Genomic DNA, 71,272 nt, shown 5'->3' on the forward strand with positions numbered 1-71,272 from the left:
GGCCTAATAGTAGCATTTGTGGTCCCAGGTCCCCCGGTTGCTCTCAGAGGAGGCTGACAGCCAAGCTCCCAACCACACAAGTGCTTTACACTGATGCTTCAGGAACAGCAGGAGGAGGAGTGATGGGTGAAGATGCCCTCCTTAAGTGACACTGCTCCATGAGCCCATGATTACTGAGCACTGTGGCTTGGAAGAGCCCTTTCTTCTTTGAAAGGCCCAGTCCCAAATTGGAAACCTCCAAGAACCAGAAACTAAGTTTTTACACATGGATGTTAACCCTTTAGTTCCAGGTACCTTGGCCAGCTTCCCAATTGGTTTAGTAAATCTTAACTGAGTGGGTAACGGTAACAGCAGAGAATGATTACATAGCATTTGTTTTCAGAGTGCGTCTTCTATTGCTTTGCTTTATTCTTTTGTCAACCCAGTGGGGAAGGTAGGGAAGGGATTACCAACCAGTCACATGACACTGGAACATGCCTTTATGAGTTCCCACCCAACCATACCCAGGCCTTGGGTTAGGTGCATCACATGTGGCTCATTCTGTCCTCGTGGTGACCCTATGTGGTAGGAATTCCTGCCTTCACTTTACCTCAGAGTTTGATGAATCTCAGAGAAGAGAGCAAGTCCCGGGGCTGGGATTTGAATCTAGCCCCTGCTGCCCATGTCACAAGACATTTCTGGGTGTCAATTTCCTTAGATGGAAAACAAATGGACTCTCTAAAGGTCAATTTTAGTTCAAACTCCATAATTCTATGAATAGTATCCTCTGCTGTTGAAAAATGGAATTGTAGCATAGAAATGATCTTTGTCTAGGGCCATGTGGGAAACTAGGAAGAGGTGAGCCCTGCTCAAAACCACGTCTCCAGGCTCCCTTCTTATTGTTCAAGCAACGGACAGAGTTGCTTTCCTGTATTAGGAAGTTGAGATAAACTTGCCACACATCCAGCTGGCTCTGGTGACCCTTGTTTATTTAGCTTCCAGGCAGTTCTCATCCCTGCCAGTATCTTGTCTCTTTAAAAAAGCCTAGCCTCTCCTCCCAGGAAAGCAGCCTAAGACTCTGACCTGGGCTGAGTTCAGACCAAGGCTGGACACCTTGTCGGGGGAGATTCAAACCATAGCATGCAAGATCCCTTCCTGAGCCCTTACTTGTGCTAAGCTCTGTTCCAAGTGCTTTACGACAGTAACTCTTTGTATATTTATATATTTAAATCTTTATAATACCCCTATTGGTTGGGTATTATCACACACACCCACTATTTTAATGATGATGAAACTGAGCACAGCGAGGTTAAGTAACTTGTCCAAGGTCACACAGTTAGTGTGCAGCAGAGACAGGTACAGTCTGGTTCCAGAGTCCACATAATGGTAAAGAATCATTATGCTCTACTGCCTTGCATGATGTATTAACCTTAAAAGACCAGGTAACTAGGTGGAAACCTTGTGTATGGACATGGATGACAACTTGAGACCCCCTGGACGGTGAACAGGTCTGGGAGAGTTAAGGCTGGGCAGTGGAGTCTGAGGAGACCATCCGGAGCACCTGACCTATGGGAGAAGGGAACAAGTTCCCAGGAGAGCTTTTTTCAGGACACCTGCCCCTGTGCCAGGGAGTGGGATAGGCCTGGGATATCCAAGCTGATTTGTGCAAGAGTCTCTGACAAGTAGAGAAAAGTTTGGTTCCAATGGTTTCTCTACCTGTCTCTTAGCACCCCTTAATTCTCCTTTGCACAGATGTAACTGTTTAATTAACTAGGTAATTATTCATTCACCATTGATCTGGACCAGCCTTGTTTGTGATTGTATCGCCACAGCCCTGCACATATAGATAATCAAATATTTGTTGAACAAATGAATGAATGAATGAATGCACATCCGGCCCTGTGGTCTAATGCACACTTTCAGTCAGAGCTCTTGGGGAAGGCTCTTGAAGGGGAGGGCACAGAAATAACAAGCTGGCATTTGAGGAAGTATTTGAAAGGAAAGGCAGGCTTTAAAAAGGAGGAAGGAGAGGATTAGGGAGGTGTATTTAAGAGATAGAGAAACACTGGCAGGAGGCGAGGGTAGGGAATGTGGGCATAAAATCTGAAAGGGAGCCTGTGAGCCTGGCCAGGGCTACCAAAGAAGCCATTGTCCCGGGGCCTCCCTCTGCAGGACCTGTGGCCTCCCTCAGAGCCTCGTCCTGAGGCCAGCCCCCAGGAGTCTCCCTGTGCCTCAGTGAGTTCTGATTGTGAACGTTTTATCCTCATTGCCCAAGGACAGCAGATCCCCCCAGGTTCTGAGTGTGGGAAATTTTTCTGGTTCCTGGGATGATCTTCTATGAGCTGGCCTAGGGACTCCCCCAGCCCAAGAACCCAGCTGGGAGAGTAGGGCTCTCTGGGAGGCACCCTTGGGCCAACTTAGGGCAGTGTGCTTAGGAAAGCAGGTGTCAAAACCCGGCCTGGATCGCCTGGAGCTGGAAGAGTTTTCCTAGAAGTGAAAATCCCCTCCCTCCCCCTGTACCAGGGCTCACACAACAGCCCAGTCATCGGGCCCCCTTGGCTCCTTCAACACCTCACGCCACCACACCACCAAAACTGTTGAGTGTAAGAGGAAACACCACCTCCCGCAGAAAACCTAGGGGACTTTTTTTTCCCCTTCAATAAACATTTGCTGAAATAACTTTTTATTGGTGGTTGTTTTAAAACATATAGCATAAAAAGAGTTCTGAGAATTATTCCCATCATAACTTTTGTTCAGCTAGATCTGTGTCATCCGTGTGGGCCTCAATTTCCTCACCTATAAATTATGGCCCCTTCCTCACTTTAATTAATATCCTACAAGTGTGTGTGGTACAAGGAATGACTGATCATTCCCTTCTGCTCAGCATCTGTTCAACACATCTTCTTTAAGCTACAAGAGCCCAGACTGCTTTTGACAGTATTGAGAATACAAAAGAAATTATTTTCTGGCCCCTGCCATCACTTATTTAAGTGCCCGTTAAATGCCAACCATAAAGTCAGTGTATAGCATGTGCTAGACAAGTTTTGAAAATGTACCTCTACCTCTAAAGTAACTACAAGCACATTGGAATGACCATGCATATATGAAATAAAGAGAACAACTTAAAATAGCATCTGATTAATTTTAGATGGGCAGAGAAGTGAAAGAGGGAGAAATTACTGTGGGTTTGACAGATCTAAGAAGACAACCTAGCAGTAGGGCTTGGGTTGGCTAAAACATAATGTTGATGGTGACAACATGATGAATGCAGCCACATTTACTGAATTCTTAGCATGTGGCAGGTATTGATTGGATGCTTTTTAAGTATCACATTTAGTGGGGAATTGGAGGTGAAGGAATAAATTAGGAATTCGGGATTTGCAGATACTAACTACTATATATAAAATAGATAAACAACAAGGGCCTACTGTATAGCACAGGGAACTATAATCAATATCTTATAGTAGCCTATAATGAAAAAGAATATGAAAAGGAATATACATATATGTATAAGTGAATCACTATGTACACCAGAAATTAATGCATTATAAACTGTACTTCAATTTTTAAAAATTTAACATGTAAATATTTGCTAAGTTGTTGAAAAAGAAAGTATCACATTTAATCCTCACATCAACCCTTTAATGTAGGTGCCATTATTGTCCCCATTTAGCAGATGGGGAAACCAAGGTCCAAACATTTTGTAGACGAAACTGACCAATCCATAGTAACACCTTCTAGGTGTGGGGGAACAGAGATTAAGAAGAAAAGAAAGAGAGGAGAAGCAACATTCTGTGGGTGCTAAGTGGAACTATCTTTGTAGCATAATGTCTAGATTTTCAGGTTAAATGCCCTTTTTAAAAAATGACTAGAGGTTTCTTGAATATATATCCCTAAGGCAATAATGTACTTTGCAGATCTGAACAAATACAGTGGACTCATCTCAGATCTTATTTCTTTGTTACTTTTGACCATACTGACAACTCATTTTGGCTTCCATGGCAGTGGGGAGGCCCACTCCTGTGTTAACGGAGAGGGGATTTGAGGAGCCTTGAGGTTCCATGCTTCTGTCTGTACCTTCCTTTCTTCTATCTCCTGGAGTACTTTTGTCTGTTAACTTCTTTGCCTCCTTTTCTATCCTCAGTTTGTTAATTATCAGCATCTCCCAAGACTGAGTCTTAGACCGATTTCTCTTTAGTCGTTCATTAACTCAAAATTTGTTAATCACCTATTATTTGAAATCCAATATTTCTAAAGATCATCTTTGACCTAAAGGAGTTTGGCGATTCTACTTACAATCCAGATGTCAACTTCAGGGAGCACTCATATATGGATGGCTTACACAGTGACATCCCCACATGGACTTTTCATCTCCCCTCAGGTGTTTTCAAGACATATTTTGAAACATAATATTCTGGGAGAAGAATGCATCAGATTTTCCCTAGATTACTCAAGTCCTCATTTCCCCATTTTGATGAATGTCATCCATCTTCCCGGGCCTCTGTTCTGTCATCTTTATGGGCAGCCGTGATCTCTTCTTTGTGCTTTGTCTCCTCAAATAGGGTGGCACATGATGTATGGCTCATAGCAAACATTCAAACAAGGTTGTCTGACTAAATTATTTAAATGACTATCTGAAACCTGAACTGTAAGAAGGCTGCTCAGTGCAGTTCTGTATTTAGTCTCAGATGGTTGAGTGGCATTTGATGGATGAAGCCAGAAAAGTAAGCAGATAAAATTCCACACTGTCAGTCCAGCAGTCCTTTACAAGCTTGACTTTGGGCCATTTCATTCATGAATTTTTCAGCCTTCTTTTGGAGGCAGGTGGTAGAAAACCCCTCAAACTACCTTAGCAAGAAGGAGAAAGGGGATGTATTGACTCCATCACTGTAAAGTCCAAAGATTGATTCAGCATGTTTTCATGGCATTTTGGTTGAGGGACTCAGATGATGATCTCATGGTTGTTTCTGTCTTTATATGTCTTGGCCCCTTTTCCCTCTGTGCATTGGTTCCATTCTCAGTCAGGCTTTTGTTACATAACAAGAAAAATGGCCACTGACAGTCACAAACTACATCCTTACACTGATGTTTTAAAGGAAAAGCATTCCTCTCTTCTTTAACATCCACATATCAAATCTCAGGAAAGACTCTGATTGGCTCTATCTGGGTCACATGCCCATCCCTGAACCAATCACTATAGCTTTGGAAATGGTCTGTTCTAAGTGGCCAAGTCAGGTCACACACCCACACTTGGGTGCAGATGATGAGGCACCAGGATCGACACCCTCCAGGGCCTCAGGGAGAGGGAGGGTAGTGGTTTTCCAAAGAAAGGAATGCTGAGGAGCACAACATGCCTCCACTACACTCCTCCTCTCCTAACCCTACCTGGCCCGGCATTTAACTAGAGAATTTATTCTCTTCATCCTCCAAAGACTTACTGTGTTAGAAGATAAAAGAAGAGATGCTGAGCTTTCCCCAGAGGTGGCTATATTTCTCTGGGTGCTGATTTATTACTACAACTGTAGACATGTTGCCTGCTGTTTTACAAAATTCTCATTGGTGGTTATTGGAAGAGAAGCAGACCTACTCCCGACTTACAGATTTTCTTCTCAAACACTTCAGCTATGAATATATATGTATACATACTCATATGAAATTTTATAAGCTTTAAACCAGACCACACACCAAAATCACTCCCATGTAACTTCTCCCACCCTAGGGAAGAGAGTGGAAGGCTCACTTCTCCTGGTCTCTGCTGGTAGATATTTGACTGAGCAAGGGACGAGTAGGAGGAAGAAACCATCACAAACAGATCTCTGTAACTGGCAGAATATATAACAGCTAGTCTCAACTTCTTATTTGATTTTATGATACCATCCTGCCCTTCACCTGAGAATTCTCTGTGGCTTTTTTTTTTTTAACTAGCAAATTTTTAAAATCCTGTTTTTGAAAAATTTGTGATAACCCATGGGCCATCAGGGACAGTGAAAGACTGATACTGAGATTGGGTTTGTCTATAACAGGAGCTACAAAATCAAATGCCCCCAGAGGCCAAGCAGTCCTATGTAAATGCTCTCACAGGCTGGGTGTAAACTATGTCAAACTGAGGTGTGTAAGTCCCATCTCAAGGCGGCAGCTTCTAGTGGGCTGCAGGCCACTGCTGCCATTAGGGAGGGCGTGCTGTGTCAGATATTAACTGTTCACTAATATGTAGTCCCCTTCTCCTCCTGGTACCTAGGAATACTGAATGTCCCTGCCTCTTTGAAATTAATAATGGCATGTGACTTGTTTTGGCCAGTGAGATGTAAGCCAAAGTGCCTTCTATTGCTCCAGGAGGAAATATGTAACTCCTGGTGCATGGCCCTCTCTGCCTGTATCTCTTTCCATGCCATCCTGCCCAGGGATACACTTGCTGATATGGAGGTGCAATACTGAGCCATTACCTACAGGACGGCCGCCCTGAACAGTCATCTCAATCCACAGTTGTCTTGTGCTGGTGAGAAATAAACCCTTCTCGAGTTAAGCCACTGAGTTTTGGAATGGTATTTATTACTGTAGCCTAACCTCTCCTATCCTGACTATTATATGTGACCTGACTTTGATTTTTTTCAAGAGAAGTTAGAAACCTGGATTTTTGTGTCACATCTTTATGTAAAAAACAAAAACAAAAACAAAAATGGAACTTAAAGGTGAGTCAGCAAAGCCAAATTTAGCCTGCCTGCTACTAGTTTACAATGTTTTGGCCTACACAGTTTGAGTAGAAAATAAAGCAATTAATAAATTATTTTTCTTTTCCTATTGTGCACCGATCCTGTCTGAACTCCTATAGTGCTTATAGTCTGGGTCACTTGATAGCTCTTAGCTACTCTTGGTCTAGCTGTTTATTAGTATTGAAGTCATTCTTCCCAACTAGATGGGAGGTGGGGACAGATAAGGAATCATGTCTGAAACTTTGTGTACCTCACAGGCACACAATATAGTTTCAGGAAATATTAGTATAAAAACTAGTTCATTGATTGATTACTCAGAACTAGCACCTCCTCTTTTGATACTGGAGGAACAGTTCGGGGGAATTAGTCATTTTTCCTTGCCAGTTCACTTTTTCCTGTTTGCAAAGAGCTTGGGATTCATCAAAGTTCGTTAAACTTTAAAACACAGTATCTAAATAAGTCAGAGATGCAAAACCCAGTATATTAATCAGGACTTTTCTAGCGGCAAGTAATAGGAAACCTAAATTCAAACTTCCTTGGGTGAGAGATAATTCAGAGATTCCTATAACTAAAAACTGCAGAGGTAGGATTATGGCAGGCAAGGCTGGATTCAGGAACTCAGACAGTGCCATCTGAACTTGATCCGCCTTTCCCTCCTTTGCTTGGCTGTACTCTACTCTTCTTTGTATTAGGTTCACTCTCAGTAGACCCTCTCCACGTGGTGCTTCTGGCAGTTTCAAGTCCAGCTTCTGACAGCTTCTCTTCCCAGCATATCCACAAAAGTCCTAATCTCATCAGACTCACTTGGAATCTATGCAATCTCTGAGCCAGCCCACTGGCTGGGGCTGGATGTATTAGTCAGGACTTCTTTAGTTGCAAGTAATAGAAAACCTAAATTTAAACTGTGTTAGGCTGGGTCACTTGTCCATCTCTGAAAGCTAGTGGTAGTTCAGCTCCAACCAGTAAGGCAGGGGAAAGTGGGCCAGTGTCTATATAGATGAGCCAGTTTATGGTCACTTACTCCGGCTGCTTCCAGAGGCAGTGACTACGTAGAGGGGCCTGGTAGGGGGCAATGTAGTAGAGGTCTTAAAGCTGTGTATATGCAGCATTCTATATAAAATTAAAAAGCATCCATGTCAAATAATGGAGGACCCCTTTGGCTATTACAGGGAGATGGAGGGCGCTAAAGAGCTCCAAGTTGTCCCTTGGTGCCACCCCTGTAGTGTATTTACTTTGTAGGTGAAGCAAAGGCCCAATTGGACTGCTGGTGGCCCAGCCACACCCAAAGCAGGCCCTGGAGAGGATTGCTCGAACCACACACACTAATTATTGGTCACCACACAGAGATCAGGTTAGTTCTTCCAAAGTCCCAGGTGAAGACACATAAAGTAACATGGCCCTGTTCAGTGTTTTCTTCCATATGAACATCCAGACCTCAGTCTCATGGGGGAAACATCATAAGGCAGTTGCATAGCACCCAGTTTTGATCTTTGTGCTGTAGTAAAGGTGTAGTTGACCTTTCTGGGGTTGAGAGTCATGTTCTTCCACAAGACTATCACATTACTACACATTTTCCATTGTACATTCTTTCAGGACCATGCTTTCTTTTTACTTCTTACTTCAGTGCTTCAAGGAAGAGAAGGTGAAAATGGTGAGTCAATGCCATTGGGACTTGATCTGTCTTTCCCTCCATAAGACCAGTCTTCTTATCCAGAAAGATTTCCCTGCATTGGGGCAAGAAGGAGAGTAGAACCTCACTGTCCTCGAGTTGAAGAGATGTACTCTTTGGGCTCTGCTCACTGGCTCTCATCTGCCTCAAGGCTTGTTGTTTCTTTCACTCTGTGCATCTGCACTCCAAGAAGGCATGAACTTTTTCTTTCACTTCCTTTCTTCTATGGGTGATAATCTGACATCACTCCGAGAAGGAGGCTGAAGGTCACTGAATATAAACACTGTCACTCCTATCTGGCTGAGCACCCAGGGAGTGTGGAGGTAGGAGATGCCAACCACAGTGCCAAGGTTTTGGGTGCCACACGTGTGCTCAAGGGCTCTGTGTCTCTGTGCCTTTACCTGCTGAAGGCACGGTGTAGGACACAATTCCTCTGGGGTCACCTTTAACCACCTACCACTCCAGGAGGATAAAAGGTAGGAGATGAGTTGGCAGTGGAAGTTGTAATGGGGAAGAAGGCTGTTTGGGGTTGGCTGAGGGCTGGGTCTACTCACAGGAGTGTCCCTGAGCAGAAAGGAGAAGCCTGCTGGAGTGGAGAAAAAGCCCAGTGGTCAAATTGTGCGAGCCACCAGGAAAGCAGTCGGGCTAAGGCTGTAGCCCAAAAAGGGCAGGCCTCTTGCAGTGAACCACCCCAGGGCTTAAGGGCACCCCCGGTGGCCAGGTGGTCTGGTGGGTAGGGGTAGAGGCACCCAAACGCCTTAATGTTCTGCCCACCCGTCTGCAGGGAAAAATGAAACAGGCTTGCGAATGCACTTCCTCACTCACTCAGTGCTGAACAGTCCAAGGATGAAAATGTGCTGAAATCCTCTCTCTCGGTTTGGGAAGGACCGAGGAAGATGGTTCAACATAGGCTACGTCTGCTTCAAGGGTTTTTTGACTTGTCTCGCCTCTGCCTTCTCAATTCTCTCGGACTGAGCTGTGTCTCGGGGTAGGAGCCGGCGGCTGTGCGCGGGGGATGCTCTTACATAACCGCCCGCCGCGTCCTGCTTTCTCGCGCGCTCCTGCACCGCGGGCTGGGGGAGCCGGGGGCCGCGATGGAGCCGCGGCCGGCGCTGCGGGGCCGGGGCCGCCCCCGCCAGGAGAGGAGCGCGAGGAGCCGCGGGAGGAGGGCGCGAAAGGCGGCGGGGGAGGTGAAGGTCAGTGGGTGTGAAGCGCCGGATCCACACCCCCCTCCTCCCGTGTCCCCTCCTTCCCTTCCTCTCCGTCCCCCTCTGACGTCTGGAGCTGGCAGCTTGGCCTGGTTCCGCATTCCCGACCCCTCCCCGCCGCCCAAGGGCCGCTATATAGCCGGGGCTGATGCAACCCGTCCCGCCGCCCGCCACAGCCTGCGGGAGGGACGCTCGGCGGCCGCGACGGGGGGCGCTGGCGGCGGCGGACGCTGCAGCGGCGGCGGGGCTGGCGCCGCGGCGGCTCCCGGGCCGGGACGGGCCTGGGCACCGGGCGGAGCTCGGCGGCCGGGCGGCAGCGGCGCTGAGCAGGCACGGCGCCGGCAGCCGGGCCCCGGCCCCGGGGGCGCCGCCTCCGCTCGCGGCTTCTGCACGGTGGGTGCGAGGGCGCGCGCTGGGGGCTCCGGGCCGGGCCGGGCCGGGCCGGGCCGGGCCGGGCGGGGTGGGGCGGGCCGGCCGCGGACACCTGGGACGGCCGTCCCCGCGCGGGCGGAGCGCGCCGGGCCCCGGAACCCGCGCCCCGCAGGGAGGCTCCCGCAGCCCCGGGACTCCGCGCTGTCCTGGCGGGGGCGCTGCCGCCTGTGTCCCTCCCGCCGCGCGCCCGCGAGCCGGTGGCTTTCCTTTGGTTCCCGCCCTGGGACGGGAGGCTCCGTCCGCTCCCGGGGCTGCCGGGGCGCTCTCTCTGTCTCCCTCCCGCCTTCTCCTCCCCCGTCCGTTTGCAGGGAGGTGCTCTTCTTGCGCGGCGGGGCAGGCGGGTGAGTGAGGAGAAATCTGACCGGGGCGACGAGCCATGGGGTGAGATGAAGGGTGAGAGTCTAGGGAGGTGCAGGGTGCTGGTCGCGGAGGGATGACAGGGACCTGCTGGCAAGTCGTGTCCGCCCCACCCCCCTCGCAGGGAGGAAGCGCGGCTCCTTGAGGACCTGGAGGAGGGCACTGAGAAGGGCTGGGGCTCTCCATACAATGAAGAGGGCTTCTCTCTGGGCCGTTGCTCCGGCTTTCTGAGCTGGGAAGGGGTCTGGGGCGGCCCTGGTTCCCTCTGGGATCCCCTAGCTCTCAAGCCAGGTTACATAAGGAGGCAAGTCAGCTCCTCTAGGTAACCAGTTCCTTCTCTCGACCCAGCCCAGTTTAGAGGGCCCTCTTCTGCCCCTCCCCTCCGAGGAGGCTGAGAGGTGGGGCTTTATGGCCTGGACCTCTGACCCTGGGGTTGCAGACCCAGGTTTTGCCTGTGTCGGTGGTAGAGTGGGGAGGACAGGGAGGCCTCTGCTCTTCTGCGGGGATGAATGGGCCATCCACGAGGCTGGAGATAAACAGGCTGGTGGAAAGGGAGCTCAATTGACCCCTTGGGTCAGCTCTAGTCTCAAGGTGGCCGACCCTTGCCCAGTGTGTTGCCCTCCCTACTGGCATGCAGTACACCGGCCTGTGGCCTGACCACATGTGCTCAGGGCAGATGTGCTCAGGTCTGCCTCTTAAAAAAGGACTTGCAGACTGTGTGGGTGTGTGTTCCCAGACTTAAATCTTGGTGGACTCTCCTCGAGGTCCTAGTTTGAGAAGCATCAGAAACTGAATCTTTGAACCATGATTGAGTGTCTGCTTGTCCTTTAAGGCCTTGCACCGAACTGTGTTCACATGTCATCTCCCTTCCCCCAACCTCCCTTCCCTGAGGGTTTTAAAAACACCTCCCATTACTTTCATCTTTCCAGCAAATCTGGCTGCAGCTTGGATGGGCACCTTATCTTCCTTTGCAGGTTTCTAGGGGAGAGTTTAACCAGGTATCAGGTGTGAGCATGGCTCTGATTTTATATAAACCTGACGACCAGGGAAGAGAAGCAAGCTCTATTCTCGTGCCTCTGGCTGGCTAAGGTTTTGCCTTGTTTAAAACAGGGAGGACGGATTTCTCAAAGACTCTTCTGTTCCCCTTCTCCTTTGGCTTTGGTTCAGAGCTGCAGGCAGCTCCAGAATCTTCCTGAAGAGCCGGGTGCTGTGAGATTTGAAAGGCAGCTGGAAGGCATGGATGTGGAGGCTTCTAATTTTTCTCCCAGTTGGTTGCAGCCTTCCCAAGGAGGTGTGTTGATAAGTGGCATCAGTGTCCCCTAAGGAAAGATTTGGACAAGGATCTCTCCACCAACTCACTGCTTAGCTCTTGCTGCCACCAGCGTCTGTTGTTGCCTCCTCCACCTGTTTGCAAGGTAGATGGGCATCTTTTCCAACCTGCAGGACCCTTTGCAGCATCCTGAGAAGGGCAAGGCACTCCAGGCTTTGTTTGTTGTGGGGCTGCTGGTGTTGTGACGGGCTGTCCCTTGCACAACGGTTTCCAGCTCCGCTTGGGAAGAGAAGGGCCAGTGCAGACTCTAGGTTGGCCTACTCTGTATTCATTCAGCCCCAGCTCAACTTGAGGAATCAGAGCCAGGGCTGAGGGCAAGAGACATTCTTTTCTGCTTTTTGCTGCAGGATGCAGTTTGCTTTTTTTCCATGTGAATGAATTATGCTGGAAATCGAAATGGGAGGAAGAGAAAAATAGAGTGAGTGTGTACAGGCGTGTGTGTGTGCATACCTATATAGGCAGGGGGAGAGCAGCAGGCACATTATTTTTCCATTTTCCTTTAATTAAGGCTCTGTGGAGGTGTGTTTAAAAACAGAGGGTCTCCTATGTCTTTGAGGAGGGTGAGAACACTGTTTTGGCTGCGTCCCGGGCCATATGCAGCGTATGGTGGCCAATGAAACTGGGCCTGGCTCGTTCTGTTGCTTGTCTTGGCAGTCGGTTCCGTGGCTTGTGTTACCAGCTCTGGAACTTATGGGCTGCCAAGCTCCGTGTGCCTGTGTGTGTGTGTGTGTGTGTGCACACGCATACATGTGTGCGCGCGCGCACCCTTGTGCGTGTGTGTGGTTTGGCCTCTCGAAGCTCAGCAGAGACAAATGCCTTAGCGACCCAGGGTTGGAATTTTCAGCCTGTGTTTCTTTACACTCATTGCTGGCTGTGGGAGGCCCGGCCAGAGCTCACCATTCTAGGGCTTTTTTTTTTTTTTTTTCTGTTTTCTTGCAGCAGTCCATGGGATTCCTCTTGTGGAGCTCCATTTCCAAAGCTTTCCCTGGCCAATGGCGTTTTTTAAAAAAGGCCCAAAGGGCTGACCACATGCTATGTGTGTCTATGTTACATATCATACAGTGAACTCCTGGCACCAAGGAACAGAGATGGGACAAGGTGGGAAGACATGCTAGAAGGCTGGCCCCCTGGCAATTCCTTCCCAGCTGCTGATCAGGATAAGATCCTGGCAGAAATGACTGAGTGTGTATTTATTGAGCACCTACGTTATTAGGCAGGGGAAAAGCTGTGCTTACAGGCAGGGCTTGTCAAAAGCTTTTCTCTGTGGAGAGAGGTTCCAGTTTCTTCTGGGATGGCTATGCAGGGATCATGGCGTGTCACTGTCATTTTCTTCTTACAAAGATCTGAGGAGTGACCCCTTGTAAGCAGTGCAGGGATATGGTGGATTGAAGGACGTAGGAGGAGCTGGCCCTCTGCTCCTTGAGGCAGGTGTGGGAACCCCGCCAGCTAGGAGTGCCCTGTTGCCAGTGATCTGTGCAGCTGTGTTCTGGCGAGCAAGATGGAGAAGAACTTAGAAGAAACCTAAGCAAAAGGCAGGTGTTCGGCCTTATTTCTGCACCTTTGTACCCAGGCCCGGTCTGGCACTTATTGTTTCTGTTCTGCAGTAACTGCCTGGATGCAGGATGGTCCTGCCCCCTTGAGGTTTAGAGCTGGAAATTGGGAGAGCAGAGACTCCTCTATGGGGGAATCCTCTTCATGGCCATAGGAAAGGGAGATCGGTGTTAGATGAGAAATGGGAACTGTACAGAAGGGACCTTAAAGGGTCATCCAGCACTAGTGTCCCTACAGAAGGAAGGCCCTCGAAGCTACACTGACTTCACGCTCACCAGGTACAGGCACTGTTCCAGGTACTTTCCAAATATTAACTAATTTAATCCTTTTCTCAGCCTTACAGCCTTACAGGGCAAATAATGTCATCATTCCCATTTTGCAGCTGAGGAAAGTAAGGCACAGAGAGGTTAGGGAACTTTCCCAAGGTCACACAGCTAGTAAGGGGCAGAGCTAGGATTCACAGTCAGATGATCTGGCTTTGGAGTTTCCACTCTGAACCCGTCTCGTTCTCTTGCCTGCAGAACTGAGACAGCCATCAGAGCCCGTCTCTTGCTGCTCTCCCTTGTTCTCCATCATGGAGCTCTCTGTCCTTTTGCTCCTTGCCTTCTGGAGCCCCTTGTCTTTGGGAAGCTGGTTGACCTGCATCATTTCAGATTCCAGGAGAGAGGTCATCCCAGACGATCCCTTAGCTCCAAGAACAGGTTTGGTGTTTAATTTTCCAAGACTTGTGATAGTACTATGCTCCGCGATGATGGGTCTGGCACCTTTCTGCCCCCTCTTCCCCAACCCTTGGCATGGACTTCCACCCTCCGCATTTTCCTCCCGGGAATCTCCCCAGGCTCCAGCTCCCATGACCTCCCAGCTGTTCTTGCTGGCTCTCAGCTGCGGGCTACTTTCTCTTGACTTCCATCCCTACTAGGTAGTGCTCCTGGGACCTGACCCTTCGACCTCTCTTGCTTCTTGAGCTGCCCTCACTCACCTCCGCTTTCTCTTAGCCTCAGGCCTTGCAGCCTTAGACCATCTACACTCATCTGCACACCCACCCCTGGCTTCTGATGCCAGCCCAGGCCAGCTGTGTGCCAGGGATTTTAGAGCCTCCCTTCAACTTTTGTTACTATGGACAGGAAGTTCATGATGCAAATCCTAACTTTCTCTTAACCTCTCTTTCTCTTTCATAAAAAATCAATCTTTGCCATTCTAGGCGGAGATGCTGATTACTGGGCACTTTCTAAGAATAATAGCCTTTTATAAGTTTGACCCATCAAAGCAAGACTGCTGTTTATTTGTAGTTACTCCCATTAAAATATGATAATATCTTACAGATTTACATACTGTAAACAAGGGAAGAAAATAAGAGGGAAAAACTTAAGTTACTTCTACCCTTCATTCTTTCAGCTGAAATGACTTTTTTTTTTTAAACATTTTTTGTTGAGTTACAGTAAATTTGCAATATTGTGTCAAATTCCAGGGTAGAGCACAATTTTTCAATTATACACAAACATACATATATTCATTGTCACATTTTTTGAAATGACTCTTCACATTAATATCTTGCCCATTTTCTGGACTTAAAAGTGTTTTGTGGTTTTTCTTTTACTTGGTATAGGGCAGCACCCCAAACTATGTGCCTACAGGTCCCTGAGGAAGTCAGAAAAGAGAGATACAGATACTAGATCTTTTCTTTAGATCCACCTGGTTCCTATTTCTTTCTAGCTAGCTTTTAGGGAGCTGCATCAAACCACCCCAAATCTTAGGCTCAACAGCAGCTTAGGGTCCACTGTGACCTTCTGAACACTTTCTGTCTTACTCATGCCTTGACTATCAGTCTCATCTTGGATCTGTGCATTACCCCGTTTTTCTTCATTGGCTAGTTTCCAAGTTGTTCCTGGTCTGCACCCTGAATTGCCAAAGTCTTTTTGGATTCCAGGCCCGTCTTTTGAGGCACAAATAGGCCATGTGGGTCTCCTGCCGGTGTATAGCGCCTGCTCTTTATTTATGCGTCCCAGTTACTAATGGAGACATGGCAGGTGTTTATCTTCCTCATGGACCCCTGGGCCCTGAAGGGAAAACTCCAGGTTCTTCCCTTGAAACTTTTAGTGTATAGTTCTCCTTTTCCTCTTAAATTGTTTCCGGATGGAACAACTAGTTCGGGAAGCGATTTCACCTCTTGTCATCTTTCCTATGTCTTCCTTGAAGTGGGTAAATTCTTCCTGGCTGTTGTTGTTCCCTGCCACCGCCCCCTCCTCCATTTTTTATAGATCCCTAAATCACATCAAATTGTTTTATTTTTCAAATCACCAAAAGTTGCCTTGCAGCCTTGGATCGTCAGCCAGCTCTTTCCAGTTAATGGGGATCCAGTTATGAAAGGCAGCTGCTCCAGCCCCTCCATCTTCTGCCCCCCGCCCCCAGAGCTGTTTAGGATGACTTCTCACTGGTAAATGTCAGCTGTTGTGGTTGTCTCCTAGGAATGGCATGTGTTAAGGACTTTGTGGTTTGTATCGGAGCAGTTCGGGGCGCCCTTGATGGGGAAGGAAGGAGAAGGGGATTTTTTGCTTCTGCAGAGGAAAGCCTGGTGCTTGATCCCCTGAGTGAGGCTTGTCATTGGGATGGGTTCTCAGGGGAGCAGGAATGGCAAGAATTCATAAGGTTGATGCTCCCAGGGTAGGGGGTTGCTCCCTCTGCCAGAGTAGCAGGGAATTCATTATATTTGGGGATCATTTGTCGGTGTCTCATTTATACCATCTGTATTAAAATAAACAGAAGCTGCAAGCTGAGCCTATCATTCCTGGAACAGAGTGGGGTCTGGCTTCCATCTCCCAGAGATGGCTTAGGCGGGGAAACAGAGAGAAGCCTCTGGAGGATCTTTCTTGGGGTCTACTGTGGGAACAAGTAATATGGAGGTGGATAATGAGCACATAAACTTCCAGAGACGGATCTTTACCCCACTCACTGCATTTCGCTCCACTGTGAATTTATCATTTGCTCATTCCTTCGTTCTTTCATCCGACAAGTATTTGTTGATTAACCTTTCTGTGCCAGAAATGAAGCTAGGCACTGGGGTCACGCAGGGCCACGCTCATCCCTGACTGCTACTCACTCCCTGAAATCACCTCTTCACTTGCTAAGTGCTGCCTGCGCCCAGCCATGTGGTACATTTTGCCACACATGAGTGGGTCCTTACAGGACAGGGAGGTTCTGGGGGCTTCTGGCCAAAGAGGGGATTTTGCACTAGATTTTTGCTTAGCTCCATACCTGAGGTGTGGTGCCCTCCTCCCCTGTTAGCGGTTTGTGTTCAGCTGAAGCACCAGGCATAGAGCATTTTCCAGCCTCCCATCACCTGACCATTTTGATGAGCTCAGCTGAACATCCTTCCCGGGGTAACTGACTCCTTGTAGCATCATTTCAGGTCTAGAAGAGAGGGTTTTGTAGGGTTTTTTCCTCTTCTGAGAAAATGTGAGTTTCCTTTGTCAGTTTGGCTCAGGTAGACTGAAATCACCCTCCTCTGCCCGCTGAGTGTCCACATGGCTGGGCCCGGGCAGCATTGTGCCACACAGGAGTGAGTCCTTACACTGGCGCCTTTCTTATTCTTCCGGGAGGAGACCCTGAGAGACCTACAGCTAATCTACCATGCCCCACAGTAGCCTCCTGCCCTCTCTGCGTTGCAGGCCTGGCTTGGAAGATGGAAGAGGTGACTTTCTTGCTGACCTTGGTTTCCAGTCCAGCTCAGGCTTAAGGAGGGTCACAGCACATTAACCAATCACATACGAGAGGTCCCAAGGACCATTTCTATGTCTGGACCCCCACCCAGGATTCCATGGGTTTATTCAGGGAACTTCCTAAATCAAGATCTCCATGGGAGACATAGTAGAGGGTCCTTTGTGCAAGAGAATGATCCGCCATTATGGGCTAATGTCTGAAAGTCCACCATTAGAAGGTCATTCCTTCTGCATTGACATCTCTTGGATCCTCAAAGGGAAGCAAAAAGGGCAAGGTAGGAAAGTTTGGCTTCTAAAATCCAGGGACCAGGAGTCCAGCCCTGGCTCTGTCCTGCTCTAGCTGTGTGACCTTGGGCAAGTCATTTAACCTCTCTGAGCTTCAATTTCCTCATGTGCAAAATGAGGATGTGGTTTAGATGAGTACAGGGCCCCCTCCAGTTTAAGACTATAACTTGATGTGAATGAGTCTCAGATCCTTTTCTGAGATGGCCCAGGGGACACTGGGTGGTAAGGAAGGGGAGAAAGGATGTGGGGTGGGAAGGAGGGGCTGAGGCACCAGGTGCGGGAGGTGAAGCAGGTAGAGTGCAGATGAAAGGGCCTGGGGCACTGAATGTAAACTTGGCGCAGGGTGGGGAGCTGTGTGCAAATGGCTTCATGGCAGATGTGGCTGGTGCTGAGGATGAAGGGCAGGTCCACTGTCTCGTAAGCACCTTCCTTTAAAGAAAGTGATGTTAGTGGAAGTCTTTGTGGTTTGAGGGTGCAAATCACTCATATGAGCTTCTCCCTTCAGAGTGCGGAACCCATTGTGAAAGAAATATGGAGCTGAACAGGAACAAGTTTCACCTTTAAAAGTGAGATGGCGGTGGAGAATGCAGCTTGCGCTTGTGGCCCAAATGAACTCCCTAATATGCCCCTCTCTTGAAATCTAGATGTGAGAATCTGGATGGGGGCAGGGGGTTTGGGTCACCCTCCAGGGCCACTCTTGTGGGAAGCAGAGAACCCAAGACGACGTGGTCATATGATTGCATTAACTGCCCAGCAAAGGCACGTGGTCTGATGGACATCACATCTCCCGTCTCGCCGAGTTCACCCCTCTATGTGGGAAGAGAGAGTGAAGACAGAAGAATAGGTCAAAACTTCTCCCCCAGAATTTTCAAGACAGATGAGGTTTTGACTTTATGGCCCTGTACAGAGAGATGGGAAGGGGGAGAAATTATTTTCTTTACAGAACTAGAATCCAGGAGCAGCTTTGTACTAAAATGCTACAAGGCTGCTTAGAAGCAAAGGCTGTGTGCAGATGATCTCCACAGCATTCTCAGTGCCTTCTGGATCAGAGTAGGTGGTCAATCGGATGGATGGATGGATGGATGGATGGATGGATGGGTCGGAGCCCTGTAAGTGACCAGAAAGTCTGACTTTATTGGCAGACAAGCTCTCTTCCCTGCCATGTGTGCCTTGAAGTGATCATTTCTTACCTATGAACTTCCCCCAGTAAAAAGAAGGAAGAAAAAAGAATCCCCTTGGTGTTGACCTCTCTAATTTATCTTTCATGCTTGAATCTGTCTTCCTTTGCAAACCTTCTGGGTCTGGCAGAGCTAGAATATGTGTTCGCTCCGAAAGTGAAGAGCCTGTGGAAGACTTTTCTGGTACTGGGCTCTATGGGGGAAGCACGTGCTAATTAATTCCATCTCCTTTGCCTCAGTCTTTTCCTCAGAGATGCCAGATGCACACACTCACTTTTAACTTAGATTTGCTTCATCTCATATTCAGGGTGTCTTAACAAGTATGCAGAATGGGATGTGTGATTTGAGGGGAGGCACCATGCCAGCCCCAAAATAGCTCCCTCTTAAACAGGTGCAAAGGTGCTTGAGATGCCTCCATCCTGATCCATTTTCTTCAGAGGCAGTGTGCTGCAGTCTAAATGCAGTTCCTCCAGTTTTAACTGTGTACAGTCTTGAGAGAGTTCTCTTTCTAAGCCTCGGCTTCTCCCTCTGTGTCATGGGCTCTGACCCAGTCTGATGGGGCTGACTGAAGGATTACTGCCGTGCCGAGCACATAGCAAATGCTGACTCAATGTGACTTATGCTTGGGGTAGGCATTGCTGATGTGCCAAGGATAACCTTGGTGTGAATTAATTGATCAAGTTTCTCTCAAGAACAGAATGAACTTAAGGGCAGGAAGAGCACCTTCAGGTGGGGAAAGGGTTTAGGGGAATATGGGTGAAAGAAAGGACACGGTCCTGGCAAGACCTGGGGATGTAAGCCCCTCATGGAACCTGTCATCCGGCTAACAGTGCTGGTACTGCTCTTCTGCCCACTCCAGGCTGGACTGCCGCTCCTCCTGCTATGATGCCTGGGCAGATCCCAGACCCTTCCGTGACTGCGGGCTCTCTGCCAGGGCTTGGCCCCCTGACCGGACTCCCCAGCTCGGCTCTGACCGCGGAGGAGCTGAAATACGCCGACATCCGCAACATTGGGGCCATGATCGCCCCTTTGCACTTCCTGGAGGTGAAACTGGGCAAGAGGCCCCAGCCCGTGAAAAGTGAGGTGAGCAAGCCTTTTTCCCCCAAGCAGGATCCCAGGGTAGGATGCCTGAGTTAGTGTCCCGGGTCCAGCCCTAAACTCACTGTGTGACCTAAGCGTTGCTGTTTAATGTGGGGTCTGAGGACCAGTAGCATCCATGTCACCTCGCAGTTTATTAGAAGTACAGAATCTTAGGCCTCACACCAGACCTTCTGAATCAGAATTTGCATTTTAACAAGCTCACCCAGGGAATTCATGGCCATGTTAACATTTGAGAAGCATGAGGTTAGGGCAGGATGCTGACCTTGTCTCTGGTTCTTCAAGGGGCAAGGAAAGAGTGATTAATAATACAAATATTGAATAATAATATTTGGTCCTCTCTCTGGGGTGTTGGGGCAACCAAGGGAGATAATGGAGATGTGCACATGCTTTGAAAAGTATACAAAGCAACGCCAGTCTTGGGTTATCTTTAAAAATGATTATCATTAGTCACATCATTGCCTGTATCACTCTTGGCCCCAGGCTGGAGCTGAAAGCAGGAACTTGGAGGAGGGGTGGTGTGGGCTCCCTTCCCAAGCCGTTGCCAGAGCTGGACTTGACCTCAGTCGCTCAGCATCGCCTACCTCAGCTAATGTTTGCAGGGGACCCACACATGGAGACACCCTCCTTGGGTCCCTTGCAGCTGCAGCTTTCCTGAAGAGTAGCTTTTCCCTGGGGACTGGTGAGGAGCAGAGGTCCCCAGCATGGGTGAGCATCTGTGCTGGGCCCTGCCCGCAGTCACTTCGCCGGGGCTGATGATTTGTCCAAAGGTCTGATCCAGTGAGAACCCCAGCAGGCCATTTCTTCAGAGGCCAAACAGGATAGCTGCCCACCTGGAAGGGAGGAGGAGCTGGTGCTGGGAGCTGGAGAGGTGGCTGGGTGGGGAGGGCTGGTTGGAAGCATCTGAGTGTCAGGTGCTGGACCGCTCAACAGGGAGGGAGCATTCACAGGCAAAGGCATGCCTGGAGCGGGGCTCATCCTGTAGGATGGAGCTCGTATGGCTGGACATTTCTGAGAGAGGGACTCTTGAGTGGAGAGAGGTGTCTGGGTACCCACAGGGTATTTTATGCCATTCCTGCTCTCCTCTCCTCTCCCCATGAATACCATCAAGACTGCACACAAGGGCTGCCGGGGGCACAGACCAGGATGGTACGCTGGCCGTTGGCAGATTGGCCGTGGCTCTCAGATGTGTTTTGTTAGGCCTGTGCAGTGTTTTAAAAGAAGCTTGAACCAACATTTCATTTGAAAATTGGGATTTTAATCTTTGATTACAAAATAGGAGGATCTGGCCGCACGGTGCCCTGTTCACTTCTTTCCTGTCTCCAGTCTGCCACGGGCCCCCGCAGCGCCCCGCTACGCTTGATTCTGCCTATACTGTCGGGCTTGCTCTTTGTCATCACCAGCTAGCTGCCTTCATTTACCTCGGACTGCATGGCCCCTGCCATAGGCATTTCTGCTGGGGACACCTGGATTAGGGGCACTGTAGATGCCCACTAAAGACTGGTGATTACAAGATGAGAGTTGACGGTAATTAGATTCTTCCGAATTGATTTTGTAAAATCAGCGTGCTGTCAATAGCACTCCCTGGCTTAGTTAGTCCTCTGTTTTTTTATTATGGAGAGCCCTTGTCTTTGGTTTTTTTGCTTTTCACCTTCCCAGGCCCAGAACTTGAAAGCCCCTGTTTCTGGGTGACTCCACAGTATTTAAAACCATTTAAAACCAGTAGCTGAGCAGGTTCACTGGGGTATGGAGGCTGTGGGATTGATGGAGTCAGGTGCCTTGGTCAGGGGCTGGCCCAGCGGGGATCTGCCTGGTGGCAGCGGCTCAGTTATCACCTCTTCCCTCTGCGGAAGGTGCCGGGGGAGATTGCTTGCTTGCTTTTGGAAAAGGCCTTTATTTGGATCGAGTATTTTTACATTCACAGCCTCCCCCAAAGTGGTGGCGTATGCCCTGTACCTGACAGTGACGTGCCATCCTCACAGGCACCCACAAACACACACCATCCAGGCTGTGAAAATAAAAAGCCATTTTTAGGGTGTATTTGCATGTCCTTTCCCTCACTGTCAGACTGCAGCATTGTGGGGGCGTCGAGGCAGATGGAGCCACGTAAGAAGTGCTGGCACAGAGTCACAGCCTGGCACTGGGGTCTGACCTGCACTGCTCTGGGTCAGACCCAGGGCGGGCAGGGGGCTTGTTCCTAAAGTTCCCAACTGAAAAAGAAAGCAGGTGGAAAGAGAAACTTACATGGAGAACTTTACATCCCAAAGACTTATTTGCATATGGCAAACTGCCTTTGGTGGATTTTCACATTGGCATTTTGGACTAGTAAAAGTCTCTTGATTAATAATAAGATAAAGCTCACATTTATTAAGCATTTAATATGTAGCAGGTCCCGGTGGGAAGTGCTTAACACGTGGGATCTCGTTTATTCCTTACCCGATCCTGGCGACTGGGTTCTCCCCCATCTTAAGGAAGAGGAATTTGAGGTCCCGGGAGGAGGAAGTCAAGTCACTCGGGGTCACATGGCTGGAGAGTGGCAGAGCTGGGCCCTGCGTGGGGGTGACGATGTTGCTATAACAGTGGTGTGTGCGCCAGGCACAGTTCTGGGTGCTGTCTGTGAAGTATGTCATTGAACTCGCCCAAGAACCCTTCTGAGGTCATTATTATTCATTATTATTACTGTTGTTATTGTTAAGCGCACATTATGGATGAGGTCAACAAGGCTCGGGGACGTCCAAGGTCACATAGCTAGGAAACGAGCCCAGGCAGTCTGACTTTTCAGCCAAAGCTTTTAACCTTATGCTGTGCTGCCTCCTGTGCTCTCTGCTTGCCTTCCAGGCTTCTAATCAGCGCTCTTTGGGGCTGGGGAGGCGGGATGAAGCTGGCCCCGGAATGCACCATCATTTTGATGACATGGCCCCATTAGCGCTGAGCCCGGCAGTTCTGCAGCCGGATCATCTCCCAGGCCCCCGGAGGGAGGACGGGCCAAGCCGCTCTGCAGCCAGCTCTGTCCGAGCCGGTCTTGGGCTGTCCGCCTTGCAGAGGCCAGCAGTCACTTGGGCCGTGTCCACATACATGAAGCAGTTGGGTAAAAGAAAATCGGACGAATTATGTCAAAGGACAGATTTTGTAAATGATAAAGTGCTTTGTGCTGATGTTGTTATTATATGGTTGACACATCACGTGAAACTATTTCACTGCCATCTGCTTGCCTGCAGTCCATTCATCCAACAGATACTTGCTAAGCACTTATCATGTGCCTAGCACTGTGCCAGACACTGGGAACGAAATCATACAAAGCCTCCCCACCTCCTACCCTTCTCTGGGACTATGTATTGTAGTGGGGACATCCAAAAACAAGCAAATTCATATACACAATAAAAGGCCAGCTAGCGGTCAGTATCATGAAGGAAAACTAAACAGACCACGTGGGCGGTGAGTGGCCGGGCTGCTCACCGTGATGCCTGGCTAGGGAACCTGAGCATGTTATATTCTGAGTTTATGGGATTTTTAGAGCCAGTGCTTCTCTCTTGCCTCTTTGTTCTTCTTTCCTTTCCAGTACTCCTTTTCAAGACAGCTCTGCTCTCTGGCTTTCTCCAGAGCTTTCCTTCCTTCCTTCACTTTTTGTTCTGCAGCCCCTTAGAGTTGGACTTCTCCATCAAACACTCTGTTGTCCTGGAGATCTCAGCCCTTCCTGTGTGGGTCATCTCCGAGTGGGCTGCTGTGGTTGCAGGGGCCACGCCCTGCCTCTGGGCCTGGAATGCATTTCCAGAAGTGGGGGAGGGAGGCCAGAAGCCCCGCCCTTGCACACACATGCACACACACACACAAACACACACCAAGTACTTACTTAACAACCTGCTAAATGGGACCCCTCATCCTCTGTGCCACCCTGCAGTGCTCTAGAGGGGACTCAAGTTCAAGGGAGGTTGGCCTGGATGACCTTTTAAGAAAAGGTTGCAAACCATCATTCCATGGGCAGGAGTCAGCCTACAGATGAAATTTGGCCCTTACAGTGTGGTTTTCTTTCGTTCTTTCTTTTGTACAGTGTGGGTTTCTTTTCTTTCTTTCCTTTTTTCCTTCCTTTCTTCTTTGTTTCTCTCTCTTTCTTTCCTTTTCCTCCCTTCCTTCCTTTCTCTCTCTCTCGCTCTCTCTTTTTTTAATTCAATGAATCACTATATGTAAAAGTTGGAAAATGTGGACTTTGGGGCTTCTTTAAAAAACCCAGACTGTCTGGCTACTCTAGGCCCACACCCTTATATGCACCGCAAAGCCAGAACTGAGCAGCAGACACTCACTGAATTGGCGTGCGATCCTCAGTTCTCCACAGTCCTCACTGCTCCCTGATGCCTTCTCCCCAGCCCATTTCATGCTCTCTGTGTCACCAGCCTGCTTTTGAGTTTGCATCTTGTGTTTATATCCCGAGGATGGGGCCTGCAACTCCCATTCCTTTTTACTTCTTCCAGACAGTGGACACAGCCTTACCTATAGGCTGTATGTTTAACACAGACTTGTTGGTTGGAACATTAATTAGCTATGTCAACTCAGCAAGTCACTTAAATTTTCTGTCCCTTGATTTTGATGTCTCCCAGTTCTTATCTCCAAGCATCTGTCCATTTGTTTTTCTATTTCTGAACATAAGTAACCTCAGATAGAAGACAAGAGGACACCATGAAAATCAGACCAACCATTCCCAAACTTGGTTGATCATCAAAGCCACTTGAAAACTTCTTATGAATACAGGTTTCCAGACCCCACCTTGGGCCGATGGACTCAGAATCTCTGAGGGTGGAGTCCATGGGATCTGTAGGCCCATTTGGAAACCTGACTGTCTGTTTATACCTGTCCTCGGGCTCTTTCCTCCTGTCGGGGCGCATCCTGAGGGTTTCCCCTTGAGGAACCAGTGTGTGCGTTCCATCGCGGACCGCCTTTCCAGCACGTGGTGACTGGATCCTTGTCCTCGCGTCATCTTTGGAGCAGCTGTTTGGGGATTTCACACTGGTCACTTCCCAACTTCTCCAGGGGGCCCTAGAGAACATTTAGAAGGTTTTCACCTGTGGAAGAAGTGGGCCTTTGAATCCATGGACTGTTATCTCGGGTGGCCTTTGAAGGTGTGCTCACTCTCAGACTTTGCTCACCAGAAAGACCAAAATGTTCATCCATGTTTAGCCTGAGCACAAAAAGTTGCCCCAAACCAGCTGATGTGCTGGGTAAATGTTGGCGTAAGCAAGCTTGTGTTTTTAGTGATTTAAAACAAAAAGGCAGCCCACTGACATTTTTTAGCAAGCCTTGCATAATTGCTTTTTAATTTGTGGCTCTTTGGAATAGCATTGGCCTTCTTCCCTCTGACTCAGATGCTTTTTCTGTCTCATACTTGTTTGGCAGAGAGATCCAATCTGTCTCTTCTTGGAATAGAATCTCGCAACTCATCTTTGAAATCCTGAATTTCCACTTTAGTTCCATCACTTTGTTAGCACATTTTCGAAGGCTGTTAGCTTTTTTTTTTTTTCCCCCTTTAATAGTTTAATTTGAGGAAGAATGAGTGATAGCCAAAGGCAGCGCTGCATGTGTTTAACTTTGGCCCCTGTAGTATTGAGTCTTATTTGATACCATACCCCAGGCATTCACAAGGGTTCTGAACCTCTTATTTAACATCATGGGTTGGTCACACCCGTTGTTGTTCTAGCACTGGGTCCCTTGGAGAGATGGTGTTGGGGACATGGCTGGATCTGTATATTCTTAGTAGAAATCAGACACTTCTAAAAAGTTCAAGGAGTCCTGTGCTGCCTTCTTAGATCTCTATCTTAAGATGGGGGTAATAGCACCTACCTCCTAGTGTTGTTGTGGTAAATAAAAATGAACGAATGCAGGCAAAGAAGGGCTTCACATGATGCCTGGCACTTAATAAGATACACAACAAATGTAAGATACACAACAAATGTAAGATATAATGGTGATTATTTTTCAAATGTGTCGATCAGGCAAGTTAGTTTTAATAATTGATTCAAAAACTGTTCCTTGGACTGTCATTTGCTTGAGGGATTTTGCCTTTGGAGGTGGTGAGTGGTGAATACTCAGGTATTTTGAGGTGTCCGGGTGTCATGGGAGCAGGGCATTGTCCTGGCTTCCTAACCAGACAGGCTGCTTCTGGGCTTGGGTTCAAGCTTCTGGATTCAAAACCTGGCTCTAAAGAATTAAAAAAATAGAGAGAGAGAAAAAAATCTGGCCCCATCACCTACTTCCTGTACAAGCTGGGACAAATCAGCTGGATCTTTTTTGGGTGCAATTTTCTCATCTGTATAAGGAGGAAAATCAAATTCATGGAATTTCATTATGAAGATGAAGAAAGGCACGGTGTACAAAAGTAACCTTGACTGCAGTCAAGGTTCTGGATGTTTATATGGTTTAGATGCAGCCAGAGTTTTAGTTACCTTCACAAACTGTAAATGAGAGACCCTCAACCCTCTGGGTTCCCCTAAGCAGCCCTGTGGGGCCCTTTATGTTGTTTCCTGTGTTGTTAAGATCATTGCTAGATTCCCAGGAACCCTCAGTTTTGTGAGCAGCTCTGTGAAATGGACCGTCTGTCAATGAAGGTCATCTTCCTTTAGTGTCCCCAGATCCGTGGCAGTGTGGACTCAGCGCTGGGAAACTGAGTCCTCTCATGAGTCCTCCTCTGATTGAAGGACTCTGGGGCCAGCCAAGTCTCTTTCCCCTCTTGTGCCCAAAAGACACCAGACGACCTCACCTGAGGTTGGAGCTCTGAGACCTAGAAGGACATTTGGGCAGAATCTAGCAGGCTGCAGAGATACTTGGATTAAGTTCAGTGGGCTTCCTCTCGATTTACTGACCCCACAAGGCTGCCATCCTGCCCCACATGGGGCTCATTGACTGTGCCCTGTGTTTTGGCTGCAGGATCCCCCTTAACTAAGCACAGTGCATATGCATGTTCTGGGTGACAAGCTCCTCCACAGTTTGCCTCCATGGCCCTTCTCCTTCCCCCTCCTTCCACCCCCCACCAATAAGAAACCTTGGCTCTTTGGAAGCTGTGTCACCAAGCAGGACCATTGCATTGGAACAGTTTGGCTCTGGAGAGGTTATTAAACATTTGAGTGTCAACTTCCTCCCTTGTAAAAATGGGAGGATGGTAGCTAGACCCCTATGTTACAACATGTACAAAAATTAGCTCAAAATGGATTGAAGACCTAAATGAAGAGCTAAAAATCACAAAACTCTTAGAAGAAAACAGCCACAAATCTTTGTGACCTTGGATTAGATAATGATACCAGAAACACAAGCAACAAAAAAATAGATAAACTGGGCATCATTAAATGAACAACTTTTGTGCTTCAAAGAACAAAGTGTGAAAAGACAATCCACAGAATGAGAATTTTTGCAAATTCTACATCTGATAAAGGACTTGTATCTAGAATATATAAAGAACTATTACAACTCTAATAAAAAGACAAATAGCCCAATTTAAAAATGAGTGAAATATCTCAACGCACATTTCTCCAAAGGAGATATATGAATGGCTAATAAGTACACGAAAAGATGCTCAACACCATTTGCCATCAAAGACACGTAAATCAAAACTACAATGAGATATCACTTCACTCCCACTAGGATAACTATCATAAAAAGAACAGATAGTAACAAGTAAGGGTATGGAGAAGTTGTAATCCTCATACACCGCTGGTGGGAATGTAAAATGGTGCAGACACTTTAGAAAACAGTCTGATATTTCCCCAAAAGGCTAAACATAGTGTTACCATATGACCCAGCAGTTCCACTCCTAGGTATATGATCAAGAGAAATGAAAACATATGTCCACACAGAAACTTGTACAGGCATGTTCGTAATATCTCAAAAGTGGAAACATCCCAAATGTCTGTTATTTGATAAATGGATAAATAAAATATGATAGAATATTTTTTGGAATACGGTGGAATATTATTTGGCCATAAAAAGGACTAAAGTACTGCTATATGCTACAGCCTGGATCAACCTTAAAAACATTATGTTAAGTGAAAGAAGCCAGTCACAAAAGACCACATATTGTATGATTCCATTGATATGAGATGTCCAGAGCAGGCAAAGCCATCGAGACAGAAAAGAGAACCAATTCCCTGGTGCCTAGGGCTGGGGGAGATGGGAGAATTTGGGGGTGATGGCTAAAGGGTATGGGGTTTCTTTTGGGGGTGATGAAAATGCTCTAAAATTGATTGTGGTGATAGTGATTGTAGGTGATAGATGAACAACTTTTAAATAAAGAACGGCTGTTGAATTGTACACTTTAAGTGGATGAATTATATGGTATCTGTAAATTTTATCTTAATAAAGCTGCTGTAAAAATGGGGAAGAATGATATCTACCTCACCCAGGTACAGGGAGGATTCAAAGGGATAATGTATGTAAATCACCCAGCATTTATCGGTGCTCAGAATTAGTAGCTATGGTGATTAAACCCCCCTTTTCAGCCAACAGCAGTGAAAATGCCAAAATCTGGTTAGGGCTACTTTCTCCTCTTTCTCTTTTGTTACTAGTGGCCATCCAGAAGCAGTGGGAGCAGTCTGGCAGAGTTTTGTATGGAACTCGGGCAGAAATATGGAGTAATCCTGGCTACTTATTAGAGTCCCCTGGAGAATGTTTAAAAAATACTGACTGACGTGCCACCCAGAGATTCTGGTTCAGTTGGTCTGGGTGGGGCCGGCAGGTGGTTCTAATCTGTGGCCATTGGTTGAACTCTGTGGTGCAGGGTAAACCGGCCCCAGGTCTTTGAAGGAGTGAGGTCATTTGCGTTTAAGATGGAAGGATCACATGAGCAGAGCTCTTTATGGTTTGCATATTGCTTTTCTGGAGATTATCTCCTTTGATCTGTTCAAAAAAACTTTGTGAGGTTCGTGTTTTTAGTACCATTAGTTGTTAGGGAGCTGCAGCTCAGAGAGATTAAGTAACTAGCCAAGGTCCCGTTTTTAAAGCATAATTTTATCTAATCTGTTTTTTCAAAAAAGCAAAAACCACACACATGCTCATACCTATTAGTTATCAAATCGAACACCTTGGAGAGCACTGCCAAGGTGACTTCTGGTGCCAGGTTAATCTATTTTGCATAGACTTCAGAGCAAAGCCCTTTCAGCTATTTCTCTTTAACTGATGAGCATTCTGAGAGTGCAAGGCAAGCTGAACGAACATTATTTACATATATGTGTGTATGTGGATATATGTACACGCATGCATGCACATGTACACCATTTGTAACAACTGCTGATCTGTGTGTGCAAGGAGAACGTAAGAGGAATCATTTGGATCCTGAAGCTGTCAGAAACCCGTGACTGTCCCCCATAACCTCTGAGTTAAAGGTTTTGCATCCACCACAACACACCTTAATGTTCTCATTGAATGACGATAGTAAGTATATGATACAATTTGAGCCTCTTGAATCTATTTATTGTGTTGTGGAATTATTTGAACTAGAGACTTTTACAGCTGAAACCGATCTGAAATCCACTGGTTTACATCAGCGCTACTCAAAAGTCAGGTGTGCAGGCCAGGGGCTCCAGTATCTGGGAAACACAGACCCTGGGGTCTCACCCTAAACCTACTGAAGCGAACTCTCTGGAGGGTGGAGCTCCCAAATCTGTGATGTAATAAGCCCCCCAGTGGGTTCTGATGCTCTCTGAATGTTTAGAAGACGTAAACAGTCCCTTCCAGCTCTGGCTGGCAGTGATGCTGTCTCAGAATGGCTACAAGTGTCTAAAGCCACTTTTTTCTCCAAACCTATCTCAAGTTTCCTGGAGAGACCTGCACACCAACAGATATTCATTAATGTGTGTGGTACCTGAATCTGTGTAAGGCAGGGTTGCTCTCTGAGTCAGCAAACACTTTAGTATTTCCAAACCACTTACTTCCAGGTCTTGAGATGCTCCCGCTGCCAGCATTCACACCCTAAGGGACTTCCCAATTAATTAAGCTGCTGAGCTTGTCAAAAGGCCGGCTCCTTTATTGTTTTTGAAGTGAGAAATCAGATAAACTGTTCTGATGCCAAAGGAGCCCTCATTTGCTGTATCTGGCCTGGAGTTCAGCAGCTCTGGTCTGAAAACTGGAGCAGGGGGAGCTCTCCGCACCCCCTCATCTGTCTGGGTGCTGCGAAGCCCCTCCTTCCCTCCTCTCTGAACTTTGACAGCATCTATTTCATTACGTAAATCACTCATGGTGAAATCACCTTTCCATCCTCCAGGCCAGGCATCCCTGGTTGTGAGTTCCTTTGACCATGTCATCTGGGCAGGATTTTTATTAGCTGGCAGAACGAAGTAGAGGTCGTCGTTCTGCTTGGTGATTTGTCTGTTATCTGTGCCTTGTGCCTGAAAGAAATTGGCTGAAATCCGTATTTTAGCTGCACATCCTGCATACAGATTAAACGGAACTGCGTTGGTGGGGAATAATTAAGCCAAGGACCTTGTTTTTCACCTTGAGGATGAAAGACAAATGACTTCCAAGGCTTTAACAGGAGGATGGCACTTGAAATGTTCTTCTACTTTGGCCAACTTGGGACTTGCAGAATAGCCTTGTTCATGAATATTCTTTGCAACAACTGCATTTTCATCTAATTGTAGACAGTCATTTTGCAGGAGCCCTTGTCTCTGTCCAACCCCTCCCTGACCCCCCATCAGGCATAGCACACTGCTTGTTATTGCTGCTGTTAAATATCCAGTTTCAAGTGTGTGATTTACTCTTTTGGAGAAGAAAATGCATTTTTCCCTGCCAGATATATTCTGTTTCCTACCAGTCTTTTGGGGGTGGGGAGACTCTTGTGGGGACCACTCTTTCTCTTCTTTTCTCATCTTTTGAAGCAAATGTCAATTGGGCAAAGAAAATTGATTGACTGTCTAGTGGGAAACCAAACCTCCCTAAACCATACATATGAAACGGGCCTGAAATAGACATATTTCCACACACAAAAAAGAGCCGTCATTCTTCAAATAGCTCTTGTCCGCAAAAGGATTTCCCGGCAAGTATTGTCCATTTTCTCTTCAATGTTAGGTTTCTGCCCAAACCAAGGTGATTTTTGCTCTATCTCCTGGCCTCGCCCTCACTTCTGCAGTAACAGTGTTTGCTCTTCCCTCGGCAGGGCCGTCCACAGGTGGGGGCCACCCTGCCCAGCCGGCTTTTTCAGGCTTTGTTCCAAACACAGTGATGCCTTTTCTGAGCAGTGGGAACTGCTGTTCTCCACCACTTTCTGAGAGAATGGCCCTTTCGTACTCTGTACATGTAAACCAGCCCCAGGCTTCAGAGGCCTATTATTTTATGGGCTCTCTTAACCCAGGAGAAGATTTCTACTGAGAATGGTTTGGTGGGAAGGAATAGGGGAGCCAAGGTCAAGGAGACGCTTCCTCTTGCTGAGATGTGATGAGTCAGGGAAGTTGGTTTGGACGGATCCCCTGTAGCTCTGATGCTCAACAGTGAAAGTGGAGGTGGGCTTTTAGCTCATAAAGAAGAGGCTCCCTGCTTCCTTCCAGAAGGCAGTGTGGTCTGGTTGGTCTCACCGCTGTCTGACTCAGAGACCTGGGTGGACTCACTCCTCTTTCCTGAACTTGAGTTCCCAGGCCTGTGGAAGCAGCAGGGAACAAGGATCTCTAGGTCTTCTTAGGTCCAGAACCTCAGGATGGAGCTTGGTTTACAGCCAGGCTGCTCTCCACCGTTCCCTGCATATGCCAAGTGCACTGAGCCATCGCTTCTCCTGCTGCGTGCGCGCCCAGCCAGGAGAGCGGAGTGAATCGTCTTGGCAGGTGGAGCCATGGCCTCTGCCAGCTCTTGTTCAGAGCCTTCACCTGGTAGTTGGCTGGGCTGGTGCTTTAAGTGAACACGGCATCCAGTGTGTGGGTTTGTTCATAGGTGGATGTGTTGGATCACAGCTGGCACTGGGGGCAGCTGGAAAGGGCACTGGATGGGGAGTCAGGAGTCCTGGGTTCTTGTCCAGGTCACCAGCTCTGTGGGTCAGGCCTCCCTTTAACAAACATTTATTGAGTCCTGCTGATAGCCCTAAACTCTGCAAGGTGCCGGGCACACAAAAAGTCAACAAGACGTGGACTTTGCCCTCATGGAACTCTCAGTTAAGTGGAGGCAGAGACTGAGCACGGCTGGGGCCAGAATCAAGTCAAAGTTCTATGGGAGCCCAGAGCAGAGGGACACCTCCCCAGCTTGGAGGGGATGAGAACAGGGAGGACTTCTGTACGAGGTGATGCTTGAGATGAATGTACAGCATGAGAGCAAGCCAAGGGGGACAGCAGAGACAAAGGCATGAGGCCAGGGAAGTGTGAGGGCTAATAGAGGCTCAGTGTTGCAGGAACATGGTGTGAAGGGTAGAGATAGATGAGAGGTGAGACCAGAGCAGGTGGGGACAAGTCACAGGGAGCCTTGCTGGATACATTAAGGAGCTTGGGCTTTATCCTAAGGATGGTGAGGAAACCCCTGAAGGCCAATGACTGCATCAGATTTGCATCTTAGAAAATTCCCTCCAGTGTCTGGGATGGAGGATGGTCACACAGGGTCGGGAGGGAGGTGGTGTAGGAGAGAGAGACAGACAGAGACAGAAAGAGACAGAGACGGAGAGAAGAGGACAGCCTGGAAAGTGGTAGTGGGAATGGAGAGCAGGGAGCAAATCCGAGGAAGATTTAGAATGTAGAATTGGATGACTTGTCTGGTCAAAATTGGAGAAAAGGAGCGGGTCAGGTGGAGGGTGCGGCCTGAGTGTCTCCCTGCAGTGCATGGGTGGGAGGTGGTGCCCACTGGGGTGGAGATGAGAGAGGAAGTCACCAATTGAGGATAAAGACTTTGAGGGGCTGCAGGACATCTGGAAGGAACTTCCAGAGGGCAGCTGGAAGTTTCGGTCTGAAAATGAAGATTTGGTTGGCATTAGAGTGTAGGTGGTAGTTGAAACCACACGAGTCGGTGAAAACGATAATCTGTAGGTGGTGCATATAGAGGGTCCTGGGCAAGAGACAGAAGAGGAGAGGTCAGAGAAGTAGGCCAGACAAGGTCATGTTGAGCATCCAGGGCAGAGAGGATTCCAGAAAGAGGGGGCGATGCACAGTCAGGTGGAGCCGGGAGGCCCGGGGACTAACCCAGCAGTCTCCTTTGGACTTATCTGTGAGGACCCAGGCCCTGCCCGCAAGTGTGAGCCTTGGAGCAAGCGTTTTCTTCCCTGGGCTTCAGTTTCCTCATCTGGAAATTTAGGGGTGGGCCTCGGTGTTCCCAAGAGACTCCTTTCTGGCTCTTAGAGGCTGCGAAGTGACTATTTCTGAAACTTGTTAAAAGCAGGGAGATGTCCTTCCCACATCACCCGCCCTTTCCCCTCAGTACAGCCAACACTGACCCTGAGGGTTGGATGAACAAAAACCCAGGGAAGTCAGAGCTGGATGGGGATTTGGGGCGATCTTGGTCCAGCCCAGCGTTTGGAAGGCAGCATGATGTACGGGAGTCGAGTCGTCATCTTTTCCCAGCTTGGTGGCCTCGGGCAGACACTTCATTTTGCTTCCTCACCTGTAAAAGGAGCCCCCAGCACCCACCTGCAGAGGTGACTTGAGGGTTAGGGGAAGTGGGAGCCATCGGGTTTATTAAAGGAGAACCGCAGGACTGGGAGATGGGCCGATTGGCCCCAGGTCACGGAGCAGGGCAGCGCCGTGACTGGAACCGGGTGTTTGGTGACCAACCCCGCCGGGTCTGTTGCCTGCCAGGGCCATAAATTAGCAGCCCACGGCCGGGGCAGCCCACAGATGTGTTTTGTTTGGCTTACACAGAGTTCTTTTCAAAATGGCATTTGTTGCCAACATTAAAAATGGGGAGATTTCACCTCCAAACTCTTATTTTCAGCTAGTCTTGAAAACTTGGAAGATTTGGCCCTACTGAGCCCACCCTGCCCTGGGGCTAGTTGAGGTGTCCCCTCTGGGGGCTGCAACCCCATCCTTCCCTCCTCCCCTACTAAGAGTTATTTGCTTGGCCCCTGGGGGTGACTTGAGTTTGCAACTCCAGCCCTTCGACTGACCATTTGTCTTGAATTTTCTCTTAGAGCCCTGCCCACTGTTCACTGAAACTGTCCAATATTTCATAGCTGAGGTCCAGACCTTGGCCATTTGGAGTGAGAGGGCCTGGGTAGAGAAGGTGGGAGGGAGAGGAAGGCGGAGTCTCCAACAGCTCAGCCCCGAGGGTAAGTGCTGGGAGGGGGTGCCTGGCCCCTGCGGGCAGCAGAGGGTCAGCCAAGGTGTTGGATGAGGGCCCCTGGGGTTGCCTCATTCCTCCCTGAAGGGGTGGGAGGAGGCAGAGGGGACCCTGGGCCCCTGCCTGGCCTACTTTGCTGATGCTTGAGGGGTAGGGTGGTGGGGGCAGAGTAGTGGGGAGGAACAACAGCCCCTGGCTCAGAGCTGCCCTGTTTATGTGGGAGAATGTCTGGTATGTTTGGTATCTGGGTGTTTACTTCCCAGGGTGCTCGTGGGTCCCTGGTGTTGAAATGTGGCTCCGCCATGCAGTGGGGAGGGCCCTCAGGGGGCCTGGCCAGGACTTGATTTGGAGGCAACAGGGCAGTTACTCCAGGTCTGCCCACTGACAGCTTGGGAGCCCTGAAGCACCCCCACCTGCACCCGCCCCACCCCCTCCTCTTATGCCAGATTCTGCCTGTGCAGGGAGGAGGGGTGTGCCCCCCTGGCAGCAGAGCCTTAACCTCCCTGCCTCACCTGGGAAGCTGGCATTTTCAGAACCCTTCCTGTGTCCCCAGCTCTGGGCGGAGACTCCATCCATCCCCATTACAACCCTCTGCAATAGGGCCTTGTGCTAGCAGTGAGGGGTGGAGACTCAGAGAGGCTGAGTAACTTGCCCAGGAGCACACAGTAGAGCTGCTGGGGGGACCCAGGCCTCTTAGGCCCCAAAGCTCATGCTGACAACCCTGATGCCTTGAGCCTCAGATAAGCCTGTGCCACCATGCTTAGTCTGAGATGAACCTTTCAGACCTTCACGACTCTGCTTCGTGCTGAGGGGGTGGATCTGTTTTGTTTTTTGTCCCACCCCCTCCATTCCTGCTTGTCACCTGCTTTATTGCTCATGTCGCTGTTGCTTTGTCGATGTGAGAGTTTCTGTATTTGCAGTGCCTGGGGTTAAAAGTGTCATTGCCCTTTCTCATCCTGTCTCTTTGTGGGTCCCCCGAGGTGCATGTTTGGAAATGCTTATGAAATGTCAGAATTCAAAATCACATCTCGGTTATGGTTGCCACCGAGGGAAAGCCACGTGTCTGGCAAACGGGGCCTGAGAAACATGACCAGGGTGAGGGTGAGGCCTCCTCCTTTAAACCGTGCTGCTTTCGTGATACACATTTGGTGTTAAATTGTGCAACAAATATTTTTTACTTAAAATCACCCAGGTAGGAGAAAAAAATGAAATGGTCATTGCCCTCAGAGTCAGATGCTTCTGCTGCTGCTTCACAGTCCCATCACCAGGGTGGGACTGAAAGGGGGTCGGGGGGTGGAACTTGTTACCCAGACCACCCACCCTTCAAAGAGCAGGAGGCTCTCGGGCCCTGGAGCCAAAAGACCTGGATTTGAAGCTGTCACGGACCTTCTGGGCAGCCTCAATATCATTAGTTTCCTCATCTGGGAAAGTGGGGAGGATAACAGGACTAGATTGTTTACTGAGACCATTTAACTCCCTGGGACTCCTAGTCGCAGAGATTCGATACCTACTGAGGTGACCAACCTCGGTTTGCTTAAGGGCCCTTCCGCCTCCACGCTCTGCCGCTTTCCCAATGGTTCCTTGGGTAGGTTTTCTCCCCTGGATTCCTGGGACCACCTTCTGCACCACCTGGCGTCACCTGACTTCGCAAGGCTGGGACCCTGGTGTCCCAGGCATCTTTCAGTGGCAAGAGGCAGAAACCTTCTCAAACTGCCTCCAGGCCAAAGGAGGAATTTTCAGGATAGATTCAGGGGTGCCCATCGTGGCCCCCAAGGAGACAAAGCAGAGTCAGGCCCCTCCAGTAGGACCCAGATATTTTCTTTTTTGGTGTATGCTTTCTGTCTGTCCCTCGGTCTGTCTGTACCATCGGCCTCTGGCCATGTCCCTGTGTTTCTGTCTCTGTGGCTCTGCCTTGTTCCTCTGTCTCTCTCCAGCCACCTCTGTCGCTGTGTTTCCCTGTCTCTGTCTTTACCTTTCTCTGTCCGGAGCCCCCCCACTCTCTTGGGGCCTGGACAGAGTGAGGCAAGCAAGAAGCCTAGGGCACAACATTTAAGGAGGCACCCACCCTCGGGTGCTGACCCTACCCTGGCACGAGGCCCAGAGTGAGCACCTCCCTAAATGTGTGCCCTGGGCACCTCATTGGCTGCACCCTGTCCAGGCCCTGCATTTTTTCCTGTCTGTCACCTGTTCCCTCTCTTTGTCCGACCCCCTCCTGGAGCTGAGACCCCCTCCCTCTTGCCACATGGTCTCTGGTCTCTGCTCATCCCTACATGTCAGCAGCTTGCTCTCTCTGCTTCTCTGGCCTCATGGCTGAAACTGGTTGCCTGGCCTGCATGGCCTCCCAGCGCAGCAGTCCAGTTTCAAATTTCCAGGCAGTGTATATGGCCCCGCTTGGGCCTGCCACTCACACATTGTCCAGTCGGCTGTGGCCAGGGGATGGGATTGCTTTGGCTTCAGTGGGGCCTTGGGAACAGGCTCTCTGAGGAGGCACTGCTGAACATGAGGGCTCTGTGGGCTGTGGATCCCCAAGTCTGTCCTGTGATGTAACATGTGGTGCAGGGGCCCCCCTCACTGCCAGAACACAGACAGCTTTGTCCCGGGGCCTTCCGGGGAACTGGGGAAAAACAGAGCCAGAACCCAGTTTGAGAACAAGGAATGATCTGCCTGCTGCACCCCCTGCCCCCATCTCATGGTTTTTACAGGCATTGAGGCTCAAGCTGCCTCCTCCTCAGTCTGGATCTTCCAGCTGTATCTACAGAAAAAAATCATCGTCTCCCATTCTGGGTTCCGGTTTTTGATGTCTGAGCCGTGTGTGGTGAAAAATGGTCTCTCACCCACTCAGGACCAGATGCTTTAGAGGAATGGGGGAACATCAAGGAGAAGGCAGCAGCCTCGACTCTGGGGATGAAAGGAGGCCTAGGGGAGAGTTGGAGGCAGTCTCCAGACAGCTTCAGTCTGGGAGCGCAGACATGCGGGTCCCGGCGAAAGGAGCCCGGGTTAGCCCGTGAGGCTGGAGAAGGCCAAGGGCACTTTCCAACCCCTACCTTATTTCCTGCAGGACCTCAGCGTCTGTTTTCTGTGTGTCCTCTGGGAGGCTCTTCAATAGCAGGAGGATTTAGGGGAGATGCAGCACAGCTTCAGAGGGGAAAGTGTGTGATGGGGCTTTGGGGCCATTTCTTGCCTTATTGGGAGATGTTAGCCAAGGTGGGACGTGGTTGCAGGAAAAGCCCAGAGATGGACTTGGAATCTGGTAGTGCTGTATTACGGGAGGGCTTTTGGCTTAGGTGCACAGCCTGGGTTTTTTCAGGGCCTGCTTGGGATTCGTGCAGACCTGCCACAGCCATTAGTGGCCTGCGCCTTGAGTCTTGACTCTATCTTTGGCCGAAGTGCTTCTGCAGAAAGCAGCCCCCACCCCCTAATTTTTGCTGGGCTCCTGAAGACAGAGAAAAGGCCATTCTTGGAAGACAAGCCTCCTTACAAGCACTGGAGAAGAGGTTATGTGGACGCAAGCGTAGGCAATAAATCACTTTTATAATGATAGAACCCAAGCCTGTGAAGTGCAAAAAGCAAAAAGCAATTCATTCTCTCCGGGGAGTCAAAGGAGCCTTCCTGGAGGAGGTGGCATTTGCTCTTGAAGATTGTAAGAGTTTACAAGTGGGAAAGGAAGCTTATTTCAGGAGGGCCAGGCTGGCTGGGAGAAGGGTGAGATGTGGGAATCGAGAGTGATGGCAGGAGGGGATTGATGTGGCTGCAGAGGGAGGGTGGCAGCCCCCTGTCTGGATGTCACCCTGGCCCAGTTGATCTCTTAAATTTCCAGCGCTGAGCCTCTTTGCATCTGCTGTGACAGCAGCTTCCGCTGTCCCCCAACTTTATGTAGGCTGAGGCTCTGCACAGGGCTGGGGTGGGGAGCTGGGTCTTGGAAGACAGAGGTTGTGTCTCCTAGGAAACGGCGGCTCTGCCAGAGCCTGGGGTTGCTCCGGGGTGAGGGGCTCGAGGCCCTGCGAACCCAGCAGGGACCAGGTTGCACACATCACCTTGGCAGTTTGTGGGCAAACCCTCTTGGCCGAGGGGAGATTGCATTGCCAGCCACTTCCTCTAGCTCCTTTCCTCTGCCTGTTGTCACGGTTACCTCGGCCTTGTTGGGGGTGAGGTAGAGGTTGGGTGGAATCAACTTTGTCCGGGTTTCTGTTTCCCTAGATGCGGGTCAGCCAGAGGAGCTGTCACTTCTGGTTCTGTTTCAAAGGAGGCCAAGGGGCTGGGAGGTGCTTGGGTGTGGCGGTGTTGACAGGGCGCCTCTCCAGCCAGCCTCCCAGGCTTGGTGGGAGAAGCTCCGAGGTGGAGAAGGAGAGAGGGCTGTCCTGCCAGGGCCCGTGCCGAGGGCCGTGGGTGCTGGTCCCCGGCCCAGGCCCTCGGTCCTGAGCTCCCAGAGCATGCCGGGAGTGCAGGGAGAGAGGCTGTTGATTTTCCTGGCATGAAGCCCTTTGGGCTGAGACCTCGTTCCAGGCCTCAGGCTGCCAGAAGCACCCCCACTGGCTCCAGAAGTGAGAGAGTTGGCACGCCCAGGGCAATCCAATGACTTCTCCAGTGGCCTCGGACTATAGGCTGTCCCCAGCCCGCTGGCTCCGTGTGTCCTCCAGATTCTTCTGGTGGGTAGTGGACAATGAGAGGCATTCCATCAAAGTGACCCTGATGGGCTGGGGCTGTGTGGGCCAGTGGGCAAGAGCGGGAAGGTTGAAGACAGAGAAATCTGAGTTGGAATCCTGCCTCTACCGTTTCCTAGCTGTAGGGCCTTGGGCAAACTGAGCTGTTGAGCCTTAGTCTCACCATCTGTAAAATGGGGCAGTAATAATACCTTCCTCATCCGACGTTGATTGTGAGAATCACATGACCTGTGTTTAAAGCATTGAGCAAAGTGGGCAATAAGCAACAGCGCTGGTTGTTATTATTATTAATGAAACAATAATAACTGCAACTTGGAAAGTCCCTGTTGATGGGCATTGAGTTTCCTCCTTCCCATTCGATGGGCCCTGTTTCACGCGTGGTGAATCTCCTAGTGAGTCTGGGGGAAAAGCTGGCCTGGTGACTCCCAAGACCCCTCTGCCTGTGTCCTGCGCAGGGCACTTTAGGGAGCCCTGGGATCCTGGGATGCAAGTGGGTATTCTGGGGAAAGAACATGCAGAGGCAGAGAGAAGGATTAAACCCGGGTGAGGGGGCTGAGGAGACTGTTCCATTACCAGGAGACAGATCAGAGTGTTTGGAAGGAGTAAGAGGGAGGAGGGAGGTACCGCAGGGAGGTGAAAGAGTGGGGGTAGGAGGTGAAATCAACACTCATGCCCAAGGTGTTTTGAAAGGAAGTGCCTGGGAGCTGCTGGCCTGGAAAATAGTGCCCTGAGGGCTTGGGCTGGGTGAGAGAACAGACCGCCACCACCCGTTGGGTATCACCTCTGCGTGAGGAGGTCGCCAGGCTCCGGGCCTCCTGAACTCTGGCAGAACCCAGGTAGCTCTGCCCTCCTGGGGCACTGACTCCTCCCAGGCATGCCCACCTGCCCCAAGAGCATCCTTGGACCAGCTGGGAAAGGCCAACAGGCTGGCAGTGGGGCTTGCTCACGCAGGAAGTGGGTTAAGAAGGGGCCTGTCCATCCGTCTGTCTGAGTGTCAGGACAAAAGCTGTCCTCCAGGCTGGCCTCCATGTCTCATCAGTGGCTCTTTGCCCTCACAGCTAGATGAGGAAGAGGAGCGAAGGAAAAGGCGCCGAGAGAAGAACAAAGTCGCAGCGGCCCGATGCCGGAACAAGAAGAAGGAGCGGACGGAGTTTCTACAGCGGGTGAGCGGGGCCGCAGCCAGGGTGGGGCGCCAGCCTTGTTCTCTAGTGGCTTGTGTACTTGTGGACTGAGAGACACCATCCAGTGCCTGCAGAATCAATGTGTACCCACTGGCATCTGCCCAGGTGACCTCGACCCCTCTGCTCCTCCCTGTCGCCTAGCCAGTGCCCCTCCCTGAACCAAGATGACCAGGGCAGCCTGCAGCTGTTTCTGCCCACCCAGATCCCTGGAAGGTGGGAGGAGCCAAGTTCCCAGCCTCTTACTGAGGTTAGACCCTCGGTGCTTATTGATCCAGATGGCCCAGGACTGGTACTGCACATGCTGGTACACTGAGGGCTACCACAGTTGTCTGGGGTGGGTGCGAAAAAAGTAGGTGACAATTCCATGCACATGGGCAGTGGATGCAGCGACAGGACAGAGATAAGCTCCTCCCTCACTTGCAGGAGGCTCTTCCAGCCCTGCTTCCCATCTGCCTGGCCTCGGTTCCCCCAAAGATGACCCTCCAGCTCTTGGCTGCTGCCCTCGAGACCAGCGGTCAGCTCTGCATGCAGAGGCCAGTGGAGGGCTGCCTTGCCTTGGGTCCCTCGGGGCACGCCCCTGCCCTTCCATTTGGAATGTGCCAAACAGGTGTTCATTCTTTTTCTGGTCTCTGAGGCCTTCCCTGCTCCTCAAAACAGTAGATGGCAGTGAAGGAACATGACCAGCCAGTGGTCTCCAGCCTCCCCACCCCCAATCCCTTATTCATTTCTAAATAACAGTAGTAACGCTATATAATAATAACATCATGGGGCAGGCTCCTGTTCTAACGTGTGCAACAGTTAACAGAAGTTGCTAACATCTGTAAAGTTGGGCACTGTGCAAAGTGCAGTGTGTATCTGAAGTATATGATCTCATTTTATTGGCGTAATGATGGTATGAGGTACGTGCCTTCAGATTTCTCGTTCTGCAGATGGGGAAACTAAGGAAGGCGTGGTGAGGTTAAGTAAGTTGCTCAGGTCCTTCAGCAACTAAGTGCTAGAACTGAGATTTGGGCCTGAAGCTAACTGCAAAGTGTTCGTCCTCCACACTGCGCTCTGCTGGCTCTAATTCATTCATTCATGAGTTCATTCTTTCATTCATTCATTTGTTCACTCTTTTGCTCGTTCACTGATTTGCTGACAAGTAGTTTTAAGTACGTACTGAGTGACAGCCCTGTGCCAGGTGCACACACAGGCAGGCCCAGCTGTGGTCCCTCCTATGGGAGCCAGAGAGACAAGGCTGGGTTGGCCTGGGTTTTCTCTGATGCCAGGGGATCTATGGGTCTCTTCTCATGCTTAAAACAAGCAGAGAGCAGATCTGAGGTGATGGGTGCTGACACCGTGGGGGCGTGTGTATACCTACTGGCTCTGAGCATCTAGGGCGGGAACCAGTTGTCATAGGCAGGAGTTAGAGTCCTGGAGCCAGGTGCCCTGTTGGAAGAGATGGTGGACCAAGGCTGGGTGGGACGTTTTCAAGAAATTTCTAAGACATGGGTCTCAATTATGCCTTTAAGATGGATGGAGTGGCACATACCTCATTTTCAGCCCTGAGTGCCTGCTGAGCTGGGCGAGGCACAGCAGGAAACAGAGAAGTCTCACATCACATCACATCCCTGCCTTCAAGGCTTGTCAGCCAGTCAGCAAGCGAGATGGGGCAAGTGAGCGCACACCAGTAACACACTAGTGCAGGGAACAGGGCTGGTGCTTCACACGTCCCAGTAACAATGGCTGAGCACCTACTGTGTGGCAGGCATTTCACGTGTCTGGTCTAATCTTATCACATTCCACTGGGCTAGACATCAATCATCCCCATTTTAGACTTGGACCTGTAGCGCAGAGAGGTCAGGTTACCCGCCCAGGGTCATATCGCTAGCGTGCGCTGGAGCTGGGATTCCTCCATTGATTTGCTGACCCATCCATCCAGCCAGTAGTGTGGAAAAAGTGCTTGCCGCACAGTGGGCCCACGGGCCATGTCTGCAGTGGGACAGCAGGCGGGAATGGGATATATGCTGAGCGTTGGGTTGGGCAAGCCCAACGGGCTGTTTGAACAGACGGAGGGGTCCTGTCCTAGTCTTGGCTGAGGAAAGACTGCTGATTGAGACATAAAACCGGAGCAGGAGCCAAAGTGGGGAAGGACAGGAATGGAGGGTTACCACGAACAGCAATAGCAGAGGCCGGAGGCAAGAGGTGTTGATTGAAGGAATTGAAAAATGGTGAAGGAATTGAAAAGAATGTCTGTGGCTGGAGCTTAGAGTCTAAGGATAAATGGGGGCGCAGGCAGGCCCCAGATCCTTCGTGGGTCGGGTGGTGCTGGCTGCGTTGTCTGGGGCAGTCCTGCTTCTGCCCGTTGTCCTGGCCTAATTCCTCACAGCACCTCCCTTCACTCTCCCCATTAGGAGGATGGAGCATGTAGCTATGGGGAGCCATGGGAGGGTTTCTGGACGAGAGAGATACACTCTAAACAGGCTGCTGTGGCAGCAGCGTGGGGCACAGATTGGGACGCCAAGAGGAGAAGACCCGTTCCGTGGCTGTGGGGTTGTCCTAGTGAGAGGAGAAGGCAGCTGTATGGCCTCAGGGTCTCGGAGGGAGGTTTGGGCAGGTCCTCCCCTCTGGCCTTGGAAGCAGAGGTTGGGTGTGAGGTTGAGAGCATGGATGCAGATGGCTGTGTTGTCAGTGCCTGAAGACATGGGGGATCCTCTTGTAATTTATCTTTTAACAGGTCAAATATTTACAAGGCGGAGGTACAAAGGGATGGGGGGGGTGTGTGTGTGTGTGCGCGCGCGCGCGTGTGTGCATGCATATGCACACATATACACATACACACGTACACATATATGAATAATGTAAAAAGTTACCCTCCTGTCGTTGACCCCTGAACACTCAGATCCAGCCTGGGAGATTCTGTAGCATCTCAGAGTTCACCTGCCTGGACCAGCGAGGCCCTGAAGGAGGCAGGAGGCAGGCCTCTGAATGCGTGAGACCCACACCTGCAGCCCCAGAGCCGCCGCAGTACCTCTCTTGCCTGCATCCAGGTGCAGCAGCCCCAGGGCTTCCCCCTGCTGTACCGCCGGCCTCTGTAACTCTGCCTCACACGGTTCCCTGGGAATGGGTACGGTACCACCATCTCCCATGGTGCTCCTTGCTCTTCGTAGCCACTCTCTCCTTGATGGTCACAGTGACTCTGGGAGGAGGCAAGGCCGCCCCATTCCACTGGGGAGGACTGTGAGACTCAGAGGGGTTAAAGTTTGCTCAAAGCCACACAGTGGCTGAGTCAGGGCCAGTACCCAGGGCTTCCTCTGCTGCCCAGCACTCTGTTCAGGTTGCCCAGGCTCAGAGATTGGGTATCTGGTTCACAGCAGCATAGCTGGCAAGTGGCAGAGTCAGGATTTTAATTCAGACAGGTCTTTTGGGCTCAGAAGACCCCACCAGGCTTTTTTTTTTGTTTCCTTACAGAAATAGTTGAGAAGTGGAACTCTATCTGAACTGCATTAGGGTGACTTTTCAAAATAATACAGTCAGAAAATCTTAATGCTTAAAGTCCCCTGGGCCAACCGTTATATTTGCTTGGGGGAAACTAAGGGCCAGAGAAGGGGAGTGACTTGGCCAAGGGCACACAGCCAGGACACCCAGCCCTTCACCCTGTGTTTTTTATACTGCCTTTTGCTGACCGGAGTGGAGGAGACAAAACCTTCACTTGGCATTAATTCTATTCTCAAACAACAAATGGTTTCATTTTCTCTAGGGCAATAAATATCTACCAGAGGCAAAACGATAAACAAAAATGCCATCAGGGTCATTCACTTCATAATTAAGGTGCGAAGATCCTAGCCCACGTTCCTGAATTAATTAGGAAAACAGATCAGGTAATTGCTGTTCTAAAACCACAAACCACTTCTACAATCATGGTTAAATAAAGATTCCTCTGAACTCAAATTATACTGGCACAATAAATAAATATGTAGCACCCACCTGTAAAACAGAAGGGACTAAAATGAAAAAAGCAGTTAGTCACTGTCCGACAGCCAGACTGTCAGAGTTCAGGATAGCCTACGATGTACTCATACGTTTTCAAACCAGCAGAGTGTCATGCCGTTCCTATGATAAATGCACAAGGGAACCAAGTTGCCACATACCCACTCGGTCCTTTTGTGTAATACAGACGTTCACACGTAAGATGAGTTTGACGTGAGACTTTTCAAGGACGTGGATCTGTGTGCAGGGCTGCAGGATGCTGCATGTCGGACCCTGCCCCTTGAGGGGCCTGATCTAACTTCCACTCCCTGTACAACCCAACTCCTTCCCTCCCCTCCCCACCGCTCTCCAGAACAGCACCCTCCCCTTCCTTGGACCCTTCCCCAGGCTCACAGGCAACTCTCTTCCTGGCCTCCCAGTCTGCAAATGCAGGCAGTCTCCAAGACCTGCCAAGTTTTCTTGGAAACGGCCTTCTCCTCTGCTTCTCATCCTCCTTCTCTTCTTCATATTCTCTTGCTCATGGCTTTAAGTAAAAATTCCTTAAGCCTCGCTAACCCTTCAGTTTACAGAGTGCTTTTCCCATGTGAAGTCATTTAATCCCCCTGATCATCATCTTTTCACAGATGAGATAACTGAGGCTCAGGAGCTAAGAAACTTGCACTAGACTCTGATTCCAAGCCCCGCCAGCTTTTCTCGGTCTGGCTCTAAACCCACCTCCCCAGCTTTGTACCCCACTGTGTCCTAAAGTGACCTATATTCACAATGGAGGATTTTTCTCTCCTCAAAACATCTTAAGCTTTCCCATGGCTGTGTCCTTGTTGGCTCAGGGCTCCCTTCTCGAAATCCACATCCCTCCCTCCATGGACTTTCTCTACTCAACTAGAGTCAACCCATTTTTCAAACCCAAGGTCAGACCCAGACATTTAGCACGCTCTCTGGAGGTCTTCTAGACCCTGGATGGCTGATGGGCACATGAGCAGCTTTGCCCTGCCTCTCCCCTTAGAGAGGAATTGCACACAATCCACAGGGGCTCCTGGGCTCTGGATTCCCCAGAGCCTTCACTGTAGACAGCAGGTCCTCAACAGATACTCGTGGGTGGATAGGTTGAACAGAAACTCCTGAAGGCAGAGGCTCAGAGGCTTTGAAGTTGGAGCTAAAACCTTGGCTGGGGGGAAACCAGATGGTCAGAGATGTTCCCAAGGTCACTGGCTTGTGGACCCAGTGAGCAGGTGGCCGAGATTAGCACCTGACTGCCTGGGACTCACAGTTCCACGCAGGGTCTCACCGACCCTGAGAGATGCACTTCCCTTGGAATTCTGACAATAGTGAACCGGGCTGGCCTCCTGTTGCGCCTCGTCCTGTTAAGCCTAAAACCACCATCACTGGCTTTTAATATTTTCCCCCTGAGCATTTTTTCCTTTTTTGAGTCTGTTCTCCCTCAGCGTCTAGTCACGAGGACCACACATCTCAGCAGTTCTGAGTTCCCCAGGCGCTCATGCTGCCACCTCAGAGATGAGCACAAGGAACAACTCAGTCAGACTGGCTGGTGTGGGGAAGACAGCAGCCCCGAGGCGTGTGTGGGCCCCCCACTCAGGGCCCAGGAGACCCTGGAGGGAGGCTGCTCAGCCATGCCCGCAGGCGGAGCTCTGAGGCCCCAGGTGGTGCCCATTGGAACCACGACTCATTCTCTGTCTGCCCAGCCTGGCATGCAGGCTGCCCAGCCTCGCTCCATGGATGTCTTGGACTAGACAGTTCTCATTGTGGGGCGTCCTGTGCACTGAAGGATGTTTAGCAGCATCCCTGACCCCCACCCGCTAGATGCCAGGAACACCCACCCTCCTCAGTTACGACAACCAAAAACATATCCAGACATTGCCAAAGGTCTCCTGGGGGAGGAAACTGCTCCTCATTTGAGAACCACTGGTCTAAACCATTGCTGGCCCTTGAGTAAATTCCAACCCTCAAACTGACAAACTCAGACAGAGTCCAAGAAAAATCATTCAGGTACTTCTATATTCTACTGTTTTGATCCCCTGAGCCTTAAATTGGTATGCCCTTCACCTGTCCACATCATGAACATGTAAACCCCCCACTTTGCCCCAAATCAAATCTACATCCCCTCCTTTCCCTGGAGTCTCTCCAACTGAGCTGGAAGTTTTCTGGGAATCTCATTTGAGGTCTATATGAAACCAAATTTTGGATCCAGAAGGATGACTGTTGATTGCCTCCCAATGGGCAAATCTTCTAGATAACAGGGAATAAGGAAGAGGTGGTTTGAATAATTATAGACTAATAACCGGGGAGCTCATGTTTTGGGAAGAATTATAGGACCACTGGGCTTGCGGATCCCACAGGCCAGTACATCCCCAACACATATTTATCATACATAAAGCACTTTGCCATTGCACTGCCATTGTGGGCCAACTCGAACCCCTCCGTGGACCCTCTTGCTCTGGATCTACTTGGCCTCCATTCTTCTCCCACTCTTTGTTTCTTGTGCAAAAGCCCTGAGGCAGGAGGGTGTTTGGCATATTTGCACAAGAGCAAGGAAGCCACTGTGGCTGGAGTGGATTGCGTGGGGGGACAGAGATGGGACATAAGCCAGGCTGGCCCCAGGATATAACGTGGGTTCATCCCACTAGTGACATGGGCCAGTGTCACAGGTGTGATGGGCACAGCCTGAAGAAAGTCAGTTACCCCAGGGGGGATCAATCGCAGATTCTGTGCTTCCTCCAGTGGGAATCTGGTAGACAGAAAACAGGCAAATGCCAGCCTGGAGTGCCCTGTGCCTACCCAGAGGGAGAGCTTCTCCCCAAAGCTGGTCCCCAGTGAGGGACTAAAGCCATGTTTCTGTTTTCGCACACAGGAATCTGAGCGGCTGGAACTCATGAATGCAGAGCTAAAGACCCAAATTGAGGAACTCAAGCAGGAGCGACAGCAGCTCATCCTAATGCTGAACCGGCATCGCCCTACCTGTATCGTTCGGACCGACAGCGTCAAGACGCCCGAGTCAGAAGGCAACCCGCTGCTCGAGCAGCTAGAGAAGAAGTGACCATGGGCTGGGAAGAGGAGGAAGAGGAGGAAGAGGAGGAGGAGGAGGAGATGGCCAGAGGGAGAAGGAAGAGGGCACCAGAGGGCCCTTCCTTGGTGCATGAAAAACTTTACAACAAGGCTCAGCACAGCCAGTAATTGGCCGGGCTTTTTTGTGAAATTCAGATCAGCCACACAAGGGGAAGAGCAGGCTGACGAAATCCAGAAGGACCAAGCGCTGAGACCAAAGTAGACTCGAGGGTGGGGCTGTCCTGCTGGGGCCCAGCTCAGAAGAGGCAGGACAGAGGCACCCCGGCCGGCCGGAGAGACGCCCAACCAGGCAGCCTCGGGCACTCCTCCGGCCTCTCTGCCAGGGCACCTACCCCAGGGACCTCCGAGCAGCCAGGAAAGTCCATGAGTTGCAACCAAAATGTGGCTGAGGATGGAACCGAGTGACACTGCCATCTGCCTGCCCTAGCCCTGATCCTTGACCCTGATGCGGGGCTGGAGAGGGCTGTGATGCGGGGCCCCATGTGGCCCTGCCCGGGAGCCACAGCTGGGCACACCCTCGCTGGCCCTGCCGGAGTTTGCTGTGGGCACGAGGCGCGGGCGCCCTTCCAAAGCACATACTCACTGAATGTTTACAGACTGGCTGTCCTGGCAGGACTTTCAACTGCACATGTTTTTTATACTTTCTTTCCTTTTTTTCTTTTTTTAATATTTTTTACAAAAAAAAGATTTTATACAAGCAATATATATATGGATTTCTATAATCACTCGATGTGATACAGTATAAATATGCTATGGTTTGTTTGCTACGAACAGATATCCAGCAGTTATGGCCGTTGTGTGTAACTCCTAAGTACTGTAGTCTCTGGGCGTTGGTGGGTGGCTGGGGCGGGGGTGGGGTGCATTTCCATCCTGGTAAACCCTTCATAGTACTCAGTCCTGTATCGCTCAGTAAACGTTACTCTTACTTACCCAGCCGCCTCTTGTGTCTGCCTAGGGAATGGGGTGCTAGGCCCACACTTGGCGGGCCTCTTGGGGTACAGTGTGGGAGAATGTTTGGAGCATCTGCTGTGGGCTCTTGGTTTGCATAACTCCCCTCCTGGGTAAGTATGTATATGCCCATTTTACAGATGTGGAAGTTGAGGCTCAGAGAAGTTAAATCTGCAGTACTTACTTCATTTATTTGCTCAACAAATGTTTCCTGTGTACCAGCCATGTGTGTGCCAGGCACTCTACATGGCACTGAGTAGTTGCTGGGGAATCACACAAACCTAGGCCCTGTGCTCATGGAGTTAACGGTCACGAGCTAAATCCTGCGCTTGCGCCAAACACTGGCTCTGTTCATCTTCACAACAACCTTGCTGGGGAGCAATTGTCCCCGATGGTAGATGAGGAATTCAAGGCCAGGGAGATTAAACTTGCCTCCACTATTTGCTGAAGACTTACTGTGTGACCAGCATCTACAGTCTCATTCATTTCTTTCAACAGCACAAAATAGGTATCATCACCTCTATTTTACAAACAACTTAATTGAAGCTCAGAGCGGGTAAGTGACTTATCCAAGGTCACCCAGCTAGCACGGGGGCCAAGCTGATGTGTGAACTAGGCTTCCAAAGACCTATGACTCTCCCCCTGTGGCCAACTGACTACACGATTGTCCCCGTGGTGGAACGTCTCACCTGATTAGAACAGGAAGCCAATGAGGCCACGGTTGCAGATCTAGTTTCTGGGAGGGCTGGAGGGAGTTCCAGGTTGTGCTGTGATCATGGAGTGAACCTGTGATGTGAGCAAATGGTGCGGATGACTTGGCCACACCCTCACCTCCACAGCTGAATACCCACCCCCACGAGCAAGCTCTGTCCGGTGCCATAGGCAACGAGCTGCCATTTACTTGGCTTGTGACTGGTTCACAGGGCACTCATCCTTGTTATCTCATCTGATATTCAAGCTCTGTGAGGTGGGTGGGACACGTGTTTTGGTTCCGTTGTATTTTTGTGCAAACTGAGGCTTACAAAGATGAAAGTTCACCAGCTAAAAACAGGCAGAATTAAGCGCTGAGCCCCACCCTCCTGCCTTCTACTTGTGTGTCCGCTCTTCTCTGTCACTGGACTGGATAACTAGCTGCTGCTGCTGCCGTTTCACAGCAAGAATGGCAGTGACCTGGGCTGCTCCTCCAATCATGAACGAGGCCTTCTGGGATGGAAGAGAAAAGCCTGGGTCATTAATCCACCTTCGGTTCCTTCCTTACTCATCTCAGGTCCCCTCTACCCAACATGCAGAGTGTGACCCCCTCAGCCCTATCTTGGAAGCAGGGTAAACCCTCAGGCTGCAATCCTTTGGCCTTTTACAAGCCTTGAGAAAAACAAAGACGTGGACTTACAGGCCCTTCAAGTGACCTACTGGATGTTCCTGCAGGACTGCCACCTGCCACTGGCTGTGGTTCCTCTGGTCCTGTGCTGGGTCAGGCGAGCCTGTACCTCCAGCACCGAGCCCTCCTTCGCCTCTGCGAATGGGCTGGCTCTTGGAATCAGGGACAGGGGCTGTGCAGAGGCCTGCCCCTCCTCGTCGGGACCACCACTCCCTGCAGTGGGAAGCCGGAAGTTACAATCACAGTCTTCCTCTTCAGAGCTAACATTCGAGTGTTTTCTGTGTGCCCAACACTTTAGATATGCTACTGCAGCCAGTCCATGTGACCTCGCTGGGAGGTGGGTGCCATCATCCTGAGGCAGGAAGCCCATAAAAAGACTGGCAGGACCCCCAGTCAGGGCCACTACTCTCCTGCCAGCACCGTCCTGTTCCCTGACCCAGAGTCTCTATCTCACTTTTTGCCTCTGAAATGGCTTACTTACCCCTAAAATTCTGTTGGTTCCCTGAGCTCACTCCTGATTGGTTATTTCCTTCACTCCTGATTGGTCCATTTCTACAAAGCTTGTTCTTAATTAGTCAACTTTTGTTATACCTCATTTGCATATGATGTTGCAGAAGTGTAAACTGGCAGCTTATAAAAGCCAGTGTAAACTTACAGACGGGGTCCAGAGCCTGGAGTGTTAACTTCTGTGGGCCTGCTCGCGTAATAAACCTGAGTTCTCCAACTCTCTGAGTGCTGCTTGGTCTCTCACTCGGATCCAGGTTGCTGTCACAACTGAGCTGTGACACCAAGCTGTAACACTGAGCTATAACACAGAGCTGTAACACATTTTTTCTGCAACAATCCCCATGTTTCAAATGATAAAACTGAGGCACAGAGAAGTAGTAACTCACCCTAGGTCACAGTCCTTTGGGTGGCAGAGGCAGGATGTTTTACAGTCTGACTCTAAGTGTACAAAAGCTGGCCCGGGCCTCACTGGGGGGACACGCTCCGTGTTTGTGGCATGACGTCAGTTGCTGGGAGAACTTGTGTGCAGGAGGACAGAAGATACAGCACAGGTTGAAAATTCCCAACTCTTGGACACCCATCTCCAAGTGTACGTACAGTAGACATATTTAAAGGCAAGTAGGTTCAAGATCTCATCTTCTTTTGACTAGTCACGAGCCTCACTTTTCTTATCTGTTAAGTGGGCACAGTAATAATCCAAGTCTTTCTTATGGGGTTGTTGTCCGGGTCAGATGAGGAAGGCATGTGAAAGTGTTTCGTGAAATACAAAGCTCTAGAAAACAGCAATTATCTTGCCCTCCGTTGGAGGGGATAGTCATCATTTACCACAGAGTACAAATTACTTGAATATCTTATGTTCTGCAGAGGCAGCTGCAGAGTTTATGTTCTGGCCATGTATCCGGTTCCCATGGTGATAGATGCCTGGGATCCAAGACTCCTGGGTTTGTTCAGCTCCTGAGCAGCCATAGCCAGCTGTGTTGGGCTCATCATCCTCTCTCTAGGCCTCCCTATGCCCTCCTGCTGGGTGGTCATAAATAAGACTTGTGCCACCTCTGCAAAGGGTTGCTGTGAGAATCACCTGGGCACTCTGAGGAAGACCAGACCCATCAGAAATCAGATGAGCAGCAACTCGTATGTGTTGATCAGGATACAGCAAGGGGAACTTACAGACTGCTGCCGGTGGGAAATTGATATGACCAATATGTAAAGCAGTCTGGCAATAATGGTGGCACTAAAGCTAAACACATCCTTTGACCTAGCCATTTCCTGCCTAAGTGTACACCTTGGAGGAACCTAGAATATGGGGCACAGGGAAAAGTACAGGCATGTTCACAGAAGCTTTGCATTTAATAAAGAAAAATTGGAGACAGCCTAAATACCTGTGAACAGAAGAGAAGGTAAATTGTGTTTTCATAAAATCGAATATTATTTAGCAGTTAAAAAAGAATGAATCAGAGCTATGGGTATCAATGTGGATAAACCTCAGAACTAGAGAATGGGGAGCAAGTTACAGACAGATATATGCAGTATACCACTTATGTAATGTTTCCAAACATATACATTGATAGTTTATTATTTATGGATACACGCAGATCTGAGTAATAGAGGTATAAAAGCATGCACAGGAATGCTATAAGTATTAAAAATCAGTAATAGGGAATTCCTCCTGGGGCTGGGAGGAAGGGGGTTGGGGATGGCATCTGTAACGGTAAAGAAGACACTGGGTTTCAACTATACATGTAACATCTATTTCTAAAAGGCTGCATCAAATGTAGGCTAATGTTCGAATTTATCAGAGCTGGGTGATTTGCACACAAACTCGGGTTCTCCTCTCCACACTTCTCTGTATGCTTGGCATATTTCATAATAAAAAAGATCAAGCCACAACACAAACAGAAGGTTTTGTTTTTCCATTCTTTCCTTGGCAAACTCAGGAAATTAAAACAAAATCTGAAATTACAATGGCGTTGCAGCATATGCTCTTTGACTTAATGCAAATTTAATTGGATGCCTTGAACGAGAGAAAGACGATTCAATGTGATTTGTTTAGCTAGCCCTTCCAGTTAGTAAGATGTGTGCTTGGTGGTGAGGATGCCCCGGGGTGAGGGCACCTTGGGGAGTGTTGCTCTGCACAACTTCAGTGGGTCCTGGTCCCTGCATATTAGGCCACTGAATACACGTTCAAGGTTAATTCAGACTTAACATTTTCTTGTTACATCCTGACTTTTCAACCCACCTCCTGTGTAAAATGCAACTTCACTGCACCTTTAAGAGCAGTTTTAAAGCAAAGGGTTAGACTTTTAAAGACAGGAACCCAATTCTCACAGGTATATTGGCTTTCTATTGCCTCTATAACAAAGTACCATAGATTTAACAGCTTAAAACAACACAAATTTTAATATATTAGAGTCCTGGAAGGCAGAAGTCCAAAATGGGTCTTTTCGGGTTAAAATCAAGTTGCCAGCAGGCCAGCGTTCTTTTTTGCAGGCTTTGGGGGAGAATCTGTTTTCTGGCCTTTTCCAATTTGTGGAGGCTACCCACATTTCTTGCTCGTGGCCCCTTCCATTTTCAAAGTGAGCACTGGCTGGTACGTCTTTCTCCTGTCACATCTCTCTCACACTGACTCTTCTGCCTTCTCCCTTCCATCTTTTAGGGACCCTTGGGATTCTATTGAGCCCACTTGGATAGTACAGGATCCTCTTATCTAGTTCAACCAATTAGCAGCTTTAATTCGATCTGCAAACTTAATTCCCCCTTGCCATGTGACATAACATAAACAGGGGTTCCATCTTTGGAAGGCCATTTTTTCCACCTACCACAATAGAAATTTAAGAGTTGGAGACTCTTTACGGCAGCTGTCCTTGCTCCCTGGCGAGATAGACTGCTTTCCGTGTAAGTGCCGTGAGGATGGAGTCTCTACACAGGCATCCCCAGTGCTTGGCACATAGCGGATGGTCAACCCACACAACCTACACAGTGAACACAGACACACACACAAACCCACAGATATACTCAGATATGTGATACTATATAAGCAGAGACAAACAACAGTTAACATACACAACACACAGATACATAGACACACATTTATAAAACATGACTAAGCATAAAGCAGTGGGGTTGATGCCAATCTTCTTCCTTTATATGACATTTCTGCGATTTTGAAATGAACTTGTTCTTCATACTGGCAAATTGTCTTCCTTTGGTAACAGCTAAATTATGGTTAATGATGAGATTACTTAAGCTGGGCATACTGTTTTGGCTTAAAAACTAAATGTTGTAAGAAACTGAATTTCTTGTTTAGCTCCTAAACTGGCTCTGTGGGTGATTCCTAAAGAAATGACTCCTAATGGTTTGGACCATTTGCAGTGAAGTTATTCTTAAGCATCAGTCTCTGCCACTCTGAAGGACAGTGCTCAACTGGGTGGGCTAGACTGGGCACCTATTGTGCCCCATTTTAAAGCATCTGACTACACCTCTAACAGGGGACCAGTTTGGGGCAGGTGTGAGCATCTTCACACAGGTGCAATTTGATGGTTCCTCCCACTTCCCGCCTGGAGACAGCCATGGCCACCCCCTTGGCACACACACATATGCAACTTGGAAATTTCAAGGGAGTCAATGCCTGTAGGGTCTCCTTTGATTAACTGGGGGAAGGGAAGAAGGACAAATGCTTTCCCCTTTCATCCTCTGAGTGGAGAGTTCTGAGGTGACTTTCCTAAGTTTCCTCAAAAGCTCCTGCAGGAATAAGCAATACCTGTAGGAGTGACCTGTGGAGGTGACCCAACTCAGCAGTGCATCCTACATTGGTTTTCCTTCTCCCTGTTTCACTCCTCTGCTCCTTGGCATCATCTCCGAAATAAACCACCTGAGCACAAGTGTTTGTCTCAGGCTCTGCCACAAGGGGAACCAAGGGGAAAACCAGTTAGTATCAGAAGTCGAGCTAGAAACCAGCCCCTCAGGATAGGGTATTTAGAGCTGAGTCTACTTGCCAGGAAGGTGGCAGTGACGGTGGGCGGGGTGCGGATAATCCCTGACTAACTGTAGCGTCAAAGTGACTCATTCCCTCCTGAGAGGAGTGAGAGGTGATACAGGTGGGCAGTGAAGTGATATCTGTGGCACCTGAATGGTGAGGGGACAAGTTATAAAGCTGGAGTTGGCCGCCCTTTGTTAACCATTTTGGCAGCCTTGGGAAAAAAAAAAATGCAAACCTTAGTTCAGGCCACCATAAACTCATGATGTGCTGTGAAAACAAGAACGTACCTCTGGGAGGATTTAAGGAGACACTTGTCTCTTCCGGCCCCAGGGCACACTATGCTGAGAATCAGATCCAGAATCTAACTGTAATGATGACAGACCCATTGTGGGGAATCACTGTACTCTCTTGATAAATTTTCTGTATCAAAGTCAGGATGCTAAAAGGGAAAAATGTAGGATCTTGAGACCTCAAATGGGACATCTGGGTAAATGAGACTCAAACCCCTAGAATCCTGTGAGCCCTCTGGACTGGCAGAAGCAGGCCCCTGATCCTTAAAAGCAGCCTCCCTTTGCTTGGAGACCATGACAAGACTGCACTCAGAGCAGAAATCCTGCAGCGCAATGTTTATCCTCAACATCCACCTCTGCACACTCATTACTGCCAAGCAGATAATCAGGGTCACATCTCAGTTCAGCCCAAGTAGGGAAATACAGTCCCTGCTCCAGAAGGAAGTTGCTTATTTGTTAAAGGAACTGCAGGACCTGGCTGATCTTGTTAGCAGGTACCAGTGGAAGACATATAAGAATGATTGAGTCTTGAGGGTATTGGACCAAAGGGGCCCAGAAAATGTCTGGAAAGGGGATAATTTTTTCACACGGGAACACTCACCTGGGACTTCAGGGTCAATGCCATGGCATTGCCATTTGGATCATATCTTGACACATGGCCATTATTGCTTCTCGAGGCTTCACATAATATGAACCTGCAGTGAATGAGGCGGAGATGTTGCCACTGCCTTGGCAGAGATTAGGAAGGGTCAGAAGGTCCAGGCAGAAGGCCATGGTCAGATGACTTGTCACGTGAGACTGGAGGCTCCATCACCCGACCCTGCTCCTCAGGATGGACAGAGGAGTGTCACTAAGACACTGACGAGATACTACAGAGGTGCCGCTAGCATCTTGCATAAGCCCTGAACTGGCCACCTCTGCAGGCCTGGCTGGACAGCAGGAGATGCTGCTGTAGAACTGGGAGTCCCTAGGGTCAGTGGGGATTATGGAATTCCAGAAGGTAGAGGCCAGATGAAGGCAATTAACTGGCATCGTGAACAGCAAGGCCCCACCACACACTTTCCAGATCTAAATCAGTTCACAGACTCAGAGCCCACTGATTGAAGGATAGGTTGGGTCCCCTTGAGGAAAAACCCCATATTACCATCACACATATTCAATAAACTTTTCCCTGATCCTTCCCTAAAGAGTAATTATATAGTGGGAAAGGGGAATTCTCACATCTTTTGAGGACCATTGGATCCTAACATCCTCATTAAAACTAAGAGCATGAGATGACACTGATACCAGGGCCCCCGCTCTCAGGCTCTCCTGGCTGGAGATGGGTTTATGGAGGCCAGGAGATAAAAAATTTTCTGCCTCAAGTCTGCCTCTAGTGGGTCCAATGGGCCCACAGACCCTCCCTGTAGCTCTTTCCCCAGCCCCTGATTGAAAAGAGGGTTTTGGTAGGAAAAGCTGAGTGGAAGTGCTTAATACTAGACCACCCCCAGCTAAGACAGTAAATCAGAAATGATGCTACATCCTAGGAGGGATTGCAGAGAACAGCGCCTCCAGCAGAGACAAAAGATGCAAGATGGTGGCGGCGGTCTCTATCACAGCCCTGTTGGATTCACTCATTTGACCTCTGTGAACTTCAGGTGGATGGTAGTGAATGATGGTGGACTAGTATAAACCTAACCAAGTGGTACTGCCTCACACAGATGCCATGCGTGATGTGTCACCCTTATTAGAATAGATCATGCAGCCTCTGGCATTTGGTAAGCAGCTATTAATGGTAAATGCATTCTACTCTATTCCCATCAGTAAGGAAAATAGAAACCAGCTCACATCTACAGGAGACAGTGCTCATTTACTGTCTAGCCCAAGGGCTATATTAACCCTCTTGCCGCCCCATCAGAGTATAATCCGCAGGCCCTTGATCCCCTTACCATTCCAAAGAATCCAACTGCTGCCATTATATTGTTGGTGCGGTGCTAGTAGGATCTGGAGAGCAGAAGTGGCCGATGCTCTGGATGCCATAGTAAGGTACATGAGCATGAGAGGATGGGAGAGAAACCCCATGAGGAGTCAAGGGCCTGCCACGTGGATGGTGTTTCCAGTGGTCCTGTGGTCTGGGGCATTTGCAAGCAACCCTTCAGGACAAAGGACAGGTACTTAACTGCACCTTGCACCCACCACTGATAAATATGCACAGGGCTTAGTGGACCTCTTTGGATTTTGGTGGCAACATATGTACCTCACTTAGGAACACTGCCTCTAATCCATGTCTCAGTGCCTTGGAAAGCTGCTCTGAGTGGGGCTTGGAGCAAGAAGGCGCTCCACAGCAGGGCCAGACTGCAGCACCAACTGCTCTGCCACTCGTCCTGCACCACCATACACACGGCCACCACGTCACCTGGCAGATCCAGCGAGGCTAAGAGATACCAGGGTCCACAAGATGCGGACTATTTTGAATGCACAACTCTAGCTAAATTAAAACACCACTTAATATGTTATCTTCCACCGAAATATCTTCTTGGAAATGTATCCAAGAGGACCATCTTCCCCTGACCTGAATGAACATTCCAGCAGGCCTGGAACTTTTTTGCTGACTTTCAGGTAAGAGACAGTCCTGTGCTGTTTTAAGTCTCAACTTGTTAATTAGAAGGCCTAGTTTAAGGAAAATATCAAACCCCCAAACTTCGTATGCTCAAACCATTTCTTCTCACCAACACAGGCGTCTTCAGGCTGACAGCCTGCAGCCGGGGAGGAAGAGCTGGTGGCTCTTCTCCGTTTCTGCTCTGGCCTGTCTCCCTTTTCCCTCCCTTCACCCTAAGCGGACTGGCTAGTTTCTGGCCCCTCACGAATGGAGCAGGAGTGGGAGCAGAGGCCCGCTGACCTAGAACGGTTAGGATCCTAAGCTGGCTTTGGGTGTGCTGGTCCTGGCACACGTTTGAAGCTGATCCTTTCATCGGTTCTTTTGTGGGTTCTTCTGATTTTCTGTCTGCAGGGATCTCTCCTGCGTGTCCCTCCACCTGGGCACATATATCCGCAGGAAGCACTTTCCAGAAGCCCAGGAGACTGTCTCCCGCATCCAGCTTCTTGCTGGTACATCCTAGGGTCTTCTCGATGGGGTTATCAGACAGACCCAGGCCAGCCCGGGCCAGCCCACACCGACCTTAGGAAACTCTCAGTCATGCCCTGCTCAGAGACGCTGGGGCACATAGCCCCAGACCAGCAGAACCAAGTCTTCAAGGGCCCCATGGCAGCCCCCTCCTCACTTGGCTTGAGGGAAAGGAGGCAGCAGCCCCTCCCTCGGCCTGGTGGAGGGTGAAGACACAAGAGTTTTCTCCAAAAAAAATGGCTCTTCAAATTCTATTCCCATCTCTCCATGCCTGGAGCCCCCTTTTATATTTGCAAATCGGATAAGGTCCAGTCATCTTGAACCTGGTTCCTTAAAATGTGTAAAGTCTGCCCTTGGTGAGGTGGCCTTACATTTCTTGTGCTTTGGTGTCTCAGTTGAAACTTTAATTTTAATATTCTGATACATTGTTTTCTGAGCTAAAGGGTAGATAATGATGAAAAAGTTCCACAGACTCCTGATTACGTAGCCGTAAAAAAGAAATTGTGGCACAACTGCAACAGATATTATGACTTCACAATGAACTAAAGGGCAGATACCACTTTTTATTGAGCATCTACCATTTGCTGGGTTCTTGTTATAATTTTAAATCCCATTTTAATGATGAGGAAACTGAGGCGGTTAGCACCACTGGATTCAATTCAAGCAACATTTTGGTGAGCCAGGCTGGAAGACAAACAAGGACCTGTCGAAATCCCTGCCTTTAGGGAGGTCACAGGCCTTTGGGGAGGTGGAGCGGGGAGAGTCTAGGATTCTGCCCTGGGTCAGGTGACTCTCGGGCCTGTGCTCTTCCTTTTGAGGGGAAATAAAACCCCATTTTAGCTGAGCATACACTTTGGTTGGTGACCATCTTATCACTTTGTTCCCCCCAAAATAGTACTCATGTCCATGTTTCAATTTTTGACAGCAGTCCTGCCCCTCTGATCCGTGATTGTCAGCCAACAAGGCAGGAGCCCTTTCTTCTCAGCCATCTCACAGGAGACTTGCCTCTCTTAGGAGACCAAGAGCTGCCCAGCAGTGGCGGCTGTGTCCTCAGGCATGCTGTTCCAATTGGTGCCCACTCCAGGCCCTCAGTCCCGGCTTCTCCTGTCGTTTCTGCGGGAGTATACCGCTGACGCATGCGCCGTAGGCCTCACCGCCAACTCAAGCTCCCCAAAGGCCCCAACTCCTTCCCTTCCAGCCCCATTTACTGTGGTATTTATAGTCCAAATGTGAAGGTTATTATTAGTCTCCTTCCCTGTCTTTCTTTGCTTGAAATAAAAATTCAATCCACCCTTCTCTTCGATTTGCGTAACAGCGCCTCGGAAGGAACCTCGTCCAGACCCAGGGACCAGTGCCTCTGAACTCTGTTTTATTCACAGTTTCTAAAAAAGCTCTGTTCCTCTTTGAAAGCACAGGGGAGACCAGGAGAGACTTCCCTCAGCTGCTTTCCCCTCAAGTCCCTGAACCTCTGCATTTCTAAAGCAGTTCCCAGCCCAGCTCTAGAGAGCCCGTCCCCCCATTAGAAAGGGAGGGAAGGGGTGGGTCTCGTGAAGTAAGCTCAAGGGAAACATTCAGTTTCTCAGGGAGCTGGTTTCTGGGGCCTGGTCAGGTACCCCAGACTCTGTGTCAGGTAGATGGAGGCACAGGCAGCCCCTCGCTGGGCTCCCCATCGAGGACCAGATAACCCACAGGGGTCCCCTGGAGTCTGGTTTCTACCCCTCCCACCTTACCAGACTGCAGTTCTTTAATTAGGCCTTGCCAAAAAAATGGGGGGGGGGAGGTTCTTTAATCATAAACTACAGATAAACAATGAATGGGATTTACTAAAATAGTTACAGAAGTACAAAAACTGTTTATAACACACATGTGTGGATTCCTCCTCACTAGGAATTAGTACTAGTTGTCTAGCCAGGTAAGGGAGGCTAAACTAAATCATTTCTTCTCACCTTCATCTTCTTTTGTTGTTGTTGTTTGTCTGTTTGTTGTTGTTTTTTTGATTTTTAAATTTTTTTTCGATTTACAGTGTTGTATTAGTCTCTGGCTTACAGCATAGTGATTCAGTCATACATATATATATATATATACTGTGGGGCCAACTGACATCCTTCAAAGTCTAATGACCCCCCATTCCTGGGCTCTCAGATGTCTGCCTGCGATCCCTCAAAAGATAAAGTACATTCATTACTGGGCATGTTTGTCCTAACAAACTAATAGCCCTAGGCAATGCCTCACCTCACAGTAGCTCAGCCTGGCTTATTTCAGGCCACCTCATCAGAGTCATAACCCCACGCCCCTTCACAAACCAACCCTAAATTTCTTACCTCACCTACAGCCAGGCAGAGAATTGTATATGCACGCAGCCCCCAACCCAGTGTGTTCACCAACCCATTACCCATAGAAGACCTCAACCCCCGACCCTCGGTGCTCACACAGGCACCTCTCGTCTGTGGCCCGCTGCTGTCTGCGGCAGCGTAAACTAATAAACTTTTCCTTCCATCTTGCTTTGTTTCTGGTAAATTCTTTTACCGTCTGCACATAGGCCCACAATGTTCCCCAACATATATATATATATATATTTCATTTTCATATTCTTTTACCTTTGTCTTTTTTATTTAAACATTTACTTGAAAAACACAAAAATTAAAACTGGCCTATTATTAAGAGAATGAAAAGATAAGCCACAGACTTGGAGAAAATACTTGCAAAACACATATCTGATAAAAAAAATTTATATCCAAAATATACAAAGAATTCTTAAAACTCAACAATAAGTGAACAAACAACTCAGTTAAAAAATGGCAAAAGATCTGAACTGACACTTCCTCAAAGCAGATATACAGATGGCAAATACGCCATATGAAAAGATGCTCCGCATCCTGTGTCACTAGGGAATCACAAAACAACAATGAGATATTGCCATACACCTATTAGAATGGCCCAAGTGCAAAACAACAGTACACCAAATCCTGGGGAGGATGTGGAATAACAAGAGCTCTCATTCAGTGCTGGCAGGAATGCAAAATTGTACAGCCTCTTTGAAGATGGTTTGGTGGTTTCTTACAAAGCTAAATGTACTCTCACCCTGCAATTCAACAATTGCCCTTCTTGACATTTATGCACATGACTTGAAAACTTATGTCCACCCAAAAGCTTATATAGCAGCTTTATTCACAATTGCCAAAAATGAAAGCAATCAAGATGTCCTTCAATGCATGAATGGGTCAACAAATTCTGGCACATCCAAAATATGGGATATTATTTAGCAATAAAAAAGAAATGAGTTATCAATCCATGAAAAGTCATGGAGGAGCCTCAGGTGCATATTACTGACTGAAAGGAGCCAGTGTGAGAAGGCTACATATATATAGTTTCAGTTAGGTGACATTCTGCAGAAGGCAAAAGTATAGAGACAGTGAGAAGGTCAATGGTTACCAGGGGTTGAGGGAAGGAAGGAAAGATGAATAGGTGGAGCCTGGGGATTACTAGGGTGGTGAAACTATTCTGTATGACATTGTAATGGTATATATATGACATTATACATTTGTCAAAACTCAACGTACTGTACAACACACACAGTGAACCCTAATATAAACTATGCACTTTCGTTCATAATAATATATCAATATTGGTTCATCAGTTATAATAAATGCACCACACTAATACATGATATTAATAATGGAGGGAACTCTAAAGGGAGGAAAGGGAGCACATGGAACTCTCTGTACTTTCTGCTCAATTTTTCTGTAAACCTAAAACTGCTCTAAAAATGATCTATTAATTTTTTTAAAAAATCTGTAATTCCATCTTTTTAAAAAATCACATAAAGTAAGAAGTAGATATTCCAGCTTACTTCATTCCCCACTCTACACATTCCCAATAAAGCCAGCACTGTTTATAATTTGATGTGCATACTTCCTAAAAGCTATTCCAACATTTTTTCCTTGGTCCTACCCTAGAACGTCCAGGACTATATGATGACATGCCCAAGAACATGCAGTCAGGAAGTGATGGAGTTGATTCAAAACCAGATTGGTTTCACTCCAAAGCTCGGGCCAAAGAGAATTCCCTTAGGGGATCAGTGGTGTCCCATCTATTCAGGTGAAGGAAGCGTTATAAATCCAGGCAGTGTGACGCCCCCTCCCTTCACCTGGTGAACACCTGTGTCTCATTTAAGACTCAATTCAAGCACCACTACACTTTCAGTGGGTTTTTTTGTTGCTGTTGTTTTTTAGGTTTGACGTTCACTTCTCAATGATAAAGGAGGTTGCAGAGTAAGGATGCTGTTGCTTTTCTTTGGGAAGAGATGGTCACACCTGAAGACCAAGAAATGGTGTGGAGGCTCTGTGTCTGGAGAGAACAGGCAGGCCCATGGCTGCTGCCTGGATTCTCACCATTATGGTGCCTCCGTCTGGAGTAAAAGGATAATGTAATAGCGTGGAACCAGGAAGTGGTAACTCCTTAAACCTTGTCACTCCTTCACACCTTCAGTGTGACTCATTTTGATGAAATTCAACGAACTCTGAGCACCTGCTTCTTAGCTAGAGTCTTTTTTAGCTAGAAAGCTCCACAACTGCCCTCCCCCCAAGATTCAGGAAGCTTACACCTAGACTGTGAGGAGACCCAGTAGAGTGATCAGTGGACCTCACATGACACTGGTCTGGCCCCAGCCATCCCTCAACATGCTAGTTCCCTCACCCCTATGCTGGGTGCAATGGGGACTGGCCTTCAAGGGGCTCACAGGTGAGCAGGTGAGAGACACTTGTACAAAAGACACACACATTTTTTTTCTTGTTGAGTACACAGGCACATATAAATACATATTTTGCTTGTTGAGTTTAAAAGTGGATCGCCAATGTGTATATGGTATTCACTTTATTGCAGTGGTCTGGAACTGAACCCACAATATCTCTGAGGTATGCCAGTATACTGATTGATATCAGTTTCATGACTCCAGAATATATGTAAATGTACACTTATGTGTGTGTGTGTGTGTGTGTGTGTGTGTGTGTATACACACACATGTATGTAAATCTACACCTATTTCTACATCTATCCAGAAGGCTATTTATTAAAATATCAACTAATGGTGGTTTTCTCTGAGTGGTGGGATTAGAATGGTTTGACTGACATGTTTCTATTTTTTCCAGTTTTTCTACCGTCACCATGCATTAGCTACATGATCTGAAGAACAAGGCAAAGCCCATTCTCTTTTAAGTAATTTTTATCCTCTTAAATTTGTTGAGGCTTGTTTTATGTCCTAGTATGTGGTCTATCCTAGAGAATGTTCCACGCACGATTGAAAAGAATGCGTATTCTGGTTTTTTTGGATGTAATGTCCTGAAAATATCCATTTAAGCCTAACTGTTTTATTGTGTCATTTAGGATCTCTGTTGCCTTATTGATTTTCTGTCTGGAAGATCTGTCCATTGATGTCAGTGGGCTGTAAATCTCTAACCATTATTATATTCCTGTCAATTTCTCCCTTTATGTCTGTTAGTATTTTTTTTTAACATATTTAGGTGCTCCTATTATCATGTAAAAGCCTGGGATTCCAAGTCTATGGGATGTTTCTTTGGTGACAGAGGAGGCCCTTTCTCATTTTTCCTCTTCCACCTCCCATCCTTTGAGGATGGTTCTAAGAAGAACCTCAAATGGGCCTCGGCCTTCTCTGATCAATGTCTTTGCCGCCCCCTTGTGGTCATTTGAGACCTCAGCAAGTCCAACGTTTAACCTCTCTTTCTTAGTGTGCTGTTACTTCTACTTTAGGTTTGTCTTCTTAAATTCCGTTTCTTAGAACTGTCCCCCCACCCCCACCCTGGGTTGAACATTCTTTTAAACTGAATGAGATTTGCTCCAATGTAAACTTTTTTAAAGCTTTTGTGAAAATGTCATTCTTGTAAAAACCAAACCAAAGCCCCTCAGCCTTGATTGCACAGCCAGAGGGCTTAAGTTTCATCACTGGAAGGGCTCTGGGGTGTGCTCACCTGCTGCGTTCTAACAGTTGATCAAAGTAGTATTTGGTTTTGGTCAGTATCTTTACTGCCAAAGCCACCTGCACACCTGCTGAAACACGAAAGGCTGGTGTTTCTCACGGTCCGAGAACACTCTGTACTCCCACAGAATCACAATAAGTAATAGCCGGTTCTAGGATCCCCAGCCCGGGCCGCTTTGAGATGGTGTGGCTTTAAGCAAATTGTGTTCTTCTCTGTTCATTCATCTGTAACAAGGGAATCATAACCATGCCTGCCTGGATTTAAAACCCTGCTCTACCGCTTATTACTTGGACATGTTACTTAACAGCTCTGTGCCTCAATTTCCTCATCTGTAAAACTGGGGTAAAATAGTGCCTAATTCATAGAGTTGTGAGGATGGAATTAATTAATACATACGAGTGATTAGAACAGTGCCTGGAACATAATCAGTTCTCAATAATTTTTTATTAATTTTGTTTCTGTTACCAGTTAACAAACATATTACTAGTTAAATGTCATTTTAAGGATGCATGTAGTTAGGAGTAAGGGATTTATTATTCAATAAGCCTTTTATGTCTTAGAAACCATTCTAGGTATTATTTATTTAATAGTCACTGAAATCTTTCAAGGAAGGTGTTATTATCTTCATTTTATAAATCAGGAAACTAAGATTCAGAGAGATTAAGTAAATCACTCAAGATCACACGGCTAGGAAATCTGGAACCAGAGTTTAATCCCATTGGTTCAGCTCTGGAGCTTCTGTTCTTCCCCATTTGTTAGATTGACTGCTACCTCCTAAGGTTAGCTTGTTTTTACTAATATTTTTTTCTAGGATACATTACCCCCAACTCCAACTTGGTTAAATTTAGGATGATGCCAGTTGCTGTACCAGATTAACCCCAAGTCTCCGTGGCTTTGTGTAATAGAACTGTATGTCTCATGTGTGCAGTAACTCATGAGGGCATTTTCATTTGATGGCAAGCCTTGCACATGGTGATTCAGGGACTCTGGTTCCTTCCATCTCATGATTCTGCTCTCCCCTGGGGTCCTCTGCATTCAGCTGATAAGTAAGCAAAGAACATGGACCAGGTCTGGAAGTGGCACTTATCAACTCTGTCCATATTCCATTAACTTAGAGCTCAGTCACATGGTCACTCTTAACTGCAAGGGAGGCTGGGAAATGTAGTCTTGTTCTGTGTCCAGGAGGCAGAGGAAGCACAACCTGCCAGCTGGTTTCTGCCACACTTGGCTTATGTCTTAAACAGACTTGAGGTCTTGATTTAAATTTCAATTCCTCCAGTAAAAATTCCTGGCCCCTCGGTTCTGGATTGGGTGCCCCTCCTCAGTACTTCTTCCCTTGTGGAATTCGGTGCATGGAATTATAATTGTTTAATCATCTGTTCCCCTCATTATTCTGTGGGCTGCTTTAAAGCAGGGGCGATGCCAATCTCAATCACTGCTGAATTCCCAGCTTTTACATGGAACCTGGTACATAGTAGGTGCTCAATAATTTCTGAAAAGTTGACATCTGCTGCAAATGGCTGAGAGGGCAGAGGAAGTGGTTGGGAGTGGTCTCTTGGGCTGCCCTACTCCCTGCACCCCACCCCAGCATCACTGAGTTTCAGAACCATGGACGGCTCATCCGAGAATGGGACTGGAAAGCCCTCTGAGGTTGAGGTCAGGGCGTCTGTGCTTTGAGAGTGGAACCGAGATGTGGAGTGTGGTCACAGGTTGTCTGCGCCTCTGCACCTGCTCCCAGGGAGGACCCCACACTGACATCTCCTCCTGCAGTCTGTTCCGACAGATGTACCGGACCCAACAGGGTCTGGCTTTGCATTTAGGAAACAAACCACCGCCACAATGATGAAACGATTCAGCACGTTTATCTATCTGTTTACGATTTATAGCCTCTCCATTTCCCAAAAAACTTTGCAGTAGCTTACAAAATGAACACGATAAGAGAAAGCAACATGAATAGCTGGGAAAAAGCAGTCCTGGTGATATTAGATCATTGATATTAGATCATTAGATCATTAGGTAGCTTGAGATGTAGTAAGTGTTTTTTCCTCACAATCCAAGTCTCTATTTTGGGACAATATTTAGCATTTTTTAAAATATTGATCTCTTTTTGTTTACCGCCCCCCCCCCCACTGCCCCTGGGTGTCTGCTATTTGTAAGTCTTTCCCTGTAGCTGAGATTAGGGTTGGGAAGGAGACTGTGAGCAGCTCATAGCCTCTCTTTTTGGGATTCCAAGCCTCACTTCAGCTCCAACCCCTTAAGCTCATTCCTGCTCCTGTTCCCTGGCTATAAATCCCCTTTCACAGCTTGGTGTTAAGATGAAGGTAGTATCTATGGACAAAAAGACAGTCCCAGTATGCTGTAACTGCCCTCATATGAGATGAAAAACCCAATTTAACAAGACAGAAGGGGATGGTTGGGCATGGGGCAAGAATGCCAGCCTGGGGTCTGCTGGCTGGTAGCCTTGGCAAGTCACTTCATGCTTCTGAGCTGGCATCACCTCATCTACCAAATGGAATAATTGGGCCCAAACACCCAATTATTCAAGTGGATGTAAGAGTTCAATGACATAAAATATCCTCAGAAGGGTGACATGTTTTGCAAACATGTCAAACTTAATCAAACTTAATAACATGCAAAGCTTAATAAGGGCACGTGTATCAGGCTACTGCTCTCAGTGCCAGCTGTGGGATGAGGGACACTAAGCCTGGGTGGGAGCGGGAAGGGGGTTGGGACGGTGCGGTCACTTGGCTCGGGGCTTTTCCTGGAGAGGAGGCCAGGGTACGTCTCATGGTGCCCCAGGGGAAGTTGAGTTAGTTCCCCCACTGACTTGTCCCTTCATTTAGGCCTGTAGATCACAGGGACCCTTCAGGATGCCTCTGGGATTGGGGGACTGAGCGTTTGACTCTGAGCCCAGGCTCCTGGGGGCAGGGAAGGTAGGAGGCAGCTTGGAGCCTGGCCTGAACAAGCCTGGGCCAGTGAATCTGAGGGAGGAGGGGGGGTCTGTAGGCCAAGAAGCACTGGGATCTCAGCAAGATTTCTATTCCAGAAGCTTCTCTGGCCCACACAGGCCAGTTCCGTGCTGATTCATAAAAGGGAGGGAAAAAAACCCCTAGGTTCCAAAGGAGCAAATTTGCAGTAAGTTTTAAAAAGAACCAAAGCCAATCTGAGCTGGAGAAGGGGTTTCCCCCAAACTGTCCCTCCACACATCCAGCAATTGACAAAGATGCTGAGAAAGTGCTGGGAGGTGGGCCCAGAGGGAAGGTGGGGAAGGGAAGGGGCAGCTGGGATGGGATGGGGTATTTATCACCAGGCCGGCAGTCCATGACCCTTCCCCACAGGCTTCCTGGCTCTGTCGTCCCCGGGTGTTTGCAATCAACTTCTCCATCCTGTAGTACAGTGCGCCACAGCATGGAAACAACAGAAATGTTTACCAAGGAGAAAAAAAAAAAAAATCCCCAGAATCTTATCACCGCATCAAATCAACTGTTTTCATTTTTCTGGGCTTCCTTCCATCCCAATCTTCATAAGTTTATCATAGCTCTACTGCACTTATGATATTAACTTTTTTTTTCCCTTTCTTAACATTGTGTGATGTTGGGCAAGTTTCAGTTTCTTCATCTGCAAAGCGGGATCCTCTCAGCATCCACCTCACAGAGTTATATGAGCCTTGAAGGTGATCACAGCTGTAAAGTGTGTGGCACATAGTAGGTGCTCAGTAAATGATAGCTACAATGATTATTTCTGGAAACATCTCTCTGGTTTTCATTATAAGTTCTTCTACACTATTAGAAGTTTTAAACTCTTTATATGTATTAATGTGATAAAGGAAACTGGAACTTATTTTAAAAGAAGTTGACAGAAATGAAATGTATTAGCCTTTAAAGATGTGCAACAGCTGGTGTCTTTCTGGCTGAGTGGACGGTCACAGGCCATCTTGATGTCACCTTTCTACAAATACAGATTCTACCTCCCTCTCCTCCCATCCCTGTGATGGTCTGAGAATAAAAACCACAGGGCCCCTGGGAATCTCTGCTCAGGTGTCTACTCCACTATATGTTCTTGGAGAAGTGATCTTTAGTCCTTGGTTCAGGGAACTCAGAGTGCTGGGCTCTTTTCCTACCAAGCTGCAGAGAAGGGTCTGTGTTGGGAAACTGTTCATGGGTGCCTCTCTGCATAGATGAGACCTGAGATGAGAGCCTGAGTTGCAAGCTCAGCTCAGATGCGGTAGATGGGGGCCCACTGAACACGGGATGCTGGAGGCTCTTTGATTTCAAGTGTGGCTTTGGTGAGCCCCAGGCTCCCAGAGTTGAAGTCTATTGAAAGTGTTTGTGCTGCCATTTCCAGCCCACCTAAGGGTGAATGGGATTTCAGGTATTTCTGGGAAGCTAATGGGAAAAAATGTATATATATATGTATGTATAGATAGATACAGAATTTAAGATTCAAGATGGTCAACCCAGACAAGGTGCCTCTCCTCTTGGGGACTTGGTTCTTTCGTTAGTGAAATTCAATCTGCAAAAATGACCAGTAGTGGAGTTTAATTATTCTTGACTCTGGGAGGTAACTGGCGGTGGGGTAGAGGTCACAGGACATTTGCTCTCAAGACCTGTCACGTGATATAACACCTCTTCACGCTCTAAGTTGGGGGAGACTTCAGAGGCGCCAAGGCCTTTGGTCCAGGGCTTCATCAATTCAATTCATTGAATGAATGCTGTGTGTCCAGACTGCTCCATGCACTGCTGTGAACACCAGGGACGACACTGACTGGGCCTCGCCCTTAGGGGGCGCACAGTCGACTCACAGGGTGTTGCCTATGAGCATCTTAGCAATGGCAATGGCTGCCTTTCACCAAATACAAAACCTCATGAAATCCTCCAAAAGACTCTAATGTATACACTAATATTATCCTCATTTTTCAGGTGAGAAAACTAAGGTGCTGAACCATGAAATAATTTGCCCAAAGTGATATGTCTAGCCAGTGGTGGAGCTGTGATTCAGTTCAGTCTGACTCTAGACCATCACCACTCCTCCCCCAACTTTGCTTTTTTTTGAGGGGGGCGCGCTATAGTCATTAACTGAAATAAAAATGCACAAAGTAAAAGTTGTGGGTTAAGTTTTATTCCGGGACCTTTCTGAGGACCATAGCCTGGGAGACAACCTCTCTCAGATAGCCCTGAGGAACTTCCCCGAAGAGGTAAAGGAGGAGCCAGGATACATGTGAAGTTTTGCAGGGAAAAAAAAAAAAATCATGTAGTCAAATATCAAAAGATTAATACTAATTACAAAGAACAGACATCTCAAGTTAATGATCTTTGTGATTTTCTATGTATGGGAAGATGCAAGATTCTGGGGTCACTGAAAATTTTCCTTAGATACGCATCATTAACTATCTAAGGGCCCGGTATCCAAAGCACAGAATACATCCTATTTTTCTCCATCCTGAATTCCCCTCAGGGTGCACTGTCAGTGGGTAGCTGCAGTGGCTAATGGCTCGATCCTTGTAGAACAGGAATGGCAGGCAACATTTTTTAAATTATGTAGTAAAACTTTCTCGATTTCATTTAACACAATTTCACATTAAGTCTGTGCATAGATGAACATGAGAGAGAGCTCAACTCTCAGTGTAAAAGGGTTTCCTTTCCTATTATTCCTCTGAATAGAGTTTCAAGGCCCCTCCAATTTGCTGACATTTGACACCTTGAGATTTTATCTGCAGGCCCAGAAAGAAGCGACATCATCACTGTACAAAGACCCAACTGCGCGAGGGTGCAGTAGTCCTGCATCACAGTCACTGCCCAGACCTGTGGTGTTAATTCCTTTGTCTCAGATTTCACTGCCAGTTTCTTCTTCTTCTATGAAGTATCAAGATCTTTGAAACTACTTAGGGCTTCTGTTCTCATTTCTCTTCATGCATTAAAGTAATGGAAGTTGGCAGATTTCCAGTCCCACGACAGCTCAGTCACATGATATCACTGATGGGAATTTCTTTGACATTATAAGTCCAAGTTTGGCAACCCTCCTGGTACCAGCATTAGAGGCTGCAGACTTAAATTTTCTAGAATTGTAGAACCTTGTGCCATAACGCCAGTCAAGATCCCAGATGGAGCTGGGAAAACACGTGTTACTTGGATCATCCAGAGCTGACACTCTCCCAGGTGTGCAAAACCCCTGGAAGTGGGACACCTTCTGTTTTTGCAAAGCCAGTGGTACCTCAGGAAACAGCCATTCTAGACAGTCCATTCTAGATCATTCTGCAATGAGAAGAGCCCACAGAGCATGGCCAAGCCACATCCTCATGACCCATGCTCTTGCCCAATGCACCACATTGCATTTTTTCACCTTGAAACAATTCACAAAGCACCAATTAGAAGAGGAATAGTGTCACACGGACTTCACATTCCAAAGAAGTTCCAAGCATTTGAAGATTAAAAATTTCATAGACTTTTAAAGTTTTAAAGCTCCACAAAGCCTTCACTACAGTGAATCAAGTATCCTCAGCCCATAGATGAGGAAATTGTGGCTGGATGAATGATGCCCTCAAGGTTACACAGTAAGTTGGTGGCAGAGGCAGGACCCGGTTCCTGGTGACTGATGCTCAGCTCTCAGTTCTCTCTGTCCCACCACTCGATGTCCCTCTCTACACCAGAGCAGGTGTGGTGAGAGAAGCCTTCACCAAGGAGGAGGGGGAATGTGACCTGAGCCTTGAAGGATGCGTGGAGTGTGGGTGGGCTTGGAAGAGGAGCTGGGCTTCCTAATGCCAGTTTAGTCTCTTTTGTGACTTTTCCAACTGAGCTGTTAGCTCCCAGAAGGTAACATTTGTTTCCTCCACTTTCCGCCCGTTTCTGAGTTCCTGGTGTGGGGCCCGCACAAAGGGACTCTTGGGGGCTGGATGAGACCCACTCCTCCACAGCCTCTCCAGAGGTCTGACTCCGTATTTTAAGGTGATTGCCAAAGTACTTGGCACTGAATAGAAACTCAGCCTATATTTCCTTTCTGCTTCCTTCCTATGGATGACACTTTGGAGAGTGTGTGCCTAGCCAAGATTTCTGAGCACCATCCAGGACCTCCAGCCCTCATAGGACAGGCCTGGCAACCATGTTTGTAAGACCAGTTGCTGGCCCACTGTGAGGGGCTGAGTGGCACCAGGGTGGACCCCTGACTCATACTGGATCCATTGGAGACTCTCTCTCAATTTGGAACTGTGTCTTTGAGGGGCCCCTCAGGCTCCTCTGATGGTTTGAACTGAGGCAATGTCAGCTCAGGAGCTGGAAGACAGCCGTCTTCAGGCATGGAGAAGGCCGGTGCAGAGAAGGTGGGAAATGAAGCAGTGCTGAGGAGCAGCCGTGCTGAGAAACCCCAAGACCCCAGAGAGAAACTCCAAGAGCCAACCACCCTGTGCTGGGGGAGGACACTGCCCAGAGGAGACCTTCACCTCTGTTGAAGGCCCCTCTTCCAGTCACACGAGGCCAGTCTGTTGCCTGGAACCCTTACCGTGCTCTGATGTTATCGAGTTTCTGCAGAAGGAGCTCGCTCAGCCAAGTCTCTGACAGAGCCACCAGGGGAAGTCCTTGGTTGTGCTTTGTGCTGGAGGAACCACACTCCGGAAGGGGGTGGCATGTGGTTGACGGGGAACTTTCTTCCCTTTCTTGAAGAGAGAGACCCTTGGCCTGGTGGTCGCAATTTGACCCAGGCTCCAGAAGGCATGGGACTCTAGGGATGTTTATTTTATTTTATTTTATTTTATTTTGTTTTGCACAAAGATTTTGTCATGGTCTTCACAGTGGCGTGAATGGGGTAAAAAGACCCCTGTGGTCACTTCAGCCATCATGCTAGCTACCAGTGAATGGAGACAAAAGAGGACCTCCCTGCCTTATGGACATATGGACAGAATTTCATGGCAATGGGAGGAGACAAAAATACCAAGATAAAGAAATGCAAGAGCAGGGATGGTCCCCCAGGGACAGCCAATGTGGGGGATCAGAGATGTTTCCTGGCAGGGGCGATGATCAAGCGGAGGCCTAGGGGTGAGTAGGAGTTGGCCAGGCCAGTGGGTAAGGGACAACCCAGAGGAAACAGCAAGAATAGAAGAGCAGAGTCGAGAAAGACAGGGTGGCTGCTGAGAAGTACAGTGGACGAAGCACAGCTGGAGCGTGAAGTCCCCAGGTTCTGGCCAGAAGGCTTGGCAGGAAGGAGAGTGACTTTTCAAGGGACTTGGGGCTTTGTCCTGCAGAGCTGTGCTCACCAAACCTCCATGATTGCGTGCTTCATCTGTTAAATTTTTCTGAGCATGCAAAAGACGTTTGCGTATGTCTATTTATAACATAAACACACAGCATGTGTATAATTGTTTGCAAAGCAGTACTGTATATTTATTTACAAAATATTCTTGCTCTTGTACTAATATGTTAAAGATGATTGTGGCTCTGTTTCCTTCTTACCTTTTTAGGGGAGTAAAAAC

General features: G+C 48.6%; 1 protein-coding gene across 1 annotated transcript; it reads left to right on the plus strand.

Moving 5' to 3' along the window:
• Nucleotides 1-9,708: 9,708 nt before the first annotated feature.
• On the plus strand, nucleotides 9,709-47,304 carry JDP2 (Jun dimerization protein 2). The gene is made up of 4 exons (XM_032482398.1): nucleotides 9,709-9,959; nucleotides 19,275-19,498; nucleotides 39,447-39,551; nucleotides 46,405-47,304. Exons 2-4 carry the CDS (start codon nucleotides 19,298-19,300, stop codon nucleotides 46,588-46,590), a joined length of 492 nt encoding a protein of 163 aa, XP_032338289.1. The 5' UTR covers nucleotides 9,709-9,959; nucleotides 19,275-19,297; the 3' UTR covers nucleotides 46,591-47,304.
• Nucleotides 47,305-71,272: the final 23,968 nt, after the last annotated feature.

The sequence above is a fragment of the Camelus ferus genome, chromosome 6 (genome assembly GCF_009834535.1).
Source record: "Camelus ferus isolate YT-003-E chromosome 6, BCGSAC_Cfer_1.0, whole genome shotgun sequence".
NCBI lineage: Eukaryota > Metazoa > Chordata > Mammalia > Artiodactyla > Camelidae > Camelus > Camelus ferus.

Bases quoted from the DNA above. Each gene is read 5' to 3' on its own strand.
- JDP2 (XM_032482398.1), top strand. From the start codon at position 19,298: ATGATGCCTGGGCAGATCCCAGACCCTTCCGTGACTGCGGGCTCTCTG. The intron at 19,499-39,446 runs GTGAGCAAGCCT...TTGCCCTCACAG, and splicing joins CCCAGCCCGTGAAAAGTGAG to CTAGATGAGGAAGAGGAGCG. The intron at 39,552-46,404 runs GTGAGCGGGGCC...TTTCGCACACAG, and splicing joins GGACGGAGTTTCTACAGCGG to GAATCTGAGCGGCTGGAACT.